Source organism: Bufo gargarizans, chromosome 10, assembly GCF_014858855.1.
Source record: "Bufo gargarizans isolate SCDJY-AF-19 chromosome 10, ASM1485885v1, whole genome shotgun sequence".
Classification (NCBI taxonomy): domain Eukaryota; kingdom Metazoa; phylum Chordata; class Amphibia; order Anura; family Bufonidae; genus Bufo; species Bufo gargarizans.
In genome coordinates this window covers 60,464,196-60,536,284 of record NC_058089.1, presented here as the reverse complement: position 1 = coordinate 60,536,284, position 72,089 = coordinate 60,464,196, and the positions used below count along the sequence as shown (strand labels likewise).

The following is a 72,089-nucleotide window of genomic DNA, read 5'->3' as shown; positions in this document are numbered from 1 at the left end:
CGGACAGCCCCCTTCATCAGGACAATAAAGGTTTATATGTACCCATATGTACCGTATATGTACATATAGACCTTTGTTGTCCTGATGAAGGGGGCTGTTCGCCCCTGAAACGCGTAGACTAAACTAGAAATAAAGATCCACTTTTATTTATCAACCGAGTCCTGACTTACTCTGCAGCAGCGCAGTTTCCAAAAAGGTCCATTTCTTCAATTCATCTACTATCCGAATGTATATGGCTGTCATACGTTTTTTGTGGACTGCAAAAATGGCTTTGGCCGTGCATGGGTCCTTACAGTCAGATCCCACAGAATTCTATAGGTGCCGTATTTCACCTCTATATAAGGCCTCATGTACATAGCCGCATGTTATTTTGCAGGCCACGTTGCATCAGTTTTTTGGCGTATCCATTGACATCAACGGGTCCGTGGTCCGCATTTTGTAGCCATGTATAGGACATGTTCTATCTTTTGCAGAAAGGATGTGCAAAGCACACGGATGATCCATGTGCTTTCTGTATGTCCATTCCGCAAAAAGATAGAATATGTCCTATACTGGGCTGCAAAACGCAGATCATGGACCCACTTATGTTAATGGGAACACAAAAAAACAACAACACAGACGTCATCCGCATTCTGCGTACCACAAAATACATATAATCGTGTGAATGTGGCATAACTCAGAGGTTGTACAGAGCTGCAATAACATATTATAGAGCGATTCTCGGACACAGTTCAGAATACCCCCAGTGTACATGTTTATAACTCTTCCTGAAGCCAACCACCAAAAGTTGGCAAGTATGCCTATATATGGCACTGGAAAATCATGGGGTGACACAAAAGTAGCATGGAGCTGCAGGAAAGCATGTGTAACGAGATGGCATCCTGAGCACACGCCTGAGGTGAAAAACCGCTTCAGCATAACCGCGGTTTCACATGAGGAGGTCAGTGCTCGGAGGTGTCCTCCTCTGTATACTATTAACTTTAGGCTCATTATATTTACTACAGTTACCCTTTTCACAGCACTACAACTATTTCCATGGTAACAAGTGCATACCTCCAAACTTTTGAAAAGAAGGAAGAAGGACACCATGTGCAGCGTGCCGCGGCAAATTTTTCCCGCAGTAGGCCACGCCTCAAACTCCGCTCAAAACATAACAAAACGAAACATCTCAGCCAGTCCCCGAAATGCCCCCACATAGTAAATATTCCTCCTTTATGCCACCACACAGTATTTATGCCTACATTGTGCCCCCTTCAAAGGTTATGTCCAGATATGTGCCCCCTCACACTAGTTATGACATATATGTGCCCCCTCACAGTAGTCATGACAAATATGTGCCCCCTCACAGTAGTTATGAAAAATATGTGCCCCCTCACAGTAGTCATGACAGATATGTGCCCCTTCACAGTAGTTATATATACCCATCTGTGCCCCCTCACAGAATTGTGCCCAGCTTGTGCCCCCTTTACAGGATTATGCCCAGCATTGTGCCCCCTTACAGAATTATGCCCAGCTGTGTCCCTCACAGAACCAACATAGTGCCCCCGTCACAAAATTATGCCCAGCTGTGCCCCCTCACAGAATTATGCCCAGCATTGTGGTTAAAAAACCTCCACATACTCACCTTGTTCCTAGCAGCAGCAGCAGGATACATCTACTACTTTGGTCTGTGGAGGAGCCAAGGCTGACTGCCGGCCCGCCACCCGCACAGTTCTGCAGTGTGGAGCACTGCCATGGGGGAGGAATGATGAAGCAGGGAGCTGACTGCTCTCTGCTTCATCATTACAGGCAACTGTCTTTGCTTCCTATAGAAGCAGAGACAGCTGCCTGAAAGTGGGACATACCTCCCACGTACCGGGACCGTGGGATAGCCACTGCAATCCGGGACTATCCTGTCAGATCTGGGATGGTTGGAAGGTTTGCAAGTGCCCCATGATGACGCTTCAGTAACTGCTGTCTCTTTTATTTATTTCTTCTCATGACGTGACCTCGGTCATGTTCCTACACCTAGACAAAGACTCAGATGAAGTGGGAAGATCTCTTGTATTCCCCGCCAACTGCCAGTGAGGTTTGAATCACAGACGTACATCACGCATTACGTTTCATTTCGCTTTGCCGGGGGACCACACAAGTAGGCGTGTTGAGTCCAGTGCGTGATGATATAATCACTTAGCCCCTTAGGTGATGTATCATGTGATGAGCTCAGTGATGTCACCACAGGTCCTTTGACAGGTCCTGAAGAAAGAACAGGAGACCGGCAGCTACGCGATCAATTGGAGGAGGTGAGTTAATTTTTTTTATTTTTTTATCTTTTAACCCTCAATTGACCTTCTACACTAAGCATTCTGTATTAAAGAATGCTATTATTTTCCCTTATAACCATGTTATAAGGGAAAATAATACAGTGAATAGACTTTCATCCTAGAAACCATGCGTGAAAATCGCACCGCATCCGCATTCACTTCTATGGGACCTGCGTTGCATGGAAAACGCACAATATAGAGCATGCTGCGATTTTCACGCAACGCACAAGTGATGCGTGAAAATCACTGCTCGTGTGCACAGCCCCATAGAAGTGAATGGGTCCGGATTCAGTGCGGGTGCAATGCGCTCACCTCACGCATTGCACCGGGCGGAAATCTCACCCATGTGAAAGGGGCCTAAAGGTGAATAGGACAAGGGTTCCAGCCCCTAAGAGGGCTAATAGTAAAATAACAAAAACAAAAAAACACTAAGGCTGGGTTCAGACCTGAGCGTTTCTGAGACGCGCGTTTAACGCGCGTTTTATGTGCGTTTTATGCGCGTTTTTTGCAATAGTAAACGCGCATTTGACGCGCGTTTCTGTGATTGACTGCAGTGTTGTCCAATCAGCAAATATCCCTGTGTATATGAAGTTTGGCCAATCCTAGGGCATTGGAGGTGTGAAATTCCATGTGTGTTGGTAGAGTGTGTGGTTTGTAGTCATCATGGAATGCTATAGACGGCGACGTGTTGCGGCACTTGTTGCAGCTATCCACCTGGAACGCTTGAGGAGAAGGCGGGACAGCAGGCGACGTTTCTGGGTCCATCCTGTGATTGCGAATAGACAGGAGAGGGGCCAGTTCTGGGCACTGTATGCCAACCTCCGTGCCCATGAGGACAAGTTTTTGGACTACACCAGGATGTCCATCCACAGGTTAGTACGTATACGTGGTTGCAATGTTTTTGCAATGGTTAAGCTAAGTGTTTTGTGCTTTTTGTATAGTTAACCATGAACATTTTATTGTTTCCCAGCTTTGACGAGCTCCTGGTGCTGTTGTCTCCTCATTTGCAGCGTCAGGACACCTTCATGCGGGACTGCATCCCACCAGTGGAAAGACTGGTCATTACTTTGCGGTAAGTAGCCTATTATTGTGGCCATTTAAACAATTTGCAGTGTGTTGTGCCATGATCTGAGTTTCGCCCTGTTTCTCTTGCTGTTTGTGACGTATGAGTGTTTGTGCGGGGGGTATGTGATGTGTATGTTGTCAACGTGTGGCATAGATATCCCATACATGCATCATGTATCCACATTTGGCCATGTTTTACCCCTCACTTTCCAAAAATAGTCCAAACAGTTGTTTCAATTTTTTTAACTTTGGTGAATGTATTCACATCATACATTTCCAAATAAAATGTGTTTAAACTGTTTTACAAACAAAGGAGCAATGTAGTATAAATAACATCAAAATATTACAAACATTTTTCTATATAAGTGCCCTTTTTGGCTCCCAAACCCTTGAGCCGGAGAATTTCCCTCTTCTAAGTTTCTCAAAGGGTTTCATATTGCGGCCCTGAAAACTCTGCCTCGGGATCCCGCCGTGTCTCTCTGGCTCCGCGAGACTGATTGGCGGGTGGCATTTCAGTGGTGGTGATGGTGGAGGTGCTTGGGCCCGTGCTTGAAGAGGGATATGGGTATGATGTGTGTTGTGTCTGCCATGTCTCAAGAGGGTGTTGTATGTTACTTTGTGTGTATGTGTGTGCTGGGTATGTGTGAGGGTGTTGTTGTGCATGTTGGGGATGTAGTGGGCCATATTGTGGGCAATATTGTTGCCCATATTGTGCTGGCTGCTGTGGTGGCTGCTGTGGGGGATGCTGTGGGGATGCTGTGGGGTAGTGATAGACGTTGCTAGCTCATAAGGGAGGCAATACTTGTCAATGGTGTTAGTCACCTCCTCCCTTACTTTTGTGACCAGATGTCTCGGCACATGTAGCATTTTCTTCTCTAGACTGAGGAGAAAATATGCATCGCTGCTAAGTTTTGGCACAGGATGCCAGGGCATCCAGGCAGCCGATTAGCCTGTCCTCCTGCCTCTCAGTTCTCCTCCTTTTATGTCGGGGCTGCCGACTTGCCTCTGGTACGGCTTGGACAGTCTGCATGGGGCTGATGAAAGTCGGAGTGGGGGGGGGCTGGAGGACTCATTGGCCCCATAGATGGTCCGGCCTCACTGTCGATGATTGTGCCCTCGTCCTCTTCCTCATCAGCTTGCGCCTGGCTGTGTTCCCAGCTACTATCGGTGCTGTGAAGTGGAAAATATAGGTAAGTATGTTCCCCATATGAAATTGAATGTATGTAATGTCATACCACATCCTCTCCTCAATGTGTATGCCCTTGACTCACCTCCGCATTTCGGTGCACGGTATCAAAAATGACATTTGGGCTGCATGCACATAACTGGAGCGTGCGCCTGGGGACGATCCGCTCCTCTGCTCCTTTTGTTTGCGGCGATGGCGGATAAAGGCGTCTTTCAGGCTTTTCCATTTGCCTTTGATAGTGTTGACTATGACAAACGAAATAAAAAGCATCCGTTCATGTCTCTTTATTTTCTTACATTTGTTTCAGGTATTTAGCTACCGGACAGTCATTGGCCAGTCTACACTTCGCCTTTCTCATTGGGAAGTCCACAGCCAGTATGATCATCCCTGAAACCTGCGTAGCAATTTGGGACGTCCTTCATCCTGCTGTGATGGCCCAACCACAGAAGGAGGACTGGCTGCAAATTGCGGATCTGTTTTTAGAATCCTGCAATTTCCCAAACTGTGTCGGCGCAATAGACGGCAAACACATCCGCGTTCAGAAGCCCATAAGGAGCGGGAGTCAATTTTTTAATTATAAAAAATATTTTTCATTTGTTCTTTTTGCAGTGTGTGATGCAAACTATTGCTTCAGATACATTGATGTGGGGTCCTACGGCAGCAGCTCAGACTCAGCTGTTTTCGGGCATTCTGCCTTTGGGCAAATGCTCAATAATAATGAGCTGGACCTCCCGGGGAACACCACACTGCCTGGGACCACTTTTCCGGCTATGCCCTTTGTTTTTGTGGGGGACGAGGCCTTTGCGCTGGGGGAGCATCTGATGAGGCCGTACTCCAGCCGGGGACTCTCCATTGCCAGGCGGGTATTTAATTACCGGCTGACAAGGGCACGCAGGTTGGTGGAGTGCGCCTTCGGGATTTTAGCTAACAAATGGCGCTTTCTCCATTCTCCCATTTATTTAAAATTGGAGACCGCTATCTCGGCCGTGAAGGCAGCGTGTGCTCTGCATAATTTTGTCCGTCTACGGGATGGCTTTAATTTTGAAGATTCCCTCAGCCATTCCTTTGAGAGTCGTAATCCGAGCGGTGTGCGTGGGACCCGGCACGGTGCAGCTGTCCGGGACCACTTCAACGCATATTTTTTGACACCACATGGGGCGTTACCCTGGCAATTGGAAGCCATCTAAGTTTATGTTCATTTATATTTTTTGTCTGAAAAGAGTGTTTAGATATTATTTGATTTTCAAATTTGGTTGATTATTACTAGGGCTAAATGATAAATTTGGAAACGATCTTTTGTGCATTTGTTTTTTTTTAACCTATATAGTGCCCCTTGAGGATGCCCCTATAGTGGCCATCAATAGTCGCCCATTAACAAGGGTTATAAATATGGGCGAAATCATGTGTCCCATTTAAGTGGCCAATACTCGGCCAGTAGAATATAAGCCAAGGAGGGTGAAACAACGGATCCCATCAAGGTGCCCAATACTGGCACGTTACAAACCGAAGCACCTAACATATGCCTTGCCACCCATAGCCCACAAACAGTCTAATTCTAAAAAGTACACAATATCAATAACAACTTAGGATTCAAATCCCTCAACCCAAACTTAGGCCTACATTTCAAAATGCCACTACATTTGCGGATTGAAAGAGCGCAGTCTGGCACAAGATAGTGGAACCACTGCAAATTGAACATACTGGCCCATTGCATTGTACCAGAATGTGGGGGAGGGTGAACCAGGACAGTACTAAAAACTAAAGGGGTGAGGGGACACTATACAACATGTAATGTGCACATCATTCTTTGTAAACTAAGGCCACTGAGTGCCCATATACAAGAACAGGGATGGTGATGCTGCGTCCCTCCAGCTGTTGCTAAAATCCAAGTCCATGCATGCCTGCACAGGCTCCAGCAAGTAAAATACAGGCCAGCATTTGTGGAGGTGGCGTTTGACAACAGCTGGAGGGCTGCAGGTAGAGCTGGCCAGGGCTATTACATATAGTTGGGACACCACTGCACACAAGGAGTTTACTTTTCATTAGAACACACATTGAAATACCTTTTCCCTGTTTCACTGTCTTGGTGAAACTTCTCCAATCTGGCCAGATGCTTTTGCCAATATCCTCCCAGGCCTGCTGCCTGCTCCTCCTATTTTTGTAGTTGGCATCCTGTGTGTCATACAGGCAGCGTTTGCCTTGCACCAGCCTGATGAGGTTCTCGGTGTCACAGAGAGACTCCTCCATGCTGGATTCTCTCCAAAACTGTGCTTTGCACCTGGTGTTGAGCCTTTTCCTGCATGTTGCAAAATCCAAGACGCGCGTTCGAACGCGCGTTTTATGTGTCAAAAACGCGCGAAAATCAAGCGTTGCGCATTCCCATTGAAGTCTATGGGCCAAAACGCGCGACAAACGCCCAAAAAAAAGCTCAAGAACTTGTTTATGCGTAGGGCGTTTTACAGCGCGTTCAAACGCGCAGTAAAACGCTCAAGTGTGAATCAGGTCCATAGGGAATCATTGGTTCTTGGCTGTTGTGCGTTTTACAGCGCGTAGGAACGCGCTGTAAAACGCTCAGGTGTGAACCCAGCCTAAGGCTACTTTCACACTTGCGGCAGTGTGATCCGGCGGGTAGTTCCGTTGTCGGAACTGCCTGCCAGATCCGCTGATCTGGATGTGACTGAAAGCATTTGAGAGACGCATCACAGCCCCATAGAAATGAATGGATCCGGATTCAGTGCGGGTACAATGCGTTCACCTAGAATGTATGGGCGCCTTTGATACTTCTCCATGCAGCCTGTACATGCGAGACTAAGAAGAGCCTAGATTGTGCGGCCTCCTTGGAGAGCCTCATTACCTGTACATTCTAGTTTCTTCACCACTGAGGTGCCTACAATTACTGGCTCCTTTGAGGTTTCAGAGTTCAAGAGGCAGAATTGTTTTTCCACCTATTTATTGATTACAAATAATCAATAATCACACAAAAAATTGCTTCTTGACGAATTAGTTCGTCACAAAGTGCATTTCTTTGTAAGTAGCGGCACAATGATGGGGAACAGTGATTGTGCCGCCACCCGTCATTGAACCCCATAGATGCTGCGTTCAGCGCTGATTGCAGCATCTGAGATGAACATTGAGGGCTTTCAGAGGTTAATCCGGTTAAAAAAAATAAAGAAATACTCCTTCATTTGATCGCAAAAAAGCCGCCGTGGCTATCTTGATTGAAGATACCATGCAAAATCTCATGTGTGGTGAAGTATGACGGGTGGCGGTGAATAGTTTTTTTCCCCAACCATTTCAGATACAAAACAGTAGAAAACTGTAGTCCGTGTCCAAAGTGATAGCAGCAGTCCAGATAAAAGGAGCCGGTCCTCTCTGCTGTATATAGTAGTAAAAGGAAATCGATTCTGGTCCGCGCTTCTCCCAGCAGAAAGTAGCCACCTGTGCACACAGGCGCTGTGTTCCTCACTCCACGCAGCCAAGCAAAATCTCATACACTCCAGCACCTTCAAAAGAACGGCAACATAGTGCAGCATCCACGGTACTTTTAAATGAAATTCTGTTTTATTGTACTCACAATTGTGCACTTGAAATCAGCATTAAAATGTTTAGTCAGTCCGCTGTCCGCCCGACCCGGGTTTTGCCCAATGGCTTCGTCAGGGGCTCTACATAGCATAACACCGGCAGATATTTATATCCTCCATTAATTACTTCCATGTCACAACCTTTTGCCTCCGTGTGTCGGAGTCAGTGTTTTTTCCGGACAGTTAGGTTACTGCAACCTCCATATAAATACCATCATATAGCATTTACAATTAGCATACATTGAAAAAAAACAAGATAAAATCTACATAAATATATCCTCTATAAAAATATTATCACTTTATATATATCCCTAAAATTCATATGATAAAATCTATGTGCTAATAAAATAAACTCTCAATTTTCTTATACATAGATAATGATGTATAAAGTTACAGATGTTCACAGTTCCAGGCAATTACCGTTAGTTCTATAGCGTCAGTCTAACCAGTACTACATGAGGTGACTTTTTAAACTAACTGTATAAAAATCCTACATAGCTGCTCTGATGTCCCAATCAATGTCCTAACCCGTTTGGTTGGAGGGTGCCCATGTCGTAGATCCACTGCGCTTCTTTCTATTTATCTGTTTGACAGGGTCCTCCCCACCCCTCCAATGTTTCACAACCCGCTCCACAGCCATGAATTTCAGACCAAAAGTTTTTTTTTTTGGGTGGAAGCTTTTAAAATGTGCTGAGACACTATGTGTCTCTAGTCCTCTCTTGATATTACCAATATGTTCACTTACTCTAGTTTTCAGTTTTCGTAAGGTTCTCCCTACATATTGTAAACCGCAGGGGCACTCTAGGACATAGATCACATCTGCGGTTTCACAAGACATATTACCTTTCAATTTCAACTCCTTTTTATTTGCTACAGCCACAAGTTTATTTGCATTCAGAATCCTTTTGGATTCCTTATTCCTATTCTTGCAGCCATTACAGAAGCCACACCACGTAAAGCGGCCAGTCTCTTTGATGGTCTTTATTTGCTTTTCCATGCAGCTGTGAACGATTTTATTCCTTAAAACGGGAGTTGAAGATATCAAATCCAAACTAGTGCCATTTATGAATATGACTGAGTATACTGAATTATCACAAAAATGCCAAAGAGAGATTGAAAAAGTGGAACAGGAGGTAAAAAAGAAAAAGCAAAAGAAATATCTCAAAGTACTTGATGATTATAAAAGAAATGCAGTATATAAATGGAAAGAGAAAAAAGAAATGAGAGAGATAGCCCAGGAACAACAACAGGAAAAAAACGCGGGCGCATCACCTTATGGTGAAGAATAAAACATCCAGGTGATAGGAATTTGTCCACTAACGGCTCTCATAGGGAACTTACTGATCTTGAACGTTCCCAGGGTTTGTGTGGTACACATGGAGAACCGCATGTAAGGAGGCCGAATTATTACCACCATCAAGGCAAACCAGGTCCTTTTAGAGGACCATACAACCAGGAGGGTCGGTATATTCCATACAAGCACCGTAGATATAATTATAACTATAATAATAATTACAGGCGACAAGGTCACTACCACGGGAACTATATTCCAGGTCAGGACAATTACCGAAGATATCAGGGCAATTTCAGAGGAGCAACATCATATAACAGATATGACCATAATGACAGGAATAGGGCGCATCCAGAAAGAGGAGATAGGGAGGATAGAAATGAAATACAGAGGGTAGACATAGGGAGTTCTATAAATGAAGCAAATTTTCCCCTCGAATGTATCAAAGGAGTCACTACAGTATTGATGAAGGAGAAGGAAATAGAAGCCCCAAGTACCCCAAAGAGAAAGCAAAAAGATATAGGGGAAAAAGAGGAGGAAAAAAACACAGTAAGCCCATTGGCCAAAAAGGGACGCAAGATGATTTAGGGATCTATAACCTGAGCTCATATAAACTTACTGAGAATGAAAAGAAAGTGTTGAATAAGGGATTAAAATTTGCTCCAACATATAAAGGGAACAAATTTGAGGCGTATTTGGATGTTCAGAGATACATGAGAAAGTTGAATTTATGTAAATATTTGATAAAAATCCCATACAGGACTCAGTCGGAGGATGGCCGTATACATACCAATCTAAGAAATACATCCACTTTTTTTTCCTGTCAATAAGGATAATGACTGAATGCATTTAAGAGAGGAGTACTAAAAGGTTTGGAGAATGCTCAAGGTAGTAGGAATATGAAACATAATCTGACAAAAAAGATGGGGAAGCACTATGGAGTCTAGAAAACAATCAGAATATAGTAATAAAACCAGCGGACAAGGGAGGGGGGATAGTTATTTTGGATAAAGAAGGATATCAAAAAGAGATGAAAAGAATCCTCAGTGATGAGACAACATATAAAAAACTGAAAGGAAATCCAAGGAATTGAAAGTGTTGTTAGATAAGGGGAGAAACCAGGGTATTTTAAATAAGAAAGAACATGAATATCTCAATAATCCACCCCGAATTCCTGTAATATATTATCTCCCCAAGATACATAAAGATAAAAAAAAAACTCCAGGGAGACCGATTGTCTCTGGTCTGGATTCAATTACCAGCAGAGGTTTTGAATATATAGACATCTTTTTGCAGAGATATGTACCAAAAACTAATTCCCACTTGAAAGATACAGGACAGGTGCTTGAGCTTTTAAAAGATTTTGGCCAGGTTACAGAGGATACCATACTCATGACTGTGGATGTCACATCCCTATATACAATAATACCTATAGAGATTGGGAATTTTAGTGTAAAGTGCAATACGACTGCCTTTGCATATGGCAGGGGGACGAGTCAGCTTAAAGGGAATTTTTAGCATATATCAATGACAACACGCGGAAGATTGTTTTCACAGAAAATATCAGTAAGGAAAAAGTGCAGTTTTTAGATTTGGAAATCTCTCTTCATCAAGGTGAGATATGAACCATCACTCATTTTAAAGCCACTGACAGAAATAGCTACATTGATAGTAGTAGCTGTCACTACAATCCATGGATTAAAAATATCCCAAAAGACCAATTTCAACGTATGAAACGGAATTGTACAAAACTAGAGGATTATGATACACAAAGTGAAGTTATCCTGGAAAGGTTTAAAGGGAACCTGTCACTGGGATTTTGTGCATAGAGCTGACGACATGGGTTGCTAGATGGCCGCTAGCACATTCGCAATACCCAGTCCCCATAGCTCTGTGTGCTTTTATTGTGTAAAAAACGGATTTGATACATATGCAAATTAACCTGAGATGAGTCCTGTACGTGAGAGGAGTCAGGGACAGGACTCATCTCAGGTTAATTTGCATATGTATCAAATCGTTTTTGTTTCCACAATAAAAGCACACAGAGCTATGGGGACTGGGTATTGCGGATGTGCTAGCGGCCATCTAGCAACCCATGTCGTCAGCTCTATGCACAAAATCCCGGTGACAGGTTCCCTTTAAGGAAAAAGGATATGCAGTGGATGTATTAGAAAAACAGAGAGAGGAAGTCAGAGAAAGTATAGATACTAAAGAAAATAAATCAGCAACTATGAAAACTAATAATCTGGAAAACAACCGATACAAATATGCATTCTTAACAACATATTCCTCAGCTTGTCCAGAAATTAAAAAAATAATACGGAAAAATTGGAACATTTAAAAAAATGACCCTGTTATTGGTGATTTAATCCCAAATAAACATTTATTTTTAAAAGGGCTCCCGTTTTAAGGAATAAAATCGTTCACAGCTGCATGGAAAAGCAAATAAAGACCATCAAAGAGACTGGCCGCTTTACGTGGTGTGGCTTCTGTAATGGCTGCAAGAATAGGAATAAGGAATCCAAAAGGATTCTGAATGAAAATAAACTTGTGGCTGTAGCAAATAAAAAGGAGTTGAAAATTAAAGGTAATATGTCTTGTGAAACCGCAGGTGTGATCTATGTCCTAGAGTGCCCCTGCGGTTTACAATATGTAGAGAGAACCTTACGAAAACTGAAAACTAGAGTAAGTGAACATACTGGTAATATCAAGAGAGGACTAGAGACACGTAGTGTCTCGACAAATTTTAAAAGCTTCCCAAAAAAAAACTTTTGGTCTGAAATTCATGGCTGTGGAGCGGGTTGTGAAACATTGGAGGGGTGGTGACCCTGTCAAACAGATAAATAGAAAGGAAGCGCAGTGGATCTACGACATGGGCACCCTCCAACCAAACGGGTTGGACATTGATTGGGACATCAGAGCAGCTATGTAGGATTTTTATACAGTTAGTTTAAAAAGTCACCTCATGTAGTACTGGTTAGACTGACGCTATAGAACTAGAAAACGGCAATTGCCTGGAACTGTGAACATCTGTAACTTTATACATCATTATCTATATATAAGAAAATTGAGAGTTTATTTTATTAGCACATAGATTTTATCATCATATGAATTTTAGGGATATATATAAAGTGATAATATTTTTATAGAGGATATATTTATGTAGATTTTATCTTGTTTTTTTCCAATGTATGCTAATTGTAAATGCTATATGATGGTATTTATATGGAGGTTGCAGTAACCTAACTGTCCGCAAAAAACACTGACTCCGACACACGGAGGCAAAAGGTTGTGACACGGAAGTAATTAATGGAGGACATAAATAGGTGCCGGTGTTATGCTATGTAGAGCCCCTGACGAAGCCATTGGGCGAAACCTCGGGCGGACAGCGGACTGACTAAACATTTTAATGCTGATTTCAAGTGCACGATCGTGAGCACAATAAAACAGAATTTCATTTAAAAGTACCGTGGATGCTGCGCTATGCTGCCGTTCTTTTGAAGGTGCTGGAGTGTATGAGATTTTGCTGGGCAGCGTGGAGTGAGGAACACAGCGCCTGTGTGCACAAGTGGCTACTTTCTGCTGGGAGAAGCGCGGACCAGAATCGATTTCTTTTTCCAACCATTTCAGGAAAAAAATAATTTTTTATTTTTTACCACAAATGAAATTTTTACTGAAATTCGGATCCAAGTCAATTTGTTTGACTTCAATTGCTCAACACAAATTATAAATATTGATTTTTAACTCTTTTTATTTTAGTTGGACTGTGCTTTCTTATAGCATGGTGTTTCCTACCTGCACCATGATGACCTATTGGAAAGATGATGTTTAATGTGGTGAGCGGGGATAGCATTCCTTCAGCAGTGCTCAAGTCCATAGTAATAAACAGGGTAAACTGTGTGGGCCGAGAATCAAAGGAGCCGCTACATCCTAGGCACTCCACTACTGAACAGGCTACAGTGAGAAACTCAAAAGAGCCAATATATAGTCCATTATGGCTCTTTTGAGGTTCTTACCGCAGACCCTATATTGTGGCCTGTATATGAAGTGCTCAGAATGTATGAGCTGTTTCTGCAGACCATATGGGCACCTTGGAGGTTCTCCCTGCAGATCATATATTGTAACCTGTTCAGTAGTGAAGTGCAGCCAGCACAATGTATCCAATTATTCAATGGACTGTATGGGTTCCTTGGATGTTTTTGATGGCAGTAGCTACCTGTAGCAGTTCTCATAGTAGCCCATTCATTTATTTATTTTTAATGGGGTTGTCTCATCATAGACAATGCAGGCATATCGCTAGGGGCCGGGTGCAAAACTGATCCATCGTTTTTTTGCAGACCACAAAATACATACGGTCGTGTGCATGAGCCCTAACAGAGAGGGACGGTGCTGCCTATTAAGAGAGGCAAGCACTATTATTCTGTCTGTGTATATTAGAATTTATTCCTGAACACCTACTTTTCCCAAATAATTGAGGTCACTAAGAATTACCAAAGTTGTGCTGGTCGCTCCTGACGTTTGGTAAATGATAGGAGAGCTCTACGGAAAAGAAATAAAACCCATGTACTAAGAGAGGTGCATATAGGTGGTTCAGACGTGGCATCATGAACAACGCCTTTCACACATGGGTGTTCTTTGTCTTACCCATTTTAATCGATTGAACAATAAATACTTTTTTGTTTTCTTTTTAATAGCGCCAGTCGCCACTGTGGGTTTCTTTATATTCTGACGCAAACCGCATCAACATTCCTTCCTGTGACAGTTTTTACATATACTGAATAAACAAATCTGTTACTACTTTTGCACAACATGGCTCCTTTGGTTATGGGATGTCGCCATATTCTATGAGCCACAGTTTTTGTTGTGTGAGGGCTAATTCTTTACCGGATGAGTTGACCTTTTCATTGGCACCAATTTTGGATTTGGACACCTTTTTGATTACTTTTTATTCTGGTGTTTGTGGAGGCCCCATGAACCCAACAAAAATTGGTTTATAGTATTGGTTGTTACAGATGTGGCGGTGTTACGTTGGGGGCCTGTTCCCGCCAGTTTGGGTGAGCATGGACGCCTTTCCACTCACGTGTCTGTCGCAGGTCCAGCGCTCTGTTAGCTTCTGTGTCTATTGTGGATATTCTTCATTGAACCTCACCTGGTTAATCGCTCCCTGGGTTCAGTGTGCAGCTGCGAGGTTTACTATGCTAGATCCTGCAAGGATGCTATAATCTGCTTGTCTGTGTACCGACTTCTACCTGATTCCCGGATTCTTATCTTTCCAATATGTCCTCATGGTGACGGTAGGAAACACCGTGCTATAAAAAAGCACAGTCCAACTAAAATAAAAAGTGTGATCTCCAGCATTCATCTTTTCCACGATATATGAAATCTACTTTTTTATTTCATCTTGGGTAAAAATCTATATTTGTAATGTGCGTTGAGCAAATCGAAGTCAGACAAATTGACTTCAACACGAATTTCAGGAAAATTTTGATTTGCAACGAAGCTGAATTTCCTTGCGCTTTGTGGTAACGAATCAATTTTCCCTGAAATGGCTGGTGAAAAATCCTAGTCACCTCATCCATTTGCGCACAGAGGCCCCAGCGGCCATCTTGATTGATCTCACACACGGTGATGTATGAAGTCACCACACCAGCCAGCGCAATGATGTTATTACGTCACCGCACAAAAAGTCGTCTTCTGTCAGGCTGGCCACGGCGGCCTCTACGTGATCAAATGGAGAAGATTATTTATATTTCTAGGGGTACTTTCACACTAGCGTTTTTCTTTTCCGGCGCTGAGTTCCGTCCTAGGGGCTCTATACCGGAAAAGAACTGATCAGTTTTATCCTAATGCCTTCTGAATGGAGAGTAATCCGTTCAGGATGCATCAGGATGTCTTCAGTTCAGTCTTTTTAGAAAACCGTAGAATGTTGTATTTTTACCTCCAGCCAAAAATCCTTAACACTTTGACTGAACGCCGGATCCGGTCTTTTCCCATTGACTTGCATTAACGCCGGATCCAGCGCCGTGTGTTCAGTCTAACCGGATCCGAAAAATGGGAAAAAAAAGTTAAAGTCCATAAATGGCGGATCCGTTTTTTCCAATGCATTTTTTCATTGTGATCAAAATCCTGATCAGGATTCAAATGTAATCCGTTTTCACACGTTTTTCCGGATCCGGCGGGCAGTTCCGGTGTCGGAATTTAACGCCGGATTTAAATGCTAGTATGAAAGTAGCCTTACAAGTTTAACCCCTGAAAGCCCTCACTCAATGTTCATCTCAGATGCTGCAATCGGCGATAAACGCGGCATCTGAGGGGTTCAATGACGGGGTGGCGGCACAATCACTGTTCCCATCATTGTACCCGCGACAAACAAAACCACTTCATGAGGAACTTATTCGTCAAGAAGCAAATTTCTTTGTGATTATTATTTGTAATCAGTAAATGGTGAGAAAAACGTCTCCACCTCTTGAGCTCTAAAACCCCAATGGAGCCAGTACATTGCAGGCTCCTCAGTAATAGTGTAATGTACAGGCGACAGGGAGAAGAGTCGCAGGCGCGCATACAGTCTGGGCTCCATCCTGCTAGAATGTATGGGCTGCGCCGAGCAGCGCAACAAAGCCTGTACAATAAGAACAACCGCCTGGCACAGTCTGTAAGGGGCGGGAAGAGGCAGTCACGTGATCTCATGACGTCATGCCCTCACAGAAGCCAATACATTTTAGGCTTTACCCTTTCTCTACTCTTCTCCCCCTCCAGCACCGAACCGAACCGGGATTGAGATTCTTACGTCATCGGCTACGTCATGGGGGTGAGGAGGGAGGGTGCAGTGGGCAGTAGAAGACGGGGGGAGGGGGTAGTTAGCTGACGGGGGCAGGAGGTTTTGGATACCCGTGTGTTGATGGATAATGGTTGGTCCTCTACGTGGGCGCCAGGGAAGTTGCTGGCTGCGGGTAGTGCAGAGTTTAGAGGGAGGAGGCAGGCGGCGGTCCTGGCTGGGAGCCGGACTAATGTGGGACGAGATGTATACATGGGAGGCTGAGTGCAACTTGTGCAAATGGCTGCTGAGCGGTTGCCCATAGCAACCAGTCTGATCCTGTCTGTCATTTCATGGAGCTTTTGGAAAATAAAGCTGGAACCTGAATGACCCCATCGCATGATGACAGAGTCTTGTACGTTTTTGGGCAATGTGATTGCAGGGGGTTAATAGTTTTCAGTATTTGCTATCCGTGCTGTGGGATAGAGCCATGAACCCGACATCGGTGCTTGTACGTATTATGCCGTTTTCTCATTTTACCTGCTCTTAGTGGCTACACCTATACTAGAAAGCATAGGACCTCCTTAAAGGGTCACTGATAGGGATGAGCGAACTTGTGTTTTCAAGTTCAGCATACAAAGTTTGGGTTATCTAAGAATTCCGTTATGGATTCTGCTACCACGGACCACGAGTCATAGTCCGTGGTAGTGGAATCCATAACAGTTCTTAGATATCCCGAACCTGAAACCACAAGTTCGCTCAATACTAGTCACTGAGCTTTCATAAAACTTTTGATGTGTCCTGGAGATATATGAAAGGTTTACACTGGTGGTGGTCTGAGCGCTGGGACCCCCACTGATCGCTAGAATGAGGAGAGAGAAGCGCCCGCGTATCGTGCTTTATCTACTCGCTGTATAAAGGCTCATAAACGCAACCACATGGCTGTGATGCCCGTATTGACTTGCACAATCTGCAAGTATGGCAAAAGATAGGACATGGATTGGCTATGTGGGCTTTCGGGTCCGTACCTCTGCCCCCGCAAAAGATAGGCTATGTCCTATCTTTTGCCGTATCTTTAGGATTGCGGACCCATTCAAGTCAGGTCTGCAGCATGGAGTTCACGCCGCTGGTGCCTGTACATTGTGGACGCTATTTGTGGTTCGCAGGACGGGCACGGCGACCGTATGGTCGGCTAAAGTCTATGGACCAGTCTCCGACCTCAGGAGCGAGCACGATATACGAGTGCTTCTCTCTTTTCATTCTAGCGATCAGTGTTGGAGTCTCAACGCTCAGGCCCTTAAAGAAGACCTTTCATGTGTTTTTTCCTGCCTTTTTATTTCAAATATCGCTGGTACACCCCGCTGTGCCCCCCTGCAGTTTTCCCGCTCAGTATGTTAATCCTGAGCATCAGTACAGGGAGGAGGAGACGCCAGGGTTTATCATTTGGCGTCTCCTTCTCCCTGGCTGTGCCACGATCCAATCACAGCCGAGAGCGTCACAACCGTCTGCCGTCTCCACCTCCCTCTACCGATGCTCAGGAGCAACATACCGAGCTATGTGGGCAGCTAAAGCCAGGTACAATTAAAGGGGTTGTTTCCACCATATCCCCTATCCACAGTACAGGGATAACTAACTGATCACTGGGGGTCTGACCACTGGGACCCCCACCGATCCTGATCTGTTCTTTGGCAGTCCCATAGAGAATGAATGGAGCAGCAAGGCTCAGGGGAATGGGACTGTTCTGGGTGTCATTGGGGGTTTCCAGCGGTCAGACCTCCAGCGATCAGTTGGTTCTCGTATCCTGTGGATAGGGGATACATTGCAAACTTGACAAAAAAAGCTGACGATTTCTCCTGTGCACCATTGGTTAATTAGGTCCTAAACTGGCTGATTTCTATCACTGCAGTGTGAATGCGTATCATGCAGTAGTCAGATGCTTATTTCAGACTGGTCACAACTGCGTGGTGTGGCTGCACCCCAACAGCGGCTCCTAACGTGACCCCTGCCACGGATCTGATCCTAGCCGTAGTGTAGCCCCGTTATGTTGCTTCCCTGTACAGCAGTTATACACAAATTACTAATTATCTTGTGCTGCCCGTCCCCTTGGACTATACAGTAGACTGCGGTGGCATCATGCAGTTCAGAACTGCCCATGAAGTTGGCTAATATCTGCACAAAACCTCTGAAAATGGTTACTGACTAGCTAGCAGATAGCATTGGGTCACTGTAGTAGTTTAGTTTCAAAATGGCTGGACATCTCAAAATTCATAGATACAGAACGGTTTTTACTAATAGCACATTGGTTTTTCCTTTGGTCCTCAGAGGAAATCTGTACGGGCAAAAGAGAAGAAGCAGAAGCGCCAGGAAGAGCGCGCCGCCATGGCGGCTGTATGCGCCAAGGTGCAAGCAGCCAATCAAGTAAGCCACCTTATTTTTAAAGAGGTTTTTCAATTTTTTTTATTATTTAAATCTCCTTGAATGACCGTTTTCTTCCTCTTGTTCATTTTACCATTCCTTTCTACAGCTTGGTGACCCTCTAGGAGCCTTTCCAGTATTTAAAAAGTTTGACAGAAATGGGTAAGGTTTAATAAATTTAATAAAGGGAAATATAAGTTTTTTTTTTTATATTAAAAGGGGCTTTTCAATGGGGCAACCTTTTTGGTAAAGTCCTTATAATAGTGTTTAAAAGAACCTAAGAGTTACACTTGCCGATTCACCCCCCCTTCCCCCCCTCGCCCTATCGTCTCCATTCTCTAGTCCAGGCTTGACATGCAGCTGATCGGCAGGGGGTGCCAGGGGTCGGACCCTCGCCAATCTGATATTGATGACCTTTCCTGATGATAGGTCATAAATATCTAAAGCTTGGAGAAACCCCTTTAATGGCATTTTTGTGAACTTTTGCATATTGTGGGGGGGTTAGCTCTTCTCTGGGGGTCATTCACACAAGTATCTTTGCCAAGTTTAAGGTCCAAACATCGCTTTTATTTGGCACCTCATCAAAATAAACACCTGCCCGGCTGGGCTCTAGCTAAACATATAGTAGAATCCCTGACTCACCTATAGAGTAGTGAGGTCCGGCTTCCTCAGCCAAGCGTATACCAGCCCCCCAGGCTGTAACACGGTCAGTCCAGGCTTTCTCAGCCTAGCCCAGCTGGAACCACACACCCAGACCCTCACCTGGCCTCTGTTTGCAACCACACCCCCGACTGACAGTCTGGGATGAGCTTTTACTCCCCAGTAATGATCCCAGGTGATTACACCTGTGGATCCCTCATGCTAGGGAAAACCTGCCCTGGAATGGGAGGGGTGGATTGGCAGCTCCCTCTACCAACCTAGCTCCCAATCCAAGTAAAATCCAGCCCTTAAATACTAAACAAAATAGCTCCAGCAACTATGCCTTGCTGAAGCCAGCACCACTCTGGAACTTTACTTATCTCACCCAGTTGAGGAACCCGGGTGAGATATAACCCTCAGTGCTCCAGACTAAAAAAAAATACCTAGTAGCCATTGGCTCCTGAACTGAAAAATTTAGGAGCCAAAATAAATTTTTAGTCGCCAAATCGAAACTGAATCAAAATTCAGATCAGCGTAGGGTTGTTTCGATACCAAAATTTTGATTCCGTTTCTTCACCATAAAAAAGTATTGCGATACTCAATACCACGCAAAAAAAATAATTAATACACAAAAAAAAAAGCCGTGTGCATTTCGCTTTTTTTTTTTTTTAAAACGTTCGGCCCATAATAGAACAGTCCTATCCTATTTTGTAATATGTTTATTTATTTATTGTTTATATATTTTATATGTAAAATTGGGAAAGGGGGGATTTAAACTTAATATTTTAGGGTACTTTCTCACTAGCGTTTTTCATTTCCGGCATAGAGTTTCCTTCACAGGGGCTCAATACCGTAAAATAACTGATCATGTACATCCCCATGCATTCTGAATGGAGAGCATTCAGTTCAAGATGCATCAGGATGTCTTCAGTTCAGTCATTTTGACTGATCAGGCACAAGATAAAACCGTAGCATGCAACGGTTTTATATCCGCCGAAAAAAACTGAAGACTTGCCTGAATGCCGGATATGGCATTTTTCCCCATAGGAATGTATTAGTGCCAGATCCGGCATTCAAAATACCGGAATGCCAGATCCGTCCTTCCGGCCTGCGCATGCCAGGGCTCCAGATGGCGACCAAAACGGTCGCCAATGCGCCTTAAAATTTGCAGATGGCGACAAGACTTTTTAGTCTTGTCGCCATTTGCGACTGTACCGCCGCGATCCTGCGCAGCCTATGTTCTCTTCAGTAGCACAGCACAGTCAGTGGAGAAGGAAGGAGTCCCTCCCTCTCCACTGTGACGCGGCCGCCACTACCAATGGGCAGATAGCAGGGAGGAGGAGGGGAGGAGCTGTCGCCACTGCGCCACCAATGAATGTAAAACATAAGTATAGGCAGCGGTATCACAGACCCGGCACCCGGCCTCAATAACAGGGCATGCGATCTGCGGTAATTAACCCCTCAGGTGCCACAGATCGCATGCCCTGTTATTGAGGCCGGGTGCCGGGTCTGTTATACCGCTGCCGACAGGGGTTAAAGAGGACCTTTCATGGGTACAAAGAATATTAACTTATTAGTAGCAGGCTACATAGAGCGGCGCCCAGGGATCTAAGTGCACTTACTATTAGTCCTGGGCGCCGCTCCGTTCACCCGCTGTGGCCGCCGGTAATTTCAACATTCAGAGCAAGGAGGAGGAGACGCCAGTGTCTGTCCTTCCCCCTGACAGCAGCGCTGACCAATCACAGCGCAGAGAGAGGGAGTTGTTTTTTTCTCCCTCTCTCTGCGCTGTGATTGGTCAGCGCTGCTGTCAGGGGGAAGGACAGACACTGGCGTCTCCTCCTCCTTGCTCTGAATGTTGAAATTACCGGGGGCCACAGCGGGTGAACGGAGCGGCGCCCAGGACTAATAGTAAGTGCACTTAGATCCCTGGGCGCCGCTCTATGTAGCCTGCTACTAATAAGTTAATATTCTTTGGACCCACGAAAGGTCCTCTTTAATTACATTCGTTGGTGATGCAGTGCGCCCCCCCAAAGCCTCACCCCCCCCATTATCACTGGCCACAAGTCCCCCCCCCCCCCCCCCCATTATCACTGGCCACAAGTCCCCCCCCATTGTTATATGGTGGCCACAGGGTCCCATCCCCTCCATTGGTGGCAGTGGCAGATTACACTGCTGGGGCTCAGATCGTTACCATGGCAGCCAGGACGCTACTGGAGCCCTGGCTGCCATGTTCAGCTCCCTGCTGCTGTGTGCACAGAGCACAGGGCAGCAAGGACAGTGTGAGATCCTATTCACCCTGATAGAGATCTATCAGGGTGAATAGCACAAGGGATGAAAAGATCCAGGTTCTAGTCCTAAGGGAAGAAATGGGTATAAAAAAAAAGTTTAACAAAAAAAACACCAAAATACTAAAAGTTTAAATGGCCCCCTTCCCAGTTTTACATATAAAATTTACAAACAATAAAGAATTAACATATTACATATCGCCACGTCCCAAAAAGTGTGAGCTATTAAAATATAAAAAAATATTTCCGCTCGGTAAAGGCCGTAACAAAAAAAAAAAACTCTAAACCACGCAATTCGCCATTTTTAGTCACCTTGTCCCCCAGAAGATGTCCCTGGATGTGAGAGGTATGTGATGCTGTTTTCTCCTATATGTAGTGCTGGCTCACTACTGTGACCTGCGTCTCATCTTCTCAAAGTCCTTTTTTTTAAATTATATGCATTTTAAATTTGGCGACAAAAAAATGTAATTTGGCTCCTAAATTTTTTCGTTTAGGAGCCAAAGGCTCCTGGTCATTTTTTTTTGTCTGGAGCACTGCATGCACAGACCGGTAAAAATGTGTAAAAAGATACAAGACGGATCCGTCTGTCCGCATGAAAAGCGGAGAGATGGATTTGTTTTTGCAATGCATTTGTGAGATGGATCCGCATCCGGATGCGTCTCTCAAATGCTTTCAGTCACATCCAGATCGGCGGATCTGGCAGGCAGTTCCGACAACGGAACTACCCGCCGGATCACACTGCCGCAAGTGTGAAAGTAGCCTTAGTGTTTTTTTGTTTTTGTTTTTTTACTATTAGGGGCTGGAACCCTTGTCCTATTCACCTTTAGGCCCCTTTCACATGGGTGAGATTTCCGCCCCGGTGCAATGCGTGAGGTGAACTTGCACTGAATCCGGACCCATTCACTTCTATGGGGCTGTGCACACGAGCAGTGATTTTCACGCATCACTTGTGCATTGCGTGAAAATCGCAGCATGCTCTATGTTGTGTGTTTTTCACGCAACGCAGGCCCCATAGAAGTGAATGGGGCTGCGTGAAAAAAGTGCGGATGCGGTGCGATTTTTCTAAGGTCAATTGAGGGTTAAAAAATAATATTAAATGAACTCACCTCCTCCAATTGATCGCGTACCTGTTCTTTCTTCAGGACCTGTCAAAGTACCTGTGGTGACATCGCTGTGCTCATCACACGGTACATCACATGATCCATCACCATGATAATGGACCATGTGATGAGCTCAGTGACGTCACCACAGGTCCTGAAGAAAGAACAGGAGACCGGCAGCTACGCGATTAATTGGAGGAGGGGAGTTAATTTTTATTTTTTAACCCTCATTGACACTGCGCCACCAATGTTTATTATACTGGGGTGTTGTGGGGGCGGCGCACTGCGCTACCAATATTTATTTTACTGGGGTGTTGGAAGGGGGCGCACTGCGCCACCAATGTTTATTATACTGGTGTGTTGGGGGGGCGCACTGCGCCACCAATGTTTATTATACTGGGGCTTTGGTGGGGGGGGTGCACTGCGACACCAATGTTTATTATACTGGTGTGTTGGGGGGGCGCACTGCGCCACCAATGTTTATTATACTGGGGCTTTGGGGGGGGGGGTGCACTGCGACACCAATGTTTATTATACTGGGGGGTGGGGTGCATTGCGACACCAATGTTTATTATTCTGGGGGGGGCACTGCGCCACCAATGAAGATAACTGCCCTGTTTATTACAAATACAGGAGGCGGGTGCCAGAATCAAATAGCCGGCACCGACCTCTATGACAGGGAGCTGTGATTCCCTGCAGTTAACCCCTCAGGTACCGCACGTTAAGGGTTAACTGCCGCTGATCGCAGCTCCCTGTCATAGAGGTCGAGTGCCAGCTATTTGATTCTGGCACCCGCCTCCTGTATTTGTATTAACAGGTCAGTTATCTTCATTGGTGGCGCAGTGGCCACAGCCCCTCCCCTCCCCTCCTCCTCCTGTCTCTCTTCTTATTGGCGACAGCACAGGGGGGAGGGAGAGACTCCTCCACTGCGCTGCTGAGAAGAACATTGGCGGCGGGGCAGAGAACTATCATCAAAAAAGTCTTGTCACCATTTGTAAATTCTAAGTCGCATTGGCGACCATTTTGGTCGCCATCTGGAGCCCTGCCCCTCTTCCGGGATCCTTATTCACTTTAGCGTTCAAATCACAATATCTAGTGATATTTTTTGTGCTAAGATAATAAGGCAATCCAGATGTTACCTGAAAGTCTATGGCAGGGATGGGCAACCTGTGGCTCTCCAGATGTTGTAAAACTACAACTCCCACCATGCCCTGCTGCAGGCTGATAGCATTAGGCAGTCTGGGCATGGCGGGAGTCTTAGTTTTGCAACAGCTGCAGAGCCGTAAATATGAAATTCAGGATACATAAGCATCATTTTTGTTAATTAGGCAGCTTTTTTTGTCTTGTTTCAAAATAAGAAAACACAATGTTGAAGCTAATGGTATTTTTACTTATTTTTTATAGGAACAAAAATGGTTCACGCCGTTTTTTTTTTTTTTTTTAGAACCCCCCCCCCCCCCCCCCCCCCCCCGTGTTCTCCACAGACAGCACACGTCCCTATTCATTTTAATGTGTGTATTCACACATCAGTGTTTCAGCACGGTCCGTGGGTCCGTTTTTTTTTTTTTACCACGGATGCATTCTCTATTTTATCCGTCAAGCCCATTATAGGCTATAGGTCCGTGAAAACCACGGATGCCATCCTTGTTGCCTCCGTGTTTCACGGATCATTAACAAGAGATTCTTTGAAAATTATTTTTCAGCTGTTGAGTGTTAGTGAAACACGGACGCAACACGGACAGAAAAAAAAGGACCGACAAACACGGATCTGTCACGGGAGAAAACACGGATTGAACGCGGTCCGTGTTACCACTGATCCAAAACTGACACGGACGTCTGCATGAGGCTTAAATCTGACATTTATCCTTTACATTCTCAGGTTGAATTTGACTATAGAATGCTGCCGAGTCACCGATCTGGACCAGAAGACCACTGATTGGGCCTTTGAACTTACGAAGACAAATATGCAGCTGCTGTAAGGGTCTCTTGTGTAATTATATATTTTTAAGGAAATATGTCCCTTTATATAATGCATTTTATGATGTTCAGACTATGTATAGCTGTTTTTAAAGGGGTTGTCTGATTGACTAAAAAGTTATTTTAATGCCCCAGAATTAAAATTGCATTTACTAATAATCTTTGGGGCACATTTACTAATGCTGTCTAATTTTTAGACAGCATAAACTCAGACTCGCTGGATTCATCATTTTGGCTTACTTGATTCATATATATGTCTAAGATGAGATGTGCCAAATTTTGGTGTAATTACCGCTATAATTCAGGCACAGCCACAATAGTAATGTAAGTAATGCGGCCATTGTGTGGCACAGCTTCACTGATGTCCTGCTACGAGTGCTGGACCTGCAGTACTTACAGTTCACTTCTGGCACAAGAAGCCTCCCCCTGTGATGTCACATGACTCTAATGATGCCCCTGAAGGTATCTGGCTCAGTACATTAGCTAAGTCAGCCTCCCTTCTGTCTGTCTTTGCATCAGCCAGAAGCCAAAATAGTAGTGCGCCAGGACTAGTGCTTGTAGAAGGACATTGGGACAATGTATGTTAGAAAGGGCCCTCAATTTTATCTTCCGTGACATTAAAATAACTCTTCATCTGCTGGACAACCCATTTAAGTGTCTTTTTCCAGTTATTGCTTTAAATTTCAAAATTAGGCTGTTCTTCAAAGAGAAAATAGATTATACATGATCAGTGTACAGTATATCAGGGGCTTGTTAAATACAGTTGGCAGAATTCATTTATTTTCACACCAATATGTTCAGTTTTCCTGATCGAACTGTTCATTGTGGTCGGAATCATTCTTCACTCTTGTTCCTCAAATGTTCATTTTAAGGTATGGAGAATATCATTGCTGGCTGCTTGGTAGGGCCACTTCACTTTGGCTTGCAGCCCTATTTGTGTGTGATTCAAGGCGGATTAGGACTCATTCAGACGGCCGTATGTTTCTTGCTGTCTGCAAAAATTCAGTCAGTTTGTTTTTTTTGCGGACAGCTCTGCATGTCCGCAAAAAAAAACGGGTTGCATTCCTCATTTTTGTGGACCCATAGACTTCAATAGGGCCATGTCTTGATTTTCACTGACAACTATAGGACATGTTTTATTTGTATTGCGGGGCCGTGGAACGGAAGAAAAGATGCGGACAGCACACAGTGTGCTGTCCGCATCTTATGGGGCCTCATAGAAGTGAATGGGTCTGCATCTAATCTACAAAATTGCGGATCAAATGCAGAAAGAAACATACCGCTGCCTGAATGAGCCCTTAGAATGGGCGCCTCTCAGTCTTCCATTTACAGCTATAGATGATTGAACGTTCAGTTGCAGTGTTACGTCCTGCAATGTGCATGGAAATCTGTTAGCTTCTTAGGCCCCATTCACATGCTCAGGATTTTATCAAATCTGCATCCAAAGCACGTGAATGGGATTTTTGTAATCCTGTTCACAGGCACTGGAAATAAATCTGTGGGGATTTTTTAAAAGCGTGCACGGATTTTGCATGAAAGAACGATGATAAGCCCTATTGAATCGATCTGCACATCCACAGCAGATATCAGAGTATCAGCCTCCGATATCTGCTGCGGATCCTCTAGTAAGTGCATCAGATATGCAATAGGCAAATCCGACTGGCGTACAGAACGAACTTTGTCGCATTTTTAATTATGCACATGAATAAGTAATGTATACATATCATTGTAGTTATGAACAAAGTGAATGGGGATGGAAAGAGAGAGAGAAACGAGAGGAGCTGACAGATGAACGTGCCTGGTACCTTATTGCCAGAGATGAACTTGGTATGCCTGTTGCTTTTGTGCACTTCAGATTTGATGTGGAATGTGGAGATGAAGTGCTTTACTGGTAAGTAACATTTAAAGGAGATTACCCATAACTGAAATGGCTGAGCCATAGCCAATTTACAGTATAGCACTTCTGTTTAATTGAAGGTTGAGCGGTTCTGTGTATTAAGGCCCGTGGAGGTTACAGCACCCTTGGCTGTGTCCTCTGCAGAATGTGAACAACCTCAAAGGGCAGTAGAGGGAAGAAATTGTGGGTTCAGACAAGCTTTGTATTGCTTGTATAGCCAGGAATCCTCTGATTTACAGCACCCCCTACTGGTTGAACCTCTGTGCTCAACCAGTCAGCTTGCATGTTTCTGGCATGTTATGATGCCTAATTGGGATGGGATTTGAATACAAAATGAAAAAAAAAAAAAATTGAGGCTGACACAGTGATAACTAAATTCTTGTATTTGTGTTACTTTAAAATAAAATACCACTAGTATGCCTGATATCCCCATGTTACAAACTGAGTAATAATTGAAATTGTGTTTTTTGGGGGGGGGTTTATGTTGTGAATTTGGGATATATTTTATTCATACACTATAACTTGTGTTTATTAATGGTGGTGTAACACAATTTAAAGGGGTTATCCAGGTAAAGATACTGATGACCTATACTCAGGATAGGATAGGTCATTATTATCGCATCGGCGGGGTTCCGACTCCTGAAACCTCTGCTGATCAGCAGTTTCGGGGACTCTATGCACTCATCGGTTCTCTGGTGAGTGCTTGCGGGCTCCCTGCAGCTTTCCAAGCACAGCGCCGTACATTGTATAGTGGCAGTGCTTGGTATTGCAGCTCGGCCTCATTGACCTGAATGGAGCTGAGCTGCAACTAGGCCATGTGACCAGAGTATGGTGATGTCACAGGGCCTAGGAACAGCTGATTGTCTGGGTTTCTAGGAGTCTGACCCCCGCCGATCTCATATTGATGACCTATCCAGAGGATAGGTCATCAATAGTAATTACCAGATAACCCCTTTAAACTTTTTCACTGCACACAGAATAGGGGATATGTGTCTTAAGGCCCCTTTACACGAGTAGGTAATAGTAAAAAAAAATCGTAATTGAGTGAAAGTGATCAATTATCGGGTAGTGTAAAAGCACTGAACGATTGAACTACAAGCAATAATCGTTTAGGCCCCTTTCACACGAGCAAGTTTTCCGTGCGGGTGCAATGCGTGACGTGAATGCATAGCACCCGCACTGAATCCTGACCCATTCATTTTAATGGATCTGTGTACATGAGCGTTGTTTTTCTTGCATCAGATCTGCGTTGCGTGAAAATCGCAGCATGTTCTATATTCTGCGATTTTTCACGCAGCCCTGGCTCCATAGAAGTGAATGGGGCTGCGTGAAAAACGCATTGCATCCGCAAGCAAGTGCGGGTGTGATGCGTTTTTCACGGGAGGTTGCTAAGAGATGTTGTTTGTAAACCTTCAGTTTTTTTTATCACGCACGTGAAAAACGCATCAAAACGCATTGCACCCGCGCGGAAAAAAACTGAACAACTGAACGCAATCGCAGACAAAACTGCCTGAACTTGCTTGCAAAGTGGTGCGAGTTTCACTGAACGCATCCGGACCTAATCCGTCACGCTCGTGTGAAAGAGGCCTTAGTTTTTCAGTCTTGCGATCGCAGATGTAGAAACCTAAATCATTCTTCATCATCCAGAATTCCAGAAGTGTAAACAGGTGTCTGACAAACAATCTATAACACAATCGCACTTGCACCATGTCCTGCACACAGACGCCTAAAGGGTTGACGGTCAAATGTTAACAACTCAAATAATAACTCGTTTGTCTCTCGATTTAAATCAATTATCTATTTTGTGTACAGGGGCCTTTATTGGTGGGGGTATGACTGCTGGGCCTCTATTGATCACGTGAAAAGGGGTCCTGTGTCTCCCCCGCCCCTTGTGAATGGAGTGGCAGTCGAGCATGTGTGCTGTCAATCAATTTATTTCTATGGGACTCCTGAAGAGAAGTAATGTACGGTACTCTATCTCTGGGAGTCCCAGAGAGATGAATGGATTAGCAGTGTGCTGCTCCATTCATCATATGGCTGAGGAGGGGACTTATGACCACTGTTGGAAGGGATCTAAGTAGTCAGACCCCTATGATCAGGCACTTATCGTCTATCCTGTAGATAGAAGATAAATTTGAGGAGTTTGTTTGCACTGCGGAGAACATGATAAACATACTTTTTGTCAAGCCTTTATCATCAGGAGTAGTGTTAATATGAACTTTTATTCTGCCATGTTTTGCTTCTACAAGTGCCCAGGGGCGGTGCTTCACTGGGAAGTGCTTTCTGCATTAAGCTATTTCACAGCTGCTCCACTCTTCTCTGCGTATTGGTCTCCAGGTTGGATTCTATAGTTGTCACGCAGAAGGAAGGGACTGTGAAACTGCTCAATGCAGAGAACACTTTACAATGAAGCATTGCCTCCTGGGCACTAGCAGGAGCAGAATCTGGCAGAATAAAACTTCATCTTCACACTACTCCTGATGAGGAAAAAGTCTACAAAAGTTATATTGTACTGCCTTCTTCATTGCCAACCTAGTGTTGTCATTTGTATAGCATGATCAAAACTCCCTGTTAAAGAGATATTCCAGGATTATAATATTGATGGCCAATTCTCAGGATACACATACGCCGAAACTATACAGCATCTTACATTGTGTAGTGGACTTTGCTGGTTACCGCAGTGCTGCTCCCATTGGAGTAAATGCGGAAACTATATCTGTCCACACACAGTGAATGGAGCTGTGTATTTCCGATACAGGAGCTACACGGGAACAACTTATCAGCAAGTTGTTGGACCACGCTGATCAGATATTGATGGCCTATCCTGACGATAGACCATCAATATTGGAATATCCCTTTAAATCCTGGTACAACTCATTTGTGGGATCAAAGTTATTATATGGGGTGGTACAGATTCTGTTAATGTTATTGACCTTTAAATTGACCACACAGAACAGCATAGCATAGAACACCCCATAATTTAAAGGGTTAAAATATTTTTTTATTTTATTTTTACCCTTACCTCTGTGTGCCCTGTAATTCTTTTCCAGTTATGAGGTGCAGTTAGAGGTCTGTGTCCGCAGGAAAGGAGTAGGGAAATTCCTGGTACAGATCTTGCAGCTGATGGCAAATAGGTGAGTTAATATATGTGGACCTCACCATAAAATGCTTCATTGCCAGTATTTCAGTATTTACATCAGAGATAGAAGTTGTCCAGCAGGTCAAAGTATTTAGTAACATTGTCAGAATGGTGCAAAAAAGTTAAAAAAAATATAAAAAAATTAGACACTCACCCAATCCCCAGATTGGTTGTCAGATTTAAACAAGTCTCTGGAGTCCTGGCAAGGAGCTTCAGGTCATATATTACAATGAGAGTGATTCTGCATTGTAAGAATGGGAGATTTCCACTTGGCACCAATGTGACTCCTGGCTGCCATTGTATTAATTGATGCGTTTTATTATTGGTGTCAGGTTTAACTACTGTCATCACTGAGCGACAGAGGATTTTCTCACTTCAGCAAATAGGATTTTTTTATGTAGAGAAAGTTAAGGGTGTATTAGACACCCCGATGCTGCAAGCGATTGTAGGGGGGGAAACGTTGCCCCCTGGCAGTCGCCAGATGGCTAGCAGAGGACACTGCTATTACATGCAGCAATGTCCTAAGCAGCATAGGGAGGAGCGATCACTATGGCATTTCTCATCAAGACAGCGGTGTGCCGGCAGCAGATCGTGATAACAGCATGCTGGCAGATCTGAATTGCCTGATCAACGAGCGCTTGCTCATTCATTGGGCAATCAGAGACAGTATTAGAATGTCAGATGGTTGGGAACGCTCGTTAGTAATGTGCCCGTCTAATATACCCTTTAATACAAGGCACTTACTGATATATTGTTTTGTCCATATTGCTTCCTTTCTTGGCTTGATTCATTTTTCCATCACATTACACACTGCTCGTTTCCATGGTTATGACCACCCTGCAATCCAGCAGCGGTGGCCGTGCTTGCACACTATAAGAAAGCGCCAGGACGGTGGGAGCGTGCATAGGCACACATGTGCAGTAGCTTCTGTCCTGGCCACCCCATATCTGTGGTGACAAAGTCGGCTCTATGGAAAAGCTGTACAGACGTTTGCACAAGGGGAACTTTGTGGCTACCTCTAGTCAGATTACATTCGGATGACATTACATGCCCAACGTTAGTTTCCCATTGGTCTGATATCTTTACTTTTGTTTGAGGAAGGCTGGACATGAAAATGTAATGCAGCAGGGAAATTACATCTTTTGTAGAGGAGGAGAGATTTTTTTTTCTTTAAAGTCCTCAGTAGATATTATATTGGAGCTAGTGCAAGATAAGTATAGGATGGGAGAAAACACTGAGTTTTTTTTTTAATTAATTCACAGATGGATGTGCTTTGAAGGCTGTATTGGAAACATATACATCTCTAAAGTTTTATGTAGTCCATGGTGTAAGGATATGGTTTTAAAATGTGTAGGGCTGGAGAGATCACCTAGCCACAAAAGGCTACTAAAACTATAAGGACCAATGTAAGTGATTTAAAGTGTGCAGGATTCTAGGAGTAGTTCTTCTGATGCTGGGAGTTCTTTGCTGTCCTTTTGGTCTTTATTACTACATACGGTAATTTTTTTAGACTATATGTGGTATAGATTGAATTCCAGGTGAGAATGTCTTTATAAACCAGCAGTGTAAATGGTGTCGGGGATTTGGTGAGAGTTGGGAGGATGAGTGACAAAGGAACAGTAGCAGGGACCAAATTTTTTCCAGAGCACTATTTATTTATTTATCGGATACTTTTTTATTGAGATTTATCCAAAAACAAACAAAATGCACATTGTGTTTACAGTGTCTACAACAGTTCAGACATATTAGGATATAGTACTGACACGACAATCATAATTGATCAATAAGTAGTATTCAAGTGCAAGCCCACAACTAACCCCCCCCCCCCCCCCACGAGACAATCGCAGTCCAGAGCACTATTTGCAATTTTACCTCTGTTTGTGCCCATCACACAAATCTACAGCTAAGCCATAAGCGTCACTAAAAGGTCTTGTGCTGACCCACCACCTGCTGTCACCTCGTCACTGAAACAGTGTCAATAGTAATACAAATGGGCATGTTTCTTATTTCTACACTCTGCATTTAGGTTTGTCTTATAGTCTGAAACATGGGGTTAGGTTAAAGGAGGTAGCTAATGAATTTTACATTTTCTTTGCAGCACACAAATGAAGAAGGTTGTCCTTACAGTCTTTAAACATAATAATGGTGCTTACCAGTTCTTCAGAGATGCTTTACAGTAAGTTCAGCTACTTTTTTTGTTTTGTTGCCCACTTCCCATATCTAATTTGTCTCCACATTTGTTTTTCCTTCTTCTTACTCAGGTTTGAGATAGACGAGACCTCTCCCAGCATATCGGGCTGCTGTGGTGATGACTGCACATATGAGATTCTGAGCCGCAGAACAAAGTTTGGAGATGCTCCGCATTCACATTCAGCACAATGTGCTGGCTGCTGCCATTGAATATAGAGGCAGATACCTGAGGACTGTGGAGGATCATAATGGACAAAATGATTGTCTTTTTTTTTGTACTTTTTTATGTTTTTTAAACTTTGTGATGTTAAAATGCAGCACTGTTGTGGACATGTGTGTAACTCATGTCTCTACTAGTCCTTTTAACGGTAAATAAATTCTTGTTTGACTTCAGAACGCTTCCATTGGTTTTCTGTGTGACAGCAGTGATCTGTTCTCTTGTTACTGAGTTGGGTTGACCCCTAACATCAGGCTCTTTAATGTACAGCAATGTGGAGAAATATGCTGCAGATCTTCTACAGTGGAACTGCGTGGACTGGACTGAGAGCATTATGTCAGTGTTATCGAATACATTCCAGACCTCTAAGGGTTACATAACATCATAAATCAATATAATGCTATACCACCCCGACAGTGCTGGGTGGTCAGGACAAGATACTCGTGCTGGAGGTCCCACGCATGGAACTTGCTCATCTGAAAGGGGGCCTTAGTCTAAGAGCTGCTGACATCTGCAGCAAAATCAGCTGCTTGAATGTAGACTCAGATGGCCACACAGTTCTGCGTCAGCAGTGATTTTGCATTTGTATTTGTTTCTCTGCAATGCTGATTACATAGTAATATTCTACTGAAAGGTATTTTGTGTGATAACATATGTTTTTTCTGTTTACTGAATGTCTCTAAACACCTAGTCTAGACCAAGTTTAAGATGAGCCACGCTCAATGAGATGAGTTGCTATAGTGAGAGGCAGTCAGGCAGTATTGCAACTAAGTATGTGCTGAGTTCAAACTAAATTTCGTATGGAAACGATCAAGTCGGTGATTTTAAATCCGTTTCTAAATTGTTTTATGGCGTCTCTGGATCTCAGGGATGCCTACTACCATGTCTCTAGACATCTAAGTCACCAAAAGTACCTACGGGTAGGGTTCAGTTAGAGGACAGGGTCCTGGACGTGAAATTTTCGGGCGCTCCCCTTCGGGTTGTCGCAGGCCCCTAGGGGATTCGCAAAGATTATAGCAGAAATGATGGCCCACTTGAGGGAGAAGGATTTGGTTGTTATCCCATATCTGGATGACTTTCTCCTTCTCTCTCAGACATTCACACAGCTGGAGGAACGGATTTCATGGTTCAGGGAGGTACTGGACAGATTAGGATGGGATCTAAACATAGAAAAGTACAGTTCAATTCCGAGTCAGGTGTGCACCTTTTTAGGGATGAGCCTAGATTCCACGTCACAGATGTGCCTGCTTCCCCTTCACAAAGCCTGTCTGATCAGATCCAGAGTTCAGTACCTGTTTTTCTCACTGAAGTGGTGGATGAATCTATCGAATCTCCGGGGGGGGAGTTCCGTGGCAGAGACAAGATGTCTTACTCCTGACCACAGATGCAAGTCCTTATGGTTGGAGGCCCATATAGAATCCCTGATTCTTCAGGGATCTTGGGATCCAGAGATTCAGTCCCAGTCTCACAATTTCAGGGAGCTATATGACATCTGGATAGCCTTGAAGGAGAGTCTACATGTAACGAGAGGCAGGAATGTAAAAATGTATTCAGACAATGACTGTGGGGGCATACATCAACAGACAGGGAGGTACTAGATCCCGCGTCTAATGTCCCTCAGTCAAAAGATATTTTGTCTGGCAGAGGATTCTCTTTTGTCAATTTCTGCAGTACATCTGAGAGAAAGGGACAATGTGACAGCAGACTTCTTGAGTCTCCATCATCTGCATCAAGGAGAATGGTCTTTGGACCAGAAGATATTCAACAAGATAGTTGCCTTATGGGGTCTTCCAGTGACAGACCTCTTTGCCACAAAAATCAACAGGAAGGTGAAGAGGTTCTTCTCTCTTTTTCCGGAAGAGCATCCAACAGCGGTGGATGCTTTGGCTCAATCATGGAGAGAAGGACTTCGTTATGCCTTTCCACCATTAAAAATATTGCCAAGAGTCCTGAAAAAGATGAGGGAGGAGACTGCTCTAGTCATCATCCCTTCTGGCCCAGGAGGGTTTGGTTTTCCTGGCTCCGCAGAATGTCAGTTGCCTCCCCTTGGCTTCTTCCAGTCTTCCCGGGACTTCTAGCTCAGGGCCCCATCCTTCACCCTGCGGTAGAGAATCTTCATTTGACTGCCTGGCTTTTGAAAGGCAGATTTTAAGGAAGAAAGGGTTAGGATCAGAATCAGAGGAGTTAGTCAACACTCTATTGGCAAGTCGCAAGAGAGTCACGTCCAAGATCTACCTGCGTGTTTGGAGGGCCTTTTGTATTTTCGCAAATAAACCTGTAAATGTACTTAGGCCTACTACTTTAACCCCTTAAGGAATTATGACGTACCGGTACGGCATGTTTCCCGAGTCCTTAAGGACCCATGACGTACCGGTACGTCATAACTTTAAAACTAGCTTGCGGCACGGCGGGGGTTAATAGGAACAGGATGTCCGCTGAAATCATTAAGCGGGCATCCTGTCACAACGCCGGGGGGGTCATGTGACCCCCCCCCCCTTATCAGCGATCGCCGCAAACCGCAGGTCAATTCAGACCTGTGGTTTGCAGCTTTTCGGTATTTCGGAAGTGTTTCGGAATTGGACGGAGAAAATACTGCAGCATGCTGCGGTATTTTCTTTGGCCAAATACCGTGATAGTGACTGAACTGAAGACATACTGATGCATACTGTTTGCATCGCTCTCCAGTCAGAATGCATTAGGATAAAACTGATCAGTTTTTTTCCAGTATTGAGCCCCTAGGACGGAACTCTATGCCAGAAAAGAAAAACACTACTGTGAAAGTACTCGAAGACAAATTTTGTCTTTCCTCCTTGTCCTCAGGTAGCACAGAGCAGGATGTAAATTGCAAAAGATAGATGGGGTACATTTTGCAGAATGGCCATGCCAAAACCTGAATCTTAGAGGTTTTTATATAAAGCCTGTAGAGCTACACAAAGGTGGAAACAGGACCAGGAGGCTGCATTGCAGAACATAAAAATAGACTTGGCCCTCTCTGCCCAAGGGGTGGAATCTGAAGGGGGCAGATCAGGCCTTACCTGGAAAAGGAGAGGACGCCTTTTCTATCGTATAGTAGTATTTGGCCCCTTGAACTCCCAAGAATGTAGAATTCAAAGAAAATCTGCTAGATAAGGAGAGACAGTAGGCAGACATGGTCACGTATAAACAGATCTTTGGTACCATTGAGGCAACTTACAGAGTAACACAATTTGGGAAAAACGGTGGCTCAGTGGTTAGCACTGGTGCCTAGCAGCGCTGGGGTCTTCGGTTCGAATCCAACCAAGGACAACATTTGCTTGGAGTATCTATGTTCTCCGGTTTCCTCCTACACTCCAAAGACATGCTGATAGGGAACTTATATTGTGGGACCCATTGGGGACAGCTTGATACTAATGCATGTGTAGCGCTGCAGAATATTGCAGCGCTATATAACTGCATAAAATAAAAAGGATAGCTGCAGTGATCTGTTGCCGGTGCCTTCCAATTCCTGCTGCAGTCCTGGAATACGTTCCACCATGGTTTCCTGTAAGTGCCGGCGCTTGTCATTTCCTGTTCTTTAACGGTTATATAACCTATATAAGTGGTCCAGCCCCCTTTCCAGGTGCCTGTGTTACTGACCCGTGCTTGTTTACTGGATTCTACCACCTGTCTGAGCCTTGCCTGCTTTGTATCTGTGCCTGCTTTATATCTGTGCTGCCTGCCCCGGCCCATTGCTTGTACGACTACAACTCTGCCTCATACTTGGTCCTGCACTGTCGCTTCTGGTTACAACTCAGCCTGTTGACTACATCCGTACCTTCTGGTCCGCCTGGACCAGCTGCTTCGTGTGCCAATCCTCCTCAAGAGGTAGCGACGTGGTGTACCCCTCGGGAATGTCTTTCTTTACCATATAGGGAGGTTCACTTAGACAATGCCCTTAAAGGAGGTTGGTCACATGGCACAGTGGGTCCACACCTGCTGGTTTGTGGCCTTGTTTGCATATTACAGGGGTAATATGCTCCTCCAGGTAGGAGACTCAGTAGAAATGGATCTAATGCATCTTCATAAGGAATTCCACTCGTATGATACAAAGATCTTTGTGGTTCAACAGAAATTGTCAGGTAAGATATAGTAAACTTGAAGGTGGCGCCTTCTCAGACCGTCACATAACTTTTTAACCATATGGATATAACTTCTTCATTCTTGCACAGGCGCCCAATACTATATTCTAAACAGAATCATCAGAGAGAGAGAACAATCTTTCTCTCAGACGCACTTGAGTCAGGACATAGAGACTCTACGCTTCTTATAGTGTTTATAGGACGACTAGCGCAGCTGATGAACCAGCCACTTGAGACTCGGTTGCAAGAAGAATTATTGCGTGCTGCATAAATTCCGCTTCTTGGGGGGAACCACCATCTGTGCAGAAATCAGAGGAGAAAGCTTCTGGATAGTAGCAAGAAAAAAAACTGTCCCAGAAGCAGAGGTACATGGATCCATGGCTATAACACTGGTCAAATGCAGATGGACACACACGGCACAACCTGTGACAGACTTATGTTTCCTCCACAGAAGCTCACCTGGGAAGTCTCTCCATATACACAAAAACATAAGAAATATCAGAACATGAAACTGATAATCCACAGGCCACAGAAAGCTAAGATCAGATGCTTTTTTAACAGGTGCAAGGGAGCGTAAACCTAAAAGAAATGGTGAGGCTAAAAGGCTCAGAGATCCTATGTTAGAACAGTACATACAATAAATGAAGAGAACAAGGAGGCAGGGAGGCTGCCCCTGAAAAACAGGTTGACAACTGAGAACAGGTCATATTCATCTGCAGACTCAAACTGCCCAACAGCTGATAAAAGGAAACAAAAGCATGTACACATCTAAACATTAAGGAGAAAAGCTGACAACCTAAAATGCTATGCCAGATATTGACAACACAAATCAGATAAATAATTATGGTCAGCACAGCCTGGCAACAGCAAGGACAACAAAGGTATCCCATTAATAGTACTACATAGGAAACCATAGTAATGGTAACAGAGAAATCAGAGAAGACCACCTGGAAAGATACCATGGTGAGCAAAAGGCATGATGCTCAAGAACACTTCAATGCTAGGAATTTATCTGATGCCGGCCTAGAACGCAGAGATACTAAAGGCAAGCAATTTAAGAGATGCCAGAGAACTCCTCTCGCAAGCCAAACCTCAAATCCCAAGGAACACTCCCAAGACATGAAACATGGCTGATGCCAACATGGCCTGCAGAATCAATGCCAGGGACGCCCCAAGTCAAGCAATTTAAGACTGCCAGGGTCACCTCCTATGGTGTGTAATATGGGATCCCCCATGGCATGAAATACACTTTATGCCAGGGACACCCCCCGTGGCTTGTAATATTTATGTCTACTTGCTGCCTTGAACCAACACATTACATGGCCATTAATACATATTGCGTGGCCTAATTTTTCTGCAGGAAATAATATATTTTGCGGCCTGCATCAATTCTGCTTGTACTTACTGCAGGCACCATTTCATATTGTGTGACCTGTACTTACTGCAGGAAACAATACACATTTAGGGACATTTACAAAGGGCTTTACACCATTTGTGTACCATACTTTGTGACTTTATACGTTTTTTACTACTTTTATAAAGTGGCAATAAAAGAAGAAAGGCTTAGTGCGTCCTGCTGGGTTTACTATAACATGTGCAAGTTATAGAGGAAGCCTACACAGCCCCTAGCTGGGGCAGACTTCAGTTTCTGGGGCACGGCAGGGCAGAGATGTGCCTAATTTATTACCAGCTATCTGCCTCTTAACAAACTAGGAGCATATCATTCCAGCACGGGAGGCTCAAGACTGGAATATGAGTACATGTGCCTCTTTGTGTAACCTGAACCAATCCACACTGCATGGCCTGTACTTCCTGCCAGAACCATATATGCACATTGCATATCCTATACCAGGGAGGCCCAACCTGCAGCCCTCAAGCTGTTGCAAAACTACAACTCCCAGCATGCCAAGAATGCCTACAGCAGGGCATGATGAGAGTTGTAGTTTTACGACAGCTGGAGGGCAGGTTGAGCATTCCTTTCCTATACTTACTGCAGGAACCCATATATTGCTTGGCTTGTACCTGCTGCAGGAAACAATCCCAATTATATGGCTTGTACTTGCTGCAGGGCACAATTCACATTGTGTAGTCTGAACTTGATGTAAGAAAAACAAGCAAGGAACCAACCATACCGCATGGTTTGAACTTGCTGCCAGGGTACACCTGGTGATCTACAGGGCGAGTCAAAAGTCTCAGGACACCCTTTTATTTCAGAAACTAAAGGGAAATTGAAATATCTGAATACCCCAGCAAGTAATGGGTGAAGGACCTATCTTTTAGGCTATGTCCAGAACATGGCCCCCATCTTGAAATCCGCCATATTGGATGAAGGGCACATTTTTTCAATGGGAAGTCATGTAGCATTGATTGCCAAAATCAGATTTGCAATATCTCTTGTGGTCCAACAGTTATCAACTTGGGGAGAACATATCCTCCTATGTGCTGCCTGAGGACGATAAGGAAATAGTGTTTCTAAATGGGTGTGTATAAGTTCAATCTGCATTGCAAATGAAACATTTAAAATGTATCCCAAAAAATCATACTGTCAGCCCCAAAAACAGTGTCTCTAAATTCTGTTTTGTCTGCCTTATAAGGCTTAGATGAGGGGTAGGCAACCTCCGGCACTCCAGCTGTTGTGAAACTACAACTCCCAGCATGCCTTGTTACTCTGCTCTTCTCCAAACGTCCATAAAAATGAATGAAGCATGCTGGGATATGTAGGCCAAGTGCCAAAGGTTGCTGATCCCTGGCTTAGATGCTACTGCTGCAGAATGCACTGTGTAAATTACATGATATCGATGTGTTTTTAGATTTTATTTGATTCTGTCCTTAGTCCATTGTTGCTCATAACAAAAAACTTTAGCTTGCTTTATACGTTGGTTTATTTCTTTTGTGTATTGGCAGCAACACCACTGTCCCAATACCTACTACCCAATCAGTTGTTCCCCAAGATATAAGAGAGATCAGCTTGCTGACTGTATAAGAGGGACATTGCAGCCGCTATCTTCCTATAACTCTGTTGGCCTTTATTTGCTGGTGGGTTGTCAAATGTTACTGCACTTAGATTTTGCAGTATAATTCTTTTAAACAAATAAGAAGCAAAAACGTATTCAAAAGGTAAGTTTATTTTTCGTAGGAATAGATCATCTCTGTAATTGCTAGTGTACCACATGAAGGATTGGAAAATGTTGGTTTGGGTTGTTAGCTTAGAAGCACTTCCTGTGCACAATGGAAGGACCAGCCTCATCGTATTCCTGCTTGCTGATCCACATCTGTTGGAAGGTGGAGAGAGAAGCCAGGATGGAACCTCCAATCCAGACAGAGTATTTACGTTCAGGTGGTGCAATGATCTATGAGAAAGAAAATTACCAAAGGTTATTCATCATCGAAATAGAAATGCATTCTCTACATATTAAGGTGCATTCACACATCTTTGTCCATTTTGCAGACCGCAAACCACTGATCTGCAAAACACGGACACTGGCCATGGGCACCCTGCATTACGGAGTCAGAGGGTCCACATGATGTGGGGTGCACACAGCTAGTGTTTAGCTTTTTTTTTAATGCTTTCTTTGTTTTTCCATAAGGGGTGTGTAATTACTTTCATCATTGACTAGTAATTTCATTTATAACACAAATTGAGAACAGATGGGTAGATACTTCATATATTCAGACCATAGCTTTTGTCCTAATACACATTCTGATATGCAATATGCCTGAGTCTGCTGTTATGTGTATTATACATAGCAGTTATCTAATGCTTACCTTGATCTTCATGGTGCTGGGTGCCAAGGCTGTGATTTCCTTCTGCATACGGTCAGCAATACCAGGGTACATGGTGGTACCACCAGAGAGAACGTTGTTGGCATAAAGGTCCTTGCGGATATCAATATCACATTTCATGATGGAGTTGTAGGTGGTTTCATGGATACCTGCAGATTCCATGCCTAGGGTGGATAAAAAACAGTGTGAGATCAATGACTATCACAACAAACCAGTTGCAGATGTTGTGGACATAACTGCCTTCTTACCAATGAAGGATGGCTGGAAGAGGGTTTCTGGGCAACGGAACCTTTCATTTCCAATAGTGATAACTTGTCCGTCTGGAAGTTCATAGCTCTTCTCCAGAGAGGATGAGGAGGCAGCTGTTGCCATTTCATTCTCAAAGTCCAAAGCTACGTATGCCAGCTTTTCCTTGATATCACGAACAATTTCACGCTCAGCTGTATAGAAAGAAAGATGGGCATGACTAAACTGTGAAATAGCAAACATCTGAAATCTAACCAAAGCATAAATCAACGCCGTCCATTGTTAATATCACTTGTTCTAACCATTATTATAAAGACTTGGCGTATTGATTGGAAACTGTATTTTGTTTAATTTTGCCTTTAGCTTTTGTCTTTTGATTTCTTATGCAAGCAGTCCTTACCAGTTGTGACAAAAGAGTAGCCTCTCTCAGTCAAGATCTTCATGAGGTAGTCAGTCAGGTCACGACCAGCCAGGTCCAGACGCTGGATAGCATGGGGCAGGGCATAACCTTCATAGATTGGCACATTGTGGGTGACACCATCTCCAGAGTCAAGCACAATACCTGTTGAGATATTTTCAAATGATTAATTGTACATAGAATGAGATGAATAAAATTAGACAATTATGTTGTTATATCTAATACTATGTTAAGTTGATATTTGGATCTCACCTGTGGTACGGCCAGAAGCATACAGAGACAGCACAGCCTGGATGGCAACGTACATTGCAGGGACGTTGAAGGTCTCAAACATGATCTGTGTCATCTTCTCACGGTTAGCTTTGGGATTCAGGGGAGCCTCAGTTAGAAGGGTGGGATGTTCCTCTGGGGCTACGCGCAATTCATTGTAGAAGGTGTGGTGCCAGATCTTTTCCATATCATCCCAGTTGGTGATGATACCATGTTCAATTGGGTATTTAAGAGTCAGGATACCTCTCTTACTCTGGGCTTCATCCCCAACATAGGAATCTTTTTGACCCATACCAACCATGACACCCTGGAGAGGGAAAATGTATTTGTGAGAAGGAAATTATAGATGCAGATATGTAATTGCCATGGAATAATACATTACTGTAACATAAAATAGATATTAGCTACAAGAGTTTATTTTATGGAAATCTGTTGCGGACTACAGCAATCCAGTCTGACAGATTCAGACTTGGACATGGAAAGCTTTCGTGAAGAAAATAAAAAACAAAGGACGCATTGAGTTTTATCATAATATGGTGCACAATTCTGCTTCATTTTGTCCTCTATGTGCATGAAACCTGAATGAGCATTCATTCAGAGCAAATGTTTCCAACTGCAGTCCGAAGACATCATTCTCAGAAGAAAATGAAAAAATAACATGTATTTGTGATACTAGTAAATAAAACTAGAGTAATGCTACTCAATACAACATCTACTATTACAATATGTATGTTGCCAACAGATGACAACTTAAAGGTAGTGTTCATAATATACTAGACTAGCCCAAAAAACTAATGGCTGCAAAGAGGTCTGAGCATCAATAAAAAAAAATCTAGATTTAAACTACAGAAAAACATTTTATGTTTTAATATTTTAATGATATTAGAAAGTCATACTCCATTGACATAGATGACTAAATGTGTGAAGATATTACCTGGTGACGGGGACGTCCAACAATGGAGGGGAACACAGCACGAGGAGCATCATCTCCGGCAAAGCCAGCTTTTACCAGTCCTGAACCATTGTCGCACACCAAGGCGGTGGTCTCGTCTTCGTCACACATGGTGTAGTCTGGAGAGAGGCTATTAAGGGAGCAGAGAAAGAGAATACACTTATGTAACAGCAGGACACTGTCAAATAATACTTCTCCCCCGCCTAGCTGTTGCACCTGTCCCCCTTGCTGCTCCATCTGCTCCTTTAGCACAGTTGTTCCTTTCTGTCTTAACTGTCCTTCTGAAGAAGTTGTCAAGCTAGAACTTTGGCACTAGCAGGATATAATTAACTCCTAGCAAGTCCTTGCCAAGCATTAACATCTTACATCTTATAGAGCTGCGGACATGCACAGCTAGATCACCGCTAGCATGTCCGCAATATACCTGTCCTATAGGGCTGTGCGCAGTGCCGGTATAGTGTTCCTTCCCTGTGCTGGCATCAGCCTCAGGGAAGAAAGTGCGCATGCACGAGCTCGCGCATCGCGAGATTACAGCTATCTATCGGTGACATAAGAAGGAGATTCGGAGGACATAGGCGGTGCTGGGCTCCTTCACAGGCGGGCGTGGCTGGGCACCAGGAAGGTTCGTACAGACCCTTGGGCACCTTACAAGACTAATTTACATATCTCTAAAATCCTTTTTTAAAGAAAATAAAAGCACACAGCCCTATAGGACCGATATATTGCGGACATGCTAGCGGCGATCTAGCCGTGCATGTCCGCATCTCTATAGCCTAAAACTTGGTGACAGAATCCCTTTAACCATGATGAAACAGTTTGGACCATGCCATCATTGGTAAGGATTCTTGGAAAACTTCAGTGATTTCAATATTGTCTTACCAACCAAGAATAGCATTTGGTCAGTGTAAGTAGAAAAAAAGTTAGTGTCAATTTTAGTTTTGGGTAAATTGTGTGTGTTTCTTGGGCTAACACGTAAACTAATGGAGTAGTTAATATATATAAGAAGAGGTTGTTATGAGATTGCTTGTCTAGTCGTTCTTTGTGGCTTGCCATACAGAGGGCATTATTGCCAAGCAAGTCTGCGCAGATACTGCTGCTGCGAATGGCTGTAGGAGCCTGGCTCTAGAGGTCAGTCCATGCTTTACACAGATGTAATTCTACTGTAATGAAATCACTGTTGAGTTTACCTATTTCTTTGCAGGAATTATATATAGAAAACCTAGAACTAAGACCTTGCTCATATAGGGCAGTTTTAAATTGAGACCCCCTCCCCTTTAAACATGCAGTGCAATCTGCAGGCAGGATGTTATAGGGCGGAAGAAGCTGAGCAGATCGATTTATAGTCATCTGGAAAGGATTCTGCACAATTTGTAATTGTATACATCTAAAGCTCTGCACTTTTGAGCTCAGTACCAAAGTGGTTCATATCAGTGATTGATAGCATTCCTGGTATGTGTATACACAGATCGCTGTCACTCATATGACTGCCTACTTCACTACTGAGCTGAAAAAGAGCAGAGGTTTTAATGTATAGACTAAAAATGTTTACTGAATCTTTTCCTAAAAAACTATATACCAATCTGCTCCTTCTCTATAATATGCTGCCTGCAGGTTACACTGCATTTTCTGGTGACAGGTTCTTTTTAAGCAAAAAAACAGGATTGCTATAAAAAGAGGAGTATAAAGATGTGTTATACTAACTTTCCTCTTCTTATGATACAGTCAAGGCTTTGGCTAAACAAATAAATAAATGAATAAATGCAAAATGTCACAACCTTTACCAGGTTTTGAACTAGTGAGATAAGTGCTTGGTTAAGGCTTGCAAAATAGGAAATACTTTGATTGTATAATAAATAATGGGAAATAAAGGGACTCCTTTGTGCAGTGCTTTCTATGAAAGGTTGGCTGATGCTGTAGAGGACTTACCTTGCTGCAGTAGTGAGGGCGTGAGTGTGGCTGAGAGCTGCCAACTGCTGTACACAGCCATGTATTTATATTGGTAGCCCCTGTATCGGTGATCACGGAAATCCCACACTCACTCAGCTCCATATTTGGAGAGAAGCCAGGACTGTCCAGCCTTGTGAGGGTCCGAGCTGGGGGTCTGAGTACTGACCATATTTAGAGGGGGTCTCCCTCCCCCTACGCCTGTATAGAGCTCACACTTACACATGACTATTCCTGGATATAGAACCTGAGAGGCTTTACTTAGAAAGTGCTGTGTGGGTATAGACAGATATCTTAAGACAGATATACTGTCAGATTTGCAGATAAGACTAACTGATATACCAATAAGAACGATTTTAGAATTATAATTTACATACTAGCAGCAGATTATCGGAAAGATTCCCCATAATTGTTGGATCTGTGCAGGCAGCCGCGTAGTATGAGCTCTGATAAAGGATTTGATAAATGGGTTTGGTATCAGGCTACGTTCACAAGTTACAGAAATGCTGCAGATTTTCTGCAGAAGAAAATCTGCAGCAGAAAAAGAAAAAACAAAACAAACACACCAAACGGTACACTTTTTGTCACACAGAATCTGCTAGAGTGACCCAGATTTAGCTTTTTGCATTGCAAAGGGAGATATCTGCATTTAAAATCTGCACCACAGTTCAATTTCCATAGCAGATTTTTTTCCGCAGCACGTAGATGAGAATTGCTAAAAACTCAATTCTCTGCTGGTATTGTAAAATTCTGCGGATTTTCTGCATGCAATTTCGTGACAGAAAATCTGCAGCGTTGCCGCAACATATGAATGTACCCTAAGATTCACTATATGACATATTACATGACAGCAGAACTGAAGTCCCATTTAAAGTAGAAATATAAATGCACCCATCAGAGACTATATAATAAACCTGTTTTCAGTACAGTTTCCAGACCTCTGAAGCCTTTAGTGTAATCTGAATCTGTCGTATAAGCCTATTAAACAGGGTCTATGCTACAAGTGTGCATATACAGCATGTTACCTTAAAATACACATCATTTGTCAGAAAAATTGGTTTTTTATCACACAGTCCATTATTATTAATTAGCATAAATAATGATGTGTCAACACATTTACAGATTCATTACGAAGTGGCACCTACGTGATTCAGTAGCAAAGGCAGTCCAGTGGAAGTTGATAACGGATTGATCCCCCCCAGATACATTGACGATAAGCCTCCTTGTAGGTGTAAAGCCAGCCATACACTTGAGATGGTCGCCTTTTCCACTGATAGCTATTTTGCCCGACTCCACCGTTAACCTGCTCATCTCAGGGTGTTTATACTGTATTCTGTTATTGTATGTGATATTGAGCTGATGAATAGTGTTGGGCTCAAATATTCGAATAGCGAATATTATTTGCGAATATCGGCACTTCGAGAATTAGCGAATATTTAGAATATAGTGATATATATTTGTAATTTCGAATATTCTCGATTTTTTTTTTTTTCATCAGTAACCTCCCTTCTTGCTTGTGGGCCAATGAGAAGGCTGCAATGTCTTTGTCTGAGCTTAGCAACATCCCTAGCAACCAATAGGAAAGCTGCCTACCCCTTACTATATAAGAACCTCCCCAGCAGCCATTGTATGCAGAGAGAGCAGTGTAAGGCTAGGTCTACACGACGACATTTGTCGCGCGACATTTTGTTGCACCAATGTCGCGCGACAATTTTTATAATGGCAGTCTATGGTGTCGCACTGCAACATGCGACATGCTGCGACTGCGATGCGACAGTCGCAGAAAATCCATTCAAGATGGATTTTTCTGCGACTGTCGCGTCGCAGTCACAATATGTCGCATGTTGCAGTGCAACACCATAGACTGCCATTATAAAAATTGTCGCGCGACATTAGTGCAACAAAATGTCGCGCGACAACTGTTGCGCCCTATTTGTCGCGCAACTTTTTGTCGTGCGACAAATGTCGTCGTATAGACCTAGCCTTATTGCTGTGCTCTCTGCTTTGCTGTGTCATTACATTAGATAGTTAGTTATCTTATATATATATAATACAGATAGTTAGTAGGAGATAGTCAGTGTAGGTTAGATAGTGATATAGTGTAGCTGTCCATACATACATGCTACAGACATAGGGCGGTGATGTCACAACAATACTTAGTGCACCAATCACTAATAAGTAGTCAGACCTGTTAAAATGTGAAGTTGCCCGTATTGCGGCAAAATATTCGCATCATTGGTGCCGATTTCGCAATCGCGAATATATTGGAGCACTCTATCTGCATATAAAGCTTTTGTAAAGTTCTGCCATGCCAACCATTTTCTCTAGTCTCAGGAAACTTCTAGCAGCTTGAAAAATGTAGCAAACGTGACCCACAGCTGTATTTCGAGCGCATTACACGAATATTACATTGCCAATTTTTCGCGATCAAGAAAATAATCTTGAATTCTCGAATTCTCAAATATATGACAAATATTCTACCAAATATTAGCGAAATATTATGAATTAGAATATTGCCCCTCCAGCTTATCACTACTGATTAACTAATTTAATCATCCATTACTTTCTAAACCTGACCATAGGACAAACATACAGTATTATTCACATATCTTAGAAGGGTTGTATGGCTGATCATTAATTTTTAAAAAGACAAAAAATTTGGTAAAAAGAAAAAAGTTATATTCACCTTACCAATAATTATATTTTAGAACCCCCTTGAACTGTAACCCCTGGACCTACTAAGCAAGGTGCAGTCTTCCGAAAGTGCCTTTCGGTTGAGCTATACTATACCATGTGGGCAATGTAAAAGGCTCCATCAGTTCCCGAATATCAGAGTCAGTATGTCACTGGGTTCTGGGTCACAGAATGATGCTACAATAATTCCCAATGATTATAAGGCTGGGTTCACACGGGTGTTGCGGGTGACGTGCTGGAAAAGATGCGGGTGCGTTGCGGGAAGATTTTTCCCCGCAAGTGCAAATTTTTTTATGCGTTTTGCACGCGAGTGAGAAAAATCGGCATGTTTGGTACCCAGACCAGAACCCAGACTTCTTCGCAGGAGTTCGGGTTCGGGGTTAGGTGTTCTGTAGATTTTATTATTTTCCCTTATAACATGGTTATAAGGGAAAATAATAGCATTCTTAATACAGAATGCATAGTAAAATATCCATTATAAGGGAAAATAATAAAGATCGGGTCCCCATCCCGATCGTCTCCTTAGCAACCATGCGTGAAAATCACACCGCATTGGCACTTGCTTGCGATTTTCAAGCAGCCCCATTAACTTCTATGGGGCCTGCGTTGCGTGAAAAACGCACAATATAGAGCATGATGCGACTTTCACGCAACGCACAAGTTATGTGTGAAAATCACCGTTCATGTGCACAGCCCCATAGAAATGAATGGGTCCGGATTCAGTGCGGGTGCAATGCGTTTACCTCATGCATTGCACCCACGCAGAAAACTCACCCGTGTGAAAGGGGCCTAAGGGTTATTAAAATGTAGCAAAGTTCCAATGTAGCAAGTTCATTTATGGCAATGTGAATCGATAATATTGAACTCCCACAGCAGTTGTAAAGTTGTGTCTAATTCAGGCAGCTGGATATTGAGCCATCTGTGGCGTCCTACGTGGCCGTACTTACAACATCCAGAGCTGCCGTTACCAGTCCTGGAGTCTTCACGGCCTGTAGCCGCTCGTGCAGGTCCGGTTCCCCTTCTGGGGTCTTGCAATAGGTTAGTCCTCGGCGTCCAACGTGTAGTATGTCTTATTCGGCCGGTCCGCCGATGGGGTACATTGCTGTGGGTGGAAGTGCCTTCAGTAGAAAATAAATGTTCACTATTAGTCACATATGGGATGCGGGTATCGTCCTTTTAGACCAAATGCGTTTCGGAGTCTCAGACTGACTCCTTCCTCTGAGGACGCTTTATGTCCACAAAAAAGCCTGTTCATAAAAACAGACGGTTTTCTGTGCACTTTCATGCTGAACTGGGGGAAGATAAAATTATCCTTATGTGTTCCTGATCTTTTGGGAAAACGTGATTACTAACTGGACATTTATGAGAACTTTCCTACACTTCTAGGACCTTCTGCACCCATATTTGTATAAACACGCAACTTATTTATATGTAAAAAAAAAAAATTATTAGTATTACTTTTAATAGCATTGTTTTCTCTATGATTTTATGCATTTTAGTAATAAATATTTTTTCTGCGTACGACCAGGTGAGGAGTGCCTGTCTATATAGAAAAGTGCATTGTGGTGGAGTCTCCCAAATATCAATCTTCCAAATGTCAATAATAAAATTAGAGAACTCATACCAAAACGGCTTCAATAGTGCGCAGTCCCAAAAACCATGCGGTAGATTCGTGTTTTGTGAATCACATTTGGGGCACCACCTCATAAAGTGTGAAGGTGCATCCTGATATGAGAGGTCAAAAGGATAAGCTGCCTAATGTATGATGTGAAACTGCATCTCCCTCTCTTACTCACTACTAATTGCTGATCTTACCTTGTCCATACCGTCTCTTATCTAAAGCTAAATTATCATTTCCCAATTTCCGTTCCCACTTATGAAAAGGAGACGCTAATCAGTTTTCCAATCAGTCTGATTTTGATTTTAACATATCCCACAAGACCATAATCTGTCGCAATCTCCATTTACCAAAACGTTTGTTGGTTTTGCCTTGAGAGAAACCCAGAAGAGACCTCAAAGGCATAAAGTGAGATATAGTCAGGTCCATAAATATTGGGACATCTATACACCACCACAATGGATTTCAAATGAAATGAACAAGATGTGCTTTAACTGCAGACTGTCAGCTTTAATTTGAGGATATTTACATCCAAATCAGGTAAACAGTGTAGGAATTACAACTGTTTGCATATGTGCCTCCCACTTGTTAAGGGACCAAAAGTAATGGGACAGAATAATAATCATCAATGAGACTTTAACTTTTTAATACTTGGTTGCAAATCCTTTGCAGTCAATTAAAGCCTGAAGTCTGGAACGCATAGACATCACCAAACGCTGGGTTTCATCCCTGGTGATGCTCTGCCAGGCCTCTACTGCAACTGTCTTCAGTTCCTGCTTGTTCTTGGGGCATTTTCCCTTCAGTTTTGTCTTCAGCAAGTGAAATGCATGCTCAATCGGATTCAGGTCAGGTGACTGACTTGGCCATTGCATAACATTCCACTTCTTTCCCTTAAAAAAATCTTTGGTTGCTTTTGCAGTATGCTTTGGGTAATTGTCCATCTGCACTGTGAAGCGCCGTCCAATGAGTTCTGAAGCATTTGGCTGTATATGAGCAGATAATATTGCCTGAAACTCTTCAGAATTCATCCTTCTGCTTTTGTCAACAGTTGCATCATTGATAAATACAAGAGAACCAGTTCCATTGGCAGCCATACATGCCCACGCCATGACACTACCACCACCATGCTTCACTGATGACGTGGTATGCTTAAGATCATGAGCAGTTCCTTTCCTTCTCCATACTCTTCTTTTCCCATCACTCTGGTAAAAGTTGATCTTGGTCTCATCTGTCCATAGGATGTTGTTCCAGAACTGTGAAGGCTTTTTTAGATGTCGTTTGGCAAACTCTAATCTGGCCTTTCTGTTTTTGAGGCTCACTAATGGTTTACATCTTGTGGCGAACCCTCTGTATTCACTCTGGTGAAGTCTTCTCTTGATTGTTAACTTTGACACACATACACCTACCTCCTGGAGAGTGTTCTTGATCTGGCCAACTGTTGTGAAGGGTGTTTTCTTCACCAGGGAAAGAATTCTTCGGTCATCCACCACAGTTGTTTTCCATGGTCTTCCGGGTCTTTTGGTGTTGCTGAGCTCACTGATGCGTGTTGTTTTTGCTAGCTCTCTGATGGGTTTGTTGTGTTTTTTTCAGCCTAATGATGGCTTGCTTCACTGATAGTGACAGCTCTTTGGATCTCATCTTGAGAATTGACAGCAACAGATTCCAAATGCAAATAGCACACTGGAAATTAACTCTGGACCTTTTATCTGCTCATTGTAATTGGGATAATGAGGGAATAACACACACCTGGCCATGGAACAGCTGAGAAGCCAATTGTCCCATTACTTTTGGTCCCTTAACAAGTGGGAGGCACATATGCAAACTGTTGTAATTCCTACACCGTTCACCTGATTTGGATGTAAATACCCTCAAATTAAAGCTGACAGTCTGCAGTTAAAGCACATCTTGTTTGTTTCATTTTAAATCCATGCTGGTGGTGTATAGAGCCAAAAATGTTAGAATTGTGTCGATGTCCCAATGTTTATATGTATATAGATCGGAGGCTTATATAATTTACGTATCACTTTCCATGTAGCTATGGTAGCCTTAATTAGTAAGCTGTTTGATTATGTTTGGGAACATATTTTTCGGTGTGTAGAATTCCCCTGAGGTCTAAAGGTTGTACCAGGGATTTCTCATGTTCTAAATTGGAAAGCGGCAAATCCAATCCCTAACATGTCTAAATAGTACAGCCAAGTCGTATCCCCACATCCTGGGCAACTAAAGACTTCCCTCCCACTTTAATAAACACAGTTTTGCGTACACCATGCATGGACGTTTTTTCCTCTATAGAAACGCTACAAAGGCTGACTGCAATCTATGTATGTCGGTATGGCACCATAAGAGTGGTATTATTTATCTATATACAATATATATAAAGAAGGACGTATACCGTATATGTATGTATTTTCCGCGATCACTCAAAAACGCAACCATTGATTTCAATGAAACTTGGTATACACATCCCTTACTACCTGGAAATAAATATTTTTGGGTTCACAGCTCTCTAGGACGTACCGTTCCTGAGAGATTCCCAAAAACTGACCTGCATTAGCCAATACAAGCCTGCAAGTCTTCCTCTTCATATCCCAACTGCCATACACACGGTCACATGTCCCTTATCAGCTAATAAAAGCTTGCAGGCACTTAGTCTCCACATACACACAGTTTTACTCCAGGTTTCCATAACAACCCAGCCATTTTTCTTCCCTGCTGTAGGTCAGCTTTAGGCTTGGGCTAAACGACTACATGTGTCGCACGACACATAGGGCACAACTACACTGCTACATGTGTCACGCGACATTGATGTCGCACCAATGTTGTGTGACAATTTTTATAAGTCTATAGTGTTGCACTGCGACTCGACAGTCGCAGAAAAATCTTGGATGGATTTTTTGCAACTGTCTTGTCGCAGCTTGTCACATGTCACTGTTGAGACAAAATGTCGTGCGACACATGTCGTCATGTAGTCCTAGCATTAAAGGGGCAGGGCACTGTGGAGGTCACTGTTAAAGGGGCGGGCACTGTGGAGGTCACTGTTAAAGGGGCGGGCACTGTGGAGGTCACTGTTAAGGCAGCAGGGTACTGTGAGGTCACTGTTAAGGCAGCGGGGCACTGTGAGGTCACTGTTAAGGCAGCAAGGTACTGTGGGGTCACTGTTAAGGCAGCGGGGTACTGTGGAGGTCACTGTTAAGGCAGCAGGGTACTGTGAGGTCACTGTTAAGGCAGCAGGGTACTGTGAGGTAACTGTTAAGGCAGCAGGGTACTGTGAGGTCACTGTTAAGGCAGCAGGGTACTGTGGAGGTCACTGTTAAGGCAGCGGGGTACTGTGAGGTCACTGTTAAGGCAGCAGGGTACTGTGAGGTCACTGTTAAGGCAGCAGGGTACTGTGAGGTCACTGTTAAGGCAGCAGGGTACTGTGGAGGTCACTGTTAAGGCAGCAGGGTACTGTGGAGGTCACTGTTAAGGCAGCAGGGTACTGTGGAGGTCACTGTTAAGACAGCGGGGTACTGTGAGGTCACTGTTAAGGCAGCAGGGTACTGTGAGGTCACTGTTAAGACAGCAGGGTACTGTGGAGGTCACTGTTAAGGCAGCGGGGGGTACTGTGAGGTCACTGTTAAGACAGCAGGGTACTGTGGAGGTCACTGTTAAGGCAGCGGGGTACTGTGAGGTCACTGTTAAGGCAGCAGGGTACTGTGAGGTCACTGTTAAGGCAGCAGGGTACTGTGAGGTCACTGTTAAGGCAGCGGGGTACTGTGGAGGTCACTGTTAAGGCAGCAGGGTACTGTGGAGGTCACTGTTAAGGCAGCGGGGTACTGTGGAGGTCACTGTTAAGGCAGCAGGGTACTGTGGAGGTCACTGTTAAGGCAGCAGGGCACTGTGAGGTCACTGTTAAGGCAGCAGGGTACTGTGGAGGTCACTGTTAAGGCAGCAGGGTACTGTGGAGGTCACTGTTAAGGCAGCAGGGTACTGTGAGGTCACTGTTAAGGCAGCAGGGTACTGTGAGGTCACTGTTAAGGCAGCGGGGTACTGTGAGGTCACTGTTAAGGCAGCAGGGTACTGTGAGGTCACTGTTAAGGCAGCGGGGTACTGTGGAGGTCACTGTTAAGGCAGCGGGGTACTGTGGAGGTCACTGTTAAGGCAGCGGGGTACTGTGGAGGTCACTGTTAAGTGGGAGAGCCCGTGAGGAGGTCACGGTCAAGGGAGTGGGGTGCTGTCAAACTCACTGTTAAAGGGGCGGGCTGCTGTGAAGGTCAAAGTTAAGGGGATGGGCTGCTGTGGGGGTCCAATTTTAAAGTGGCGGGGCACTGTGGGGGGGTCAGTGTTAAGGGGTGGGGGACTGTGGAGCTCACTGTTAGAAGGGCGGGGGGCTGTAGAGGTCACTGTTATGTGGGATACTGTCAATATCTTTTAACGATACACACAAACATTAAATGAAATAGATGAAATATACCCGTGAGAAGCCGGGTCCTTCTGCTAGTATTGAATATAAAAAAAATGTGCAAAACTAAATACTTTTAAAAGATGAGCTCTCCCTAGCAAGGAGAGCCGCAGGTTCATCCATTTGTCCAGCTCCTACAGTTCAATGTATAAGAGAAGGTGGGTATTTCCCTATTTAAAAGGGGTTTTCTGAGACGTTTATACTGATGACCCATGTTCTGGATAGGTCATCAGTATCTGACACCCGGACACTGCTTGGCCCTGTCAATCAAAGTGACAGGGGAGTGGTAGCAGCATGAAGAACGTAGGACTCTATCAATAATGCTTTATTTTTGATTGAATTCCACTATTATATTACTCTGATTGTAATGGTGAATTGAACCTTGTGCACTGTTAATAAAAGTTTTATTTGTCTTGTTTTAAAAACTAATAAAAACAAAAATTTACAAGAAAGTAGGACTCTAGGAGTAACAGCAAAGCCCCCATTGCTCTTAGAAGCTCATTTGCATATTTAAAAGTTCAAATTTTTTTAAGAAATAAAACCACAGACGGATAGGACCAAGACTGCTAGCTTCTGTTGGACTATGCACATGTCATTTTATCTCGAAGCTTAAAGGATATGGACACCTTTGTAAAAAAAAATATGTATCCAATTGTGTTGTAAGAAGGTACAAGGAATTATCGTAGATGATAGGTACGTGTCACCGAGGTTCCTGGTCTCGGTGGAGTAAGAGACGGTTTTTATGTGTCAGCAGCAGTTGCTGTTTAACACCTTAATACTCAGTATGGCTGTATAGCTGATCCGGGAAGGCTCTTACTGGAAGTAGTCAAAGTGCTGGGTGGGTGACTACTCCCCATGTTCCAGGTTGGTTTTGCCAGGCCTAAAAAGAAACGGCCAGCACTGCCAGGTGAGGAGGATTACCTCAGTCGGACAGTGGAGCTCAGGAGGTGTGTGTGCTGGGATCTGAGGCTTGTGACGTGCTGGAGGGCTGAGACCAGTGGAGCTCAGGAGGTGTGTGTGCTGGGATCTGAGGCTTGTGCCGTGCTGGGATCTGAGGCTTGTGCCGTGCTGGAGGGCTGAGACCCGTCTGTAAGGGAAACAGGCTCCCTTAAAAGCCTGCTATGGACTGCTGGAGGCAGAACTGCCAACAAGGTGATTTTTGTTATGTGGACTTTCCATTGTGTGTGAACTAACACCAATCCTGCAAAGTGACTTTTTGTTTTTGCTTTATGTGTGAATAAGCATGGAAGTTTGATTTAAGAACTGGTAATTGTCATGGTCTTACCTTCTTGCTGTTCTTCCTTGATTTTCAATAAAGCCTTCTTATTTCCACTTATCTCTTGTTGTACGTCTGGTTCATGGTTCCATGACATTAGGACCAAGCCATGAATTCTGACGGTACAGGGCCATCCTCGCTACCTACGCTGGTTGCCAGACTTGATCAGCAGGATCACCTGTTGGGTCGGTTCGCTGTGGCGTTGCAAACCCTGCTTGAACGCACGGCTCATTTAGCTTCCGTTGCCGATGGGTCGGTTGTCGCTCCTGGGCCCGCTCCTACTGCCGCTCCGGTTGTTGCGCCAGAGTCTACCCCGACACCTATTGCTGCGCCTGCGGTGTTTCGGGGTATGACCGGTTCTGCCCCCCTTCCACAGCGCTTTGGGGGAGAGCCAACTCAGTGCCGAGGTTTCCTTAACCAGGTGGGCATTTATTTCGAGTTGCTGCCACATGCCTTTCCTACTGAGAGATCAAAGGTGGGCTTCTTGATCTCGCTGCTCTCGGACAAGGCCTTGGCCTGGGCCAGCCCTTTATGGGAGAACAACAATCCGGTGGTTGCCGAGTTTTCCGGTTTTGTTGCTTCTCTTCGGAAGGTATTCGATGTGCCGGCTCGTGCTGCCTCTGCTGCGAAGCGCCTTATGTCCATCAGACAGGGTTCACGATCCGTAGCTGAATACGCCATTGAGTTTCGTACCCTGGCAGCAGAGGTGGGCTGGAATAATGAGGCTCTGGTCGCTGCTTTCTCTCATGGTCTCTCGGATGCCTTGAAGGATGAGGTTGCAGCTAAGGACCTACCAGTGGAGCTCGAGTCTCTTATTTCTTTCCTGATTTTGATTGACACCAGACTCAGGGAGAGACCTTCCTTTAAGGAGAGCCTGCGGAGGCCTTCTAACAGATTGGCGCCTACGTTTGCTGTCCCACCCGTGCCTCCCTCTCCTCCCACGCCTCCTGGGGATGACTTGTCTGGGGGTGAACCCATGCAGCTGGGGTTTGCTCGCCTGTCCGAGGGGGAGAGGGTACTCCGGAGACGCGAGGGCCGATGCATGTACTGTGGTCTCGGTGGGCATTTTCGGTTGGCATGCCCGAACCGTCCGGGAAACGCTCGCACCTGAGATCCTGTCGGGGGCAGATCTTGGGTGGAGTCTCCTCGTCCCCGGTTTCCCTTGTTGACAAACCACTGATTACTGTTGTCCTCTCCTGGGTCGGGGGCTCGGTGACGACCCAGGCGTTGGTGGACTCTGGTGCTGGTGGTTTGTTCATTGATAGTGTGTTCGCTGCCGCCAATTCCATTCCTCTGCAGCCTCGAGGTTCCCCACTGGCTCTTGAGGCGATAGACGGCAGACCCCTTCTGCCGCCACACGTGACTCAGGAGACCCTTCCAGTGGGGATGGCCATTGGTGCCGTTCACAGAGAGTCGGTCTGTCTCCAGGTTATTTCGTCTCCACACTACTCGGTGGTCTTGGGGTACCCCTGGCTCCAGAAGCATAATCCGACTTTCGATTGGAGATCGGCCGAGATCCTCTCGTGGTCACCGCAGTGTGGGGCTAGTTGCATCCATGGGCCTGTCAAGTTGCTGTGTACTTCCTCGGACTCTCTGTTGCCTCCTGAATACGAGGAGTACCGGGATGTATTCGATAAGGTGCGTGCGGTTGCCCTACCTCCGCACCGCCCATACGATTGTGCCATAGAGTTACAACCTGGTGCCGTTCCTCCTCGTGGCAAAGTCTATCCACTGTCGGTAGCGGAGAATGAGGCCATGGAGGAGTACGTCAGGGAGGCCCTTTCACGCGGACACATTCGCAAATCCTCGTCCCCCGGCAGGGGCTGGATTTTTATTTGTGAAAAAGAAGGGCGGTGAGTTGAGGCCTTGCATCGATTACAGGGGTCTCAATCGCATCACGATCAAGAACGCTTACCCGATACCCTTGATTTCCGAACTGTTCGATCGCCTCAAAGGGGCCACGGTCTTTACCAAACTCGACCTGAGGGCGGCATATAACCTGGTAAGGATCAAGGCGGGCGATGAGTGGAAGACCGCGTCTAACACCAGGACCGGTCATTATGAATCCTTGGTTATGCCCTTTTGGGTTGTGCAATGCGCCCGCAGTCTTCCAGGAATTCATCAACGATGTTTTCCGTGACCTGTTGCAGCAGTGTGTGGTGGTCTATTTGGATGACATCTTGGTATATTCTGAATCCATGGAGGCCCACATTCTGGATGTCAGACGAGTGTTGCAACGGTTACGAGAGAACAAGCGGTTCGGTAAGCTTGAGAAATGCGAATTTCACCGATCCCAGGTAACCTTCTTAGGTTACATCATTTCCGCTGAGGGGTTCTCCATGGATCCTGAGAAGGTTTCGGCTGTCTTACAGTGGCCCCAGCCCAGTGGTCTTCGTGCCCTGCAGCGCTTTTTGGGCTTCGCCAATTATTATCGGAAGTTCATCAGGGACTTTTCCATGCTAGCCAAGCCTCTCACGGATCTGACCAGGAGGGGCAGTAATCCCCAGGTCTGGCCGCTCGAGGCCATCCGAGCTTTTGAGGCTCTAAAGTCCGCCTTTGTGTCGGCTCCGATTCTGTCGCATCCCAACCCTGGGATGCCTTTTGTCCTCGAGGTGGACGCGTCTGAGACGGGAGTAGGCGCCCTTCTGTCTCAGCGTAGAACACCAGAGGGTCCTCTGCTTCCTTGTGGGTTTTACTCCCGGAAACTGTCTTCCGCGGAGTGCAACTATCAGATTGGTGACAGGGAGTTATTGGCCATCGTGCAGGCCCTTAAAGAATGGAGGCACTTGCTCGAGGGCTCGGTGGTTCCGGTTCTCATCCTGACGGACCACAAGAATCTGACCTACCTCTCTGAGGCCAAGAGATTGACACCACGTCAGGCCAGATGGGCTCTGTTCTTGTCACGTTTTAATTACGTGGTCTCCTACCTACCCGGTTCCAAGAACATCAGAGCGGATGCCTTATCACGGCAGTACTCCGAGCTGTCCGGGGAGGAGTCGATTCCGACTTCGGTCATACCTCCGAATCAGATCCTGGCCGCCATTCGCACTAGCCTGACCTCTCCCCTGGGTGAGCAGATTTTGGCGGCTCAATCTGGTGCTCCCTCTGGGAGACCCAACGGCAGATGTTTTGTGCCTGAGGAGTTGCGCACTCGGTTGTTGCGAACCTACCATAACTCCAAGGCCGCGGGGCATCCTGGAAAGAATCAGCTGTCCTGGGCTGTTTCACGTCTGTTCTGGTGGCCTTCTCTACGTTCCGACATCGCCGCATATGTAGCAGCATGCTCCGTTTGTGCCCAGAGTAAGTCCCCTCGGCACCTTCCGTTGGGCCTTTTGCAACCCATAGCCACCGGGGAGCGTCCATGGTCACACCTGGGGATGGATTTCATTGTGGACCTCCCTGCATCCCGAGGCCATACGGTCATTCTCATGATTGTGGATCGGTTTTCCAAAATGTGCCACTGTGTTCCTCTCAAGAAGTTACCCTCTGCACAAGAGTTGGCCACGATTTTTGCCAGGGAGGTCTTCCGGTTGCACGGTTTGCCCAAGGAGATTGTGTCGGATCGGGGGAGTCAGTTTGTGTCCAGGTTCTGGCACGCCTTTTGCTCCCAGTTGGGGATTCATCTCTCTTTCTCCTCGGCCTACCACCCTCAGTCCAATGGGGCCGCAGAACGATCCAATCAGGCCTTGGAGCAATTCCTGTTGCTATGTCTCCGATCACCAAGACAATTGGGTTGACCTCCTGCCTTGGGCTGAGTTTGCCAGGAACACGGCGGTGAACTCTTCCTCTGGGACGTCTCTCTTCATGGCCAATTATGGGTTCCAACCTGCCGTGTTACCGGAGGTATTCTCTCCCCAGGATATTCCGGCTGTGGAGGATCACCTTTCCGTCCTACGTGCTTCTTGGGTACAGATCCAGAGGTCCCTTGAGGTCTCTGCGCAGCGCCAGAGACTCCAGGCTGATCGCAGACGAGCGCCCGCTCCTTCCTACCAGGTCGGAGACCGCGTATGGTTGTCCACCCGCAACCTCAACCTTCGAGTGCCCACTCCCAAGCTGGCGCCTCGCTTTGTTGGTCCCTTCCGAGTGCTTCGCAGGGTAAACCCGGTAGCCTATGCCCTTGCGCTTCCTCCTGGCATGCGGATCTCCAACGTGTTTCATGTCTCCCTGTTGAAGCCACTGGTGTGTAATCGTTTCACTTCCTCGGTTCCTCGGCCTCGTCCGGTCCAAGTGGGCAATCGTGAGGAGTATGAGGTGAGCAATATCCTGGACTCACGCCTGGTCCGCGGTCGGGTGCAGTTTTTGGTTCATTGGCGTGGTTATGGTCCAGAGGAGCGTTCCTGGGTTCCCTCCGCAGATGTCCATGCTCCTGCCTTGCTCCGAGCCTTCCACGCACGCTTCCTTAGAAACCGTTCTTTACTCCGCGGAGGAGGGGCCCTTGAGGGGGAGGTACTGTCATGGTCTTACCTTCTTGCTGTTCTCCTTCGTTTGACATGTGCTGGCGGCCATCTTGGTTTCTGGGTTTCTTGTAGCCTCCCACCCTGCGGCTTCTCCTTCCCACTGGGAGGAGCTGGATGCCTAGCTCATATATATAGGAGGTCTGTGGCTTCAGTTCCTTGCTTGGTCCTCCTGTGTTCACATGCTTCTAAGACTGCTGCTGCTTCTGGTTCCTGATCCTGGCTTCGTCTGACTACCCTGCTGGTTCCTGATCCAGGCTTCATCTGACTACCCTGCTGGTTCCTGATCCAGGCTTCATCTGACTACCCTGCTGGTTCCCGATCCAGGCTTCATCTGACTACCCTTCTGGTTCCTGACCTCTGGCTTCGCAAGACCCTGCTTCGGTTTAGCCATCCGTTTGGACTTTTGCCTTACAGCTTGATTTTCAATAAAGCCTTCTTATTTCCACTTATCTCTTGTTGTACGTCTGGTTCATGGTTCCATGACAGTAATTTGCCTCTGCACTGCATCCACACACCGTGTCTACCAGAGGGAATCCCCAGTGTTTATTTTTTTATTTTATTTTTTGTTCTACAGCCTACTGTGCTTCCTATGATGGATTTTCTGTAACTCCCACTGTGCACACGGGGAGCGTGCACTGTCTCCTTCTCCCCCCCCCCCCCCGAGATCCTGTGTGCATCATGAGACCCTTTAAGCACCCTCAGATCCTCTGTGCTCCCTGAGATCCTCTGTGCTCCCTGAGACCCTCTGCACCCTGGGATACCCTCTGCACCCTGAGATACCCAATGCACCCTGAGATCCTCTGTGCACGCTGAGATCCTCTGTGCACCCTGAGATCCCCTCCTCGCTGACCCCCGCCAGGTGTCTCCGCAGTGCTCGCCCCTGTCTCCCGTGCCCACGCTCTCCCCACTCTCAGCTCCAGTGACGGCCGCGCATCTGGTGTCTCCATCACCGGAAGACTCTGCATCCCGTCCAGGTGACCGGGCTATCTACATCTCCCCTCCCCGCCCCCCCATCCTGTCTGTCACGCTAAAGGCAGGAGTCTGATCAGGCTTAGTGTTCAATACACTGCAGTACACTATACAGTGTACTGCAGTGTATTGTAAGCCATCAGACCCACTGGATCTTCAAGAATGATGGAATTGTGATTCAACGCATCTGGTGAACACCATTAAAAAAAAGTGCCCAAAAATCTATTTTTTATCACCTTACATCACAAAAAGTGTAATACCAAGCGATCAAAAAGTAATATATTCCCCAATATGGTACCAATCAAACCACCATCTCATCCTGCAAAAAATGAGACTCTACCTAAGACAATCGTCCAAAAAATAAAAGAAATATGGCTTTCAGTAAAGGGAGACATAAAAACATGATTTTATTTCAAAAATGCTTTTATTGTGCTTTTATTGTGTAAAATTAAATTTTAAAAATGCACATATTAGGTATCGCTGTGTCCGTAACAACCTGCTCTATAAATACTGTATATCATGTGATCCAAACCGTCTGGTGGACTGCCGTAAAAAAAAAAAAAAAAAAAAATGTGCCAAAAAAGCAATTTTGTATCACCTGACATCACAAATAGCAAGGTAATAGCAAGCGATCAAAAAGCCATATGTGCCCCAAAATGGTATCAATCAAACCGCCATCTCATCCCGCATAAAATGAGATCCTACCTAAGACAATTGTCAAAAAAGTTAAAAAAAGATGGCTTTCAGAAAATGGAGACACAAAAACATGATTTTTAAATAAATATTTATTTTATTGTATAAAACCAAAATAAAATTAAAAAAATAGACATATTAGATATCACCGCGTCTTTAATGACCTGCTCTATAAAATTATTACATTATCTACCCTGTCAGGTGAACATTGTAAAAAAATAAAAATAAAAACTGTGCCAGAACAGCATTTTTTGGTTACCTTGTCTCACAAAAAGCGTAAGACATAATATACAGTATATCTACATATATATAAATACACACACATACACAACGCACAACTACCTCTATCAAAAGATTTATATACTGCATGAGTATCTTTATTATATATATATATATATATATATATATATATATATATATACACACAATGGCAGCACATCAGGCCAAATTCAAATATGGAGGTGCATGCCAATGGATCCAGCAACAAATCCACCGGGGTCAGCTCCTACCTTTCTGCTGTAGGACATTTCGCTCCTCCTGAGCGGCGGCCTCTTCACCACTCCTCACATGGCCGGCAGTGGGCAGCCGAACTAGAGCACCGCTGCCCGCCCTTCTGCTGCTGTGCGCAGCGTGACATCTCTCCCTCCATCATGCGCCTCCTGCCCCGCCTGCCTGCTTCATTCATAAAGTGGAAGGAGCAGACAGACGGGGCAGGAGGCGCATGACGGACATTTTGCAAGCAGCTTGAGTGGCGCGATATGGCTGCGCGGCCGCCCACCCGCCAGCCCGCACCAAAGAGCCGCAGTGAAGGTTCTAAAGAGCCGCTTGTGGCTCACGAGCCGCACTTTGCCGACCACTGGTATAGGTGTTTAAAGGGAACCTGTCACCGGGATTTTGTGCATAGAGCTGAGGACATGGGTTGCTAGATTGGCGCTACACATCCGCAATACCCAGTCCCCATAGCTGTGTGTGCTTTTATTGTGTAAAAAAAAACGATTTGATAGATATGCAAATTAACCTAAGATGAGTCCTGTCCCTGAGATGAGTCACCGACAGGACTCATATCAGGTTAATTTGCATATGTATCAAATCGTTTTTTGAAGCAGCGCTCACCTGCGTTCGGCCACTCAGAAGCGCAGACACAGCCCGGACCAGGCTGACATGAATTGTAGACAAAAAATGAAGAAATCCAACTTCTGCTTGTCAATTTAATTCGCATAAATGTACGCACTGTTCACAATAATGTCTGACACAAAACGTATAAGCGTAGAAAAAACATGGAAACTATCATTAGATTCCTAGTGTTTTTTTAGTTTTAATTTTTTCTTTGGGGGGGGGGGGGGGGGATAGAATTACGTAGGCAGCTACAGTATTCTGCCTACCAAAAACCTTTTGTAATTGAATGCGGTATAACTGCTTTTGGAAAATATTACAGTGAACTTTGAACTGTGAATAACTGTACAGGTGAAACTCCAAAAATTAGAATATCGCGCAAAAGTCCATTTATTTCAGAAATGCAACTTTAAAGAAATTGCATTAATGAAACTTAAAATTAGAATTTTGTGAAAAGGTTCAATATTCTAGGCTCAAAGTGTCACACTCTAGTCAGCTAATTAATCCATACCGCCTGAGCAAAGGGGACCTGAGATTGTGACTTTAGGGTCTCATAAACTGTAAGCCATAATCATCCAAATTATAACAAATAAAGTAGGAGCGGGGAGCGGGGGAGCGGTATACTTACAGTCCGCGCGGCTCCCGGGGCGCTTCAGAATGACGTCAGAGCGCCCCATGCGCATGGATGACGTGCCATGTGATCACGTCATCCATGCGCCTGGGGCGCCCTGACGTCACTCTGGGGCGCCCCGGAAGCGCACGGATGGTAAGTATGCTGCTCCCCCGCTCCCCGCTACACTTTACCATGGCTGCCAGGACTTTAGCGTCCCGGCAGCCATGGTAACCATTCAGAAAAAGCTAAACGTCGGATCCGGCAATGCGCCGAAACGACGTTTAGCTTAAGGCCGGATCCGGATCAATGCCTTTCAATGGGCATTCATTCCGGATCCGGCCTTGCGGCAAGTCCTCAGGATTTTTGGCCGGAGCAAAAAGCGCAGCATGCTGCGGTATTTTCTCCGGCCAAAAAACGTTCCGTTCCGGAACTGAAGACATCCTGATGCATCCTGAACGGATTTCACTCCATTCAGAATGCATTAGGATAAAACTGATCAGGATTCTTTCGGCATAGAGCCCCGGCGACGGAACTCTATGCCGGAAGAAAAGAACGCAGGTGTGAAAGAGCCCTTAGTGCTTCCGTAGGTTTCCACTCCGTGCTTCCGTTCCGCATCTCCGGATTTGCGGACCTATTCAAGTGAATGGGTCCGCATCCGTGATGCGGAATGCACATGGCCGGTGTCACGTGTATTGTGGCCATGGGGGCACATGGTCGTGTGCAAGAGGCCTAAATCTATTTCTTTGGTATTTCTCAGGGGTGCAGAATGCCCCTAACCTACATATACTGTATATACTAGGTGCTCTCTCTCACCAAATTGTTCAAAAAATGTGTTGTACTTTAACCGAAACAAATATTGCCTGGTTTGTTCTTCTCTATTTCCATGATTAGTCTGCAGAATGTAAGGTAATATTATGCACCATGCATCCTATGGTACAAAGATTTCAGAGTTGAGATGTTTAATATTGGAATAGCTTAGAGGCTCCAATATGGGAACTTGATATAATAAGAGAAGCTGTCCATTTAAAAGGCAGTTTGATCCCCTCACAGCATATTATAGAGTAGGAGGGTCTAGTAGATTGATATACAGGACGAGTCAAAAGTCTCAGGACACCCTTTTATTTCAGAAATAAAAGGGAAAATGAAATATCTGAATACCCCAACAAGTAATTGGTGAGGGGTAGCATATCAAAGACCAGAAAGATGGTGTCCATGTTACAGACATAGCCTAAAAGATTGGCCCCCTCATCCATTACTTGTTGGGGTATTCAGATATAAAATGTTCCCTTTAGTTTCTGAAATAAAAGGGTGTCCTGAGACTTTTGACTCACCCTGTATATATAGTATTATGGGATCATAAGACTCCTTATAAGGTCGCATGCACACGACCGTGGTGTGTTTTGCGGTCCGCAAATCGCGGATCCGCAAAACATGGATGGCTTCCGTGCGCATTCCGCAAATTGCGGAACGACGCGGACAGCCTTTACATATAACTGCCTATTCTTGTCCGCAAAGCATGGACAAGAATAGGACATGTTATATATTTTTTTGCGAGGCCACGGAACGGAGCAACGGATGCGCACAGCACACGGAGTGCTGTCCGCATCTTTTGCGGCCCCATTGAAGTGAATAGGTCTGCATTCGATTGATGCAGACCAAAACAACGGCCGTGTGCATGAGGCCTTACTATACTCATTTATCTAAAACGTATTTAGTGCTTTAGAGTCCAGTGGGTGGTCCTACTCAATGACCAACATCTATCTCTGTGTACAGATCACACAGGGAATGTCAATCGCCGCTTACTGGACTGAGCAGAGGTTTAGGTCAATAAAGGATAGGAAACTGAATCTTTCCCTACTAAACTGTGTATCAATATATGGAGCTCCTCCTGCTCTATATGCTTTCTGTATAACAAACAGTATGTTCATGAAACGTGATCCACGACCAAAAGTTCCACTGGTAACAGACACACAACCAAAACCCCGCAGTAATATCAGCAATAAAAGATGACAGCCGGTATAGGCACATATGGAGTGCAGCAAGGACTCCCAGAAGTACGGTAGGTCAGTTTCTAAAAACAGTCACACAAAAAAACAGTGTCTGTGCTGCTCCGAAAATAGAGAAAGTGAATACTTACGTCTTCTGAGTCTCCGTTCATCAATGGACACTTCTTGTGTTGTTAATCAGATAATTGACAATCACTGTAACTAGGGATGAGCGACTTGACCTCGAATGGAACATCCGAAGTCAATTCGCATAAAACTTTGTTCTAATACTGTACGGAGCAGGAGCTCCGTGCAGTATTAGAATGTATTGGCTCCGATGAGCCGAAGGTATTGCTTTGCGTAGTCTCGTGAGACTATAGGTAATAACTTCATAAATTCATTTGTACTGTAAAAAACCATTTCCCAAACTCGGGTTCGGTTCCAATACATCGGAGCCAATACATTCTAATACTGCACGGAGCTCCTGCTCCGTACAGTATTAGAACAAAGTTTTATGCGAATTGACTTCGGATGTTCCATTCGAGGTCAAGTCGCTCATCCCTAGTTACAGTGATTGTCAATTATCTGATTAACAACACAAGAAGTGTCCATTGATGAACGGAGACTCAGAAGACGTAAGTTTCATCTGAAGTGGATTCGCTCATCCCTAACTGTAACCATAAGGGCTCATTCACACGACCGTATGGTTGCCGTACCTGTGTTGCAAATAGCGGTCCACAATGCACGGGCGCTAGCAGTGTGAATTCCGCATTGCGGTACAGACCCATTGACTTGCATTAGTCCGAGATCCACAAAAGATAGGACATGTCCTATCTTTTGCAATATTTTGCGGATCACAGACCTATTCAAGTCAATGGGTCCGCATCTGCAGCGCGGAGTTTACACGGCCGGTGCCCGAGTATTGTGGACCGCAATTTGCGGTCCACAACATGGGCACTACGGCCATATGGTCGGGTGAATGAGTCCTAAGGATTGGAGCTTCTTAAAATAGGGACTGCAGTGGAGAAACACCTTTCACAAAGGCTTCCCGCAATATTTTTATTTTACTTGTGCACGCCGTTTGCGGATGGGTCTGCGATCTGCAAGATATGGCCAAAGATAGAACATGTTCTATCTTTTGGCGGTGCGGAGGCACAGAAGCGAAAGCCCACGGAAGCACTTCATAGTGCGTTCGTGAGATTCCGATCCGTGCCTCTGCTCTTCAAATGATGAAGTCCTATCTTTGGTCATATGTTGCGGATCACTGACCCATTCAAGTCAATAGGTCTGCATCCATACCACGGCAATGGCATACACACGGACAGTGGACGTATATTGCGGAACAGCCATTTACACTCTTGGGCATGAGCCCTAAGCACAATTTTTTATTATTTTTTTTTACACCCACAGTTTTTTGGGAGGTTTTTGCACATAGTTTGTGTCTTACCACTAGTGTTTTCTTAATGTCCTTTTCCTCTATAAAGACGGTGATGGTAAAACTCCAGAAAAAGAAACCCAAGAGCCAGCATGCAGCGGTTTTTAAAAGCTAGAAAAAAAAAAAAAATCACTACTAGCTAAAAAGTGCTTGTGTATTCCGCATCTTATATTTCCCATAGACATTCTGCTAACATTTGCAGCTGGTGTTTTTACAGCAAAAAAAGTGCAAAAAATGCTGGTACAAAACCCCCCACAAAAGTTCAGAAAAATGACACTAAAAACCTACTTGTGAAAACTTCCATAAGCGTGCTATTTCTAAGTAGACCTGGCACCATATTAGTTTAATAATTGAGACCTAAATACACTCACTGACAAAACAAAATAACGCACACAAATAGTAATGTTCGATTGCTGCAAAATTCAGCATGTAGTTATGTCTCAGGCAGTTATATAAATGATTACAGATGTGGTCTGATTAGACACTGGTCTTGCCACAAGAAGGCATAAAAGTTCTTCCCCCGCTACCCTAGAAAAAGACTCTCAGAGGCTACTTTTGGGTAGTGTATCTCTTGGTTAGAGATTGATGAGTGCTTGACATTTCTCTACGATGCACTCAAAGATATTTTGCCTGACAGTGGACAGACTTTGAGCCCGCGATCCGGCCGTTCCGCAAAAAGATAGGACATGTTCTATCTTTTTGTGGAACGGAAGTACGAGACGAAACCACATGGAAGCACTCCGTAGTGCTTCTGTAGGGTTTTGTTCCGCATCTCCGGATTTGCGGACCCACTGAAGTGAATGGGTCTGCATCCATGATGCAGAATGCACACAGAACGGTGCCCGTGTATTGCGTGCAAATGCGGTCCGCAATACAGCAACGGGACACCTACGGTCGTATGCAGGAGGCCTTAGTGTTAGGGTCTGGATACGTAGCCTGTAGGGCAGATCTGAGCTGCAGGTAAGAAAAGAACATGGATCTGGGTATTTCAAACTTTTGAGTCAGGTCTGAGAATGCTAGGAGTACTTCCTGATCATACACATCCCCAAGCTCTGCACTCCAGCCGCTTCCTACCTCTCCGCTCCCATGACGGTCTGTACATGTGATAGGGATTGGTTTTGCCATAGTGGTATTTCTGAAATAACATCAGTAAACCGGGTCGTTAGTTTGGTTTCCTTCCATACCCCTTGGGCCAGTCTGTGTATAGGGAGCAGCGGTTTCTGGGCCCTAGAGAATGTCTTCAGAACTGACCACAAGGTATGGAAGCCCAGGTAGTGTTTTAGGAAATATTCCGAAGTGGGTAGCTCCTCAGTGGTGTACTAAGTATGATGAGGCGTAACTGCCCCGTTAGGTAATATAGTCGGTGGCCTGGTAGTGGCATCCCTCCCTCAGTCTTTGGTCGTCTTAATGTATCCAGACTTAATTTGGATTGAGAGTTACCCCAAATAAAGGCCCTGGTCGTGGAGTCCAGTTCTTTGAAAACTGACCTTGAAATGGGTACCTCCAAATGTTGCAGGGCATATAGGGCCTTGGGGAGTGTGATCATTTTTATTAGGCTAATGCGTCCTGCCACTGACAAGGGGAGTAACTTCCAGGTTTTGAATTTATCCAGTATTTAGGGGATGAATATTAAGAGACAATGCAAGAGAGTGTTGCCTAGTTATGTTAACACCCAGATATCTGAACGTATCTACCACTTTCAGTCCCGCCATGTGCGATGGGCCCGACCACTGTTCCTTGCGTAAAGACATATAGACTGACTTCTCCCAGTTAATCTTTAAACCACAGTATTTTCCAAATTCGTCTATCAGAGCCACTGCATTGTGTAGAGAGGTGTCTCGAGATGACAGGTATAAGATCATGTCATCTGTGTGTAGCCCAATAAGCACTTCTCTCTCTCCCAGTCTTATGCCACAAATATTATCGCTCCTCCTCACCCTAATAGCTGGTGATTCAACCGCCAGTCCGAATAATAATGGGGATAGGAGGCAGAAAGCTGTCAGACGGTTCTCCATTCACTAGCAACTTGCTCACTGGATTGGAGTATAAAAGAGAAGGGATGATGTTATTTACATGGGACTGTATGTTGATGGTGGCTGTAGGAGGGAGTGATGTTATTTACATGGGACTGTATGGCGGAGGCAGGAATAGAACTGCAGAGGGCAGTATAAATACTGGGGGCACTGTAGGGGTATTATAAATTCAGGGGACATCAGGCGTTATTATTACTACTGGGGGCTCTATAGGAGTGACTTATAGACCCAACTTGCAGGATAACAGGCCGAACTGGATGGACAGATGTCTTTTTTCGGCCTTATAAACTATGTTATTTATACTATGGGCACTATGGGTGCCTTATTACTACTGAGGGATCTGTAGAGAGCTTTATTACCACTGGGGGAACAAAAGGGGGGCCTTATTTCTACTGGGGGCTCTGTGAGGGCATTATTAATACTGGAGAGCTCTTCTACTAATGGGGGCAGTCTTGTGGAGCATTATCACTGTTGGGGGCACTGTAGGGGGCATTACTAATGGGGGCACTCGTAGGGAGCGTTACTACGGTTGGGGGCACTGTAGGGACAGTATTACTAATGGGGGCATTCTTGGGGAGCATTATCACAGTTGGGGCACTGAAGGTGACAGTATTACTAATGAGGGCATTCTAGAAGGGAATTACTATTGGTGGGACATTGAGGAGCACTATTACTATGGGGGGCACTCCTTTTTATTCAGGATAGTATTTGGGAGTATTGGGGAGAACAGCGAGCAGCAGGATAACACTGTTGGAGACTCCAGACTGGAGAATGATGATAAAAATGTGAGGAAGCTAAGATGGCCGTGTGTCACACTCTGCAGAGACGAGGCGCGGCTGAGAGAAGTTGTAGGTATCAAATGGAAAAGATGATGACAGAGAAGATCTACATTGGAGGAGATGTCACCTGGGAGACACTGGATGTGACAAGTATGTGCTGCTGTATAGCAAATACAGCATAATGTGGTGTTTGTGACTTAAAGAACTGGGCCATATTCATTGAGGCTTGGGCCCCAGATCTTTTGAGATCCTAGCAACGCCCCCTGCCAAGCACCCACAGTAAGAACTGCAAGGACCAGTTCACAAAGCAGGAATTCAAACATACGAAACAGATATGAATCAAGATCATAAGCAAACCAGATCAAAGAAATGGAATCAGGATCAAGGCATAAACCGAAACCCATTTTAAGGTACCACTTGGAACCGAACCCAAGTTCGGGAAATGTTTTTTTACAGCACAAATTCATTCATGAAGTTATTACCTGTAGTCTCGCTAGACTTCGCGAAGCAATAACTTCGGCTCTTCGGAGCCAATACATTCTAATCTCCTGCTCCGTACAGTATTGGAATTCATTTTTATGTGAATCGACTTTGGATGTTTCATCCGAAGTTGATTCGCTCATCCCTATTTAGAATACACTCAAGAAGCATGGTGTTCATGGACAGAACATTAACGAACTAAAGACATAACAAAGACATATGAGACACCGTTAAACAATCAGGCTGACCACACAAGTCAGGGTCAAAGTCACAAACACTGTGGTCAAGATGGCAAGCACCCTGCACACAGCTTTCCTGGAGACAGAAGAGAGACTGATCGCTCAGGCAGACAGCCATCAGCCCCCCGTGCACTCACATACTGTCCCTGCGCTCCGGTCCGCTGCATCAGTAAAACGTCAAAACAGGCCAGTTTCCTAGGTACAAATCTGCTGAGAAATGCACTTTAATCTAAATCTTGTATTGAACAGCTCCATATAGTCCCGAATATTCAGGAGCTCATGGTTTTCCTGGCCCACCTGCTGCTGGTCATTTGGGAAAAAAAACTATCAATCAGGGCTCATGCACACGACCGTTGTTGTTTTGCGGTCCTTTTTTTACTGATCCGTATCTGAGTGTTTTTTAAGTCCTCTTCCGTTCTGTTATTCCATAAAACATATCTGCATGGTTTCCGTATGTGATCCGTTTTTTGCGGATCGGAAACGGAAACAGTAACTTATTAATCACCAAACATGTGAGCAATATCATAGCATTTCTACAGCATGGATCCACAAAATACGGATTACATACGGATGTGTTCCGTATTTTTTGCGGGCCTATTGACTTGAATGGGGCCTCGGACCGTGATTTGCGGACAATAATAGGACATGCACTACTTTTTTACGGAACGGAAACAGAATGTACACGGAGTACCTTCCGTTGTTATTGCAAAACCATTGAAGTGAATGGTTCCGCATACGGTCCGCATAGTCAGAGCTTTGGCTCCCCTAACGCTTTGGTCCAGAGGTAAGAGAACGGTCATCTCATTGGTATGTTGCCACAGCTCCATCATTTTAAGGACTGATGCCAGGCTCTGGGGAATACCATCTTCTGACAACTCATGTCTGACCATGTTGCTTTTATCCTACAGATTTTTTCTGGAGCTAGAAAAAAAACCTACAAGACTGTAAGTTATTTCACCTGCCTCTTTCACACAGAAAACGTTAATGGCTGACACATTCTTTAACTGAAACGAGGTCTGGTGGCTGTAAATACATTCTGAGGGCTGTGAGCACTACACGGTGCAGCAGCTGTTACAACACTGCTGAAGCGTTGCCAAAAAAGGACCTAGAGGAAAAAGCGGGGGCTACTTTATTGGATCATACGCCAGCTACCAGCAGAGGTCCAAGCTATGCCCATACAGGCTGCACAGAGTCTGTACAACATACATCTGCATAGTGGGATCTGCTCCACGTCCATCTGTATGGTGCTACATGGTATCATAAGCCTCAATATACAGAATACTTAAAGGGGTTGGCCACTTTCTGGAGTAAGGCTACTTTCACACTTGCGTTTTTCTTTTCCGGCATAGAGTTCCGTCACAGGGGCTCTATACCGGAAAAGAACTGATCAGGCATATCCCCATGTATTCTGAATGGAGAGTAATCCGTTCAGGATGTATCAGGATGTCTTCATTCAGTTCAGTCATTTTGACTGATCAGGCAAAAGAGAAAACCGCAGCATGCTACGTTTTTTTCTCCGGCGAAAAAAACTGAAGACTTGCCTGAATGCCGGATCCGGCATTTTTTTTCCATAGGAATGTATTAGTGCCGGATCCGTCCTTCCAGTCTGCGCAGACCTTTAAAAATGAGAAAAAAATAAATACGGGATCCGTTTTGCCTGATGACACCAGAAAAACAGATCCGGTATTGCAATGCATTTTTCTGACTGATCGGGCTTTTTTCAGACTGATCAGGATCAGAAAAATTGACATGCGTTTGCATACAGTTTGCCTGATCAGGCAGTCAGTTCAGGCAACGGAACTGCCTGCCGGAATCAAACAACGCAAGTGTGAAAGTACCAGATGACTATATGGCACTTATGTTGCATTTTCTATATTTCATAATGTATGCCCCTTGTTGGCCAGGTCCATACAGAGTTCCTGTCAGTAAAATGGCTGCTGATTGAGGGTCATGTGACCAGGCAAAACACCTCTATGAAGATAACTAGGCGGATGAACCGCCAGTGCAGGAGGGACAAAGACCGGCGTCTAAATCACTGGTCTTCATAAATGTACCCCCATGTGTAAACCCACACCAAAGATGCTGTTATTCCAGAAACAGTTCCAGGCTAGGACTTGTATACTGTTTCTTAGGCTACATGCACACGACCGTATGTGTTTTGCGGTCCGCAAATTGCGGAACAGCAAAAAAAAAAATTGATGTCTGTATGGCAAACTAGATTGCCATACATTTTTTGCGCGGATCGCAAACTAGAAAAAATAGGACATATACAATTTTTTGGGCGGAACTACGGAGCGGACATACTGATGCGGACAGCACACGGTGTGCTGTCCGCATTTTTTGCGGACCCATTGAAATGAATGGGTCCGCATCCTATCTGCAAAAAAAAAACGGAACGGACACGAAAACAAACAACTTTAGTGTGCATGAAGCCTTACAAAAAGAAAAGGTAGCAGCTGTTGGACCCCCACCAGTGAGGCTCAATCGGACCATACAGGGCAGTAACAAATCATATTATAATGCTTGTCATTTTAAGGGTAATTGTGATGCAGAAATTTCCGAGATTGTTAAGGTACAGTATGTGCTCGCAGCAGAAGCAACCCCATGCAGATAAATGGAACTGCGCCAAATCTGGCTCCTGTGAATAAACCCTATGGCGGGATTCAAACCACCTGTTGCAGGCAGAACACACAGACAATGTGTAAAAAGCAGTAAAGTCTGTATACTGTCGTAGGACATGGACCCGGGGACTGCCAACAGTTTTTCAGGTCATGTTCTGTGAACCAAAGTAGTGATTGTCAGAGTTTGGTGTAAATCATAGCATTTAGGGCAGTGTTCCCCAACTCCAGTCCTCAGGGCCCACCTACCGGTCATGATTTGAGAATATCCCACAGAATGAATGCCTGTGGTAAGTCCTGAGACATTGACATGAACTATATCACCTGCTGAATACTAAGGATATCCTGAAAACATGACCAGTAGAGGGGCCCTGAGGACTGGAGTCGAGGAACACTGATTTAGGGTACAGCTACACAGCTATATGACACGTGTCACGCACTGAAGTATCGCAGGCTAGCGGGGCCGCCATCAGAATGACTGTGACTCGTACCTGCGACTGCAACACTTGAATTACAAAAACTCTGGCGTTGTTGGACTTTTTGCGATTTGTGTTACAGCTGCTCTGCAATTCCATTCATTCCTATGGCAGCCCGGAATCTTTTGTCACACCACACCTGTCGCACACAAAATTGCAGTGGGCCAAACCCTTACCCTGGTTTCACACCTAAGCGTTTCGCAAACGCGCGTTTTTATGCGCGATTTTGTCGCGCGTATTTATGCACGTTTTTTGTAATAGTAAACGCGCGTTTGGGTGATTGACAGCAGTGTTGTCCAAAGAGTCTATGGCCCAAACGCGCGTCAAACGCGCCAAAAAAAGCTCCTGTACTTGTTTGAGCGTCGGGCGTTTTACAGCGCGTTCAAACGCGCTGTAAAACGCGAAAATGTGAACCAGCCCC

General features: G+C 44.7%; 2 protein-coding genes across 3 annotated transcripts; one reads left to right on the top strand and one right to left on the bottom strand.

Moving 5' to 3' along the window:
• The first annotated feature begins 16,112 nt into the window (after window positions 1-16,112).
• On the top strand, window positions 16,113-32,212 carry NAA40 (N-alpha-acetyltransferase 40, NatD catalytic subunit). 2 transcript variants are annotated; one of them, XM_044269988.1, is made up of 8 exons: window positions 16,113-16,234; window positions 18,503-18,598; window positions 18,705-18,757; window positions 24,499-24,594; window positions 26,329-26,487; window positions 29,544-29,627; window positions 31,731-31,808; window positions 31,894-32,212. In XM_044269988.1, exons 1-8 carry the CDS (start codon window positions 16,229-16,231, stop codon window positions 32,030-32,032), a joined length of 711 nt encoding a protein of 236 aa, XP_044125923.1. In that variant the 5' UTR covers window positions 16,113-16,228; the 3' UTR covers window positions 32,033-32,212. The 2 variants fall into 2 exon arrangements, with proteins under 2 accessions (XP_044125923.1, XP_044125924.1); XM_044269989.1 differs by lacking the exon at window positions 29,544-29,627.
• Window positions 32,213-39,241: 7,029 nt separating this feature from the next.
• On the bottom strand, window positions 39,242-43,860 carry LOC122920171 (actin, alpha skeletal muscle 3). The gene is made up of 7 exons (XM_044269425.1): window positions 43,732-43,860; window positions 41,788-41,935; window positions 40,836-41,160; window positions 40,566-40,727; window positions 40,168-40,359; window positions 39,902-40,083; window positions 39,242-39,486 (listed from the first exon to the last, which is right to left on the bottom strand). Exons 2-7 carry the CDS (start codon window positions 41,914-41,916, stop codon window positions 39,343-39,345), a joined length of 1,134 nt encoding a protein of 377 aa, XP_044125360.1. The 5' UTR covers window positions 41,917-41,935; window positions 43,732-43,860; the 3' UTR covers window positions 39,242-39,342.
• Between the last annotated feature and the right edge of the window lie 28,229 nt (window positions 43,861-72,089).

What these genes read in the sequence shown, in the direction of transcription:
- NAA40 (XM_044269988.1), top strand. An exon ending in AAAAAGTTTGACAGAAATGG is followed by an intron (nt 18,758 to 24,498) that starts GTAAGGTTTAAT and finishes TTACATTCTCAG; the next exon opens with GTTGAATTTGACTATAGAAT. An exon ending in TTGCAGCTGATGGCAAATAG is followed by an intron (nt 29,628 to 31,730) that starts GTGAGTTAATAT and finishes TTTTCTTTGCAG; the next exon opens with CACACAAATGAAGAAGGTTG.
- LOC122920171 (XM_044269425.1), bottom strand. Translation starts at nt 41,916, where the DNA reads ATGTGTGACGAAGACGAGACCACCGCCTTGGTGTGCGACAATGGTTCA. An exon ending in TTGGACGTCCCCGTCACCAG is followed by an intron (nt 41,161 to 41,787) that starts GTAATATCTTCA and finishes TTCCCTCTCCAG; the next exon opens with GGTGTCATGGTTGGTATGGG. An exon ending in CCAGCACCATGAAGATCAAG is followed by an intron (nt 39,487 to 39,901) that starts GTAAGCATTAGA and finishes TCTTTCTCATAG; the next exon opens with ATCATTGCACCACCTGAACG.